We start from the raw sequence: 66041 nt of genomic DNA, 5'->3' as shown, positions 1-66041 counted from the left end.
GTCTTCAATCATCGAAGATTTATTTTTATATACATCACTGGTCCCATTTTCCAGATGAACCCAAAGCCATCGAATTTGTTGAAATGGGTCTTCGTTTTTCTGAACTGCAACCTCTATGCTATTCAGCACTTCCAAGAATCTAGATTCAGTACGAACTTTATTAACTAAGTGCAAAAAATAATTTTTCTGACACTGAGAAATCCTATTATAAACATCTGGCTGCAAGGTAAATGCAGCAGTTAAGCATGCTTTCCGAAAGCTAGGATCCAAATTGCCAATGATCCCGATAGCAACATGTAACAGATTAACAGACACAAGATGAAGTTTGTGAGACAGAGAGTTCAAGCCATCAAAACAAGGTCTTTTCTGGTTTTCACCCCAGCAATGAAGGGCAAAATGTGTTATTCCTTCCCACCTATAAATGAAATCCGAATACAATAAGTGAAACTCATATAACAAATCATCAGAGATATAACAAATTAATTTAAACATCGACATATTGCGAACGTTAAGTAGTAAGAAGAATCCTGCATTTATCAAAATCAAAGCATGGTAAAGTAAAATTAACCCCCCCCCCCCCAACCCAAAAAAAAGAACAAAAAAACAGATACCCAACTTCCTAAAATTATTGGGTATGGAAATTATAATAAAGTAGTAGAGGAAAATTCATAAATTTAGGAAATCCTAATGATTTATCTTCCCAAATACCAAATAACATAAAGTAGTTGTACATATCTCAAACCAAACTGAGTAAATTCCGAACTTCACGCTCTGATGTGGCCTTTCTGAGAACACACCAACAGCAGAATAAAAGATTGAAAATAGGAAATAATTGACATAGAATCATTATTAGATTAAGTGACCAAAAATGCTGATCTATGAACGAACTTTCCAAAGACATGGGTCTGAACTCTGAAATCTTGACCCTATGTCCTGCAGACACAGTTATCTAATTTTAATAATTGACTTCAGTGTGGGTCATTCCACATGCATTGTTTCAGTTTTCTGCTCAAAGGAAAGGAAAGAAAAGGAAAAGCATCTATCATAAAATAAATGAATTTTATAATAAGTCAATATTATACATGCTCAACTTTGTGGGAAGAAAAGGATAAATCAACGAGAAAAGAATGAATCATAACTCTTGGCATCGACGAAAAGTCTGAGTACTTAAACAATCTTGCTACAGGTAGGACTTCTGATGTTACAACAAATCAGACCATGAGGAATTATTGATTTGATTAACAGGATGTCCCTTACTCCCATCTTTATTTGATAACCAACTAATCAAACTTATGGTCATTTTGAAGGACAGAAGGGCATAGTAGAGATAACTAATCAAAGATGGACCAACTTTGACTATGGGACAAGAACATCAAGACCTAACTATTATATAACGGGTAATTGATTGTGATTTCTGAGATTGAGTGTGTTGCCAAATATAACGATCAAGACCAGTAAGAATATGTGTAGATAATACTTCCCTTTTTCAGAATATAATTTCTAGTTTTCCATTGAGAGTAAACAAAATGAAATTATGGTATTGTCAATAAATATTGCATCCTTTTTATGGGGAGAGAAGAAGAAGAAAGAAAGCATATATTTTTCTACTATCATTTCATTGAGCATTAAAAGGATTAATTAATTGCATTTCAATAGGCACATTATATTTGACAATACATAGACAAACTTCATGCATGGGCATGAAATGTTGAGTATGAGCTGTTTCATAGTATCCTCTATACTGGCAAAATATTACTGAGTTCAGCTCCATTGTAGCAGTAACTCTCTTTAGAAAAATGTAAGGTAAAAAGGAACTGCAACCTGTGAACGGTTTTCTCTGTATTTTAATCATCATATTCTTGTTTTGCTTTCAAGATTTTCAATTTTGAAAAGCAGCACTTTCATTTTCATAACAGATCCAAGCCTAGAATAAAAAAAATTCTTCCCATGCGTGAAGATATATCCCCCATTTTTAACCCCATACCAGGATCACCCTAAACATGAAAAGTCTATGTACAAAAATAACATAAATATTATGCTAAGCATAACATTATCAGAGATGCGTTAACCATCAGTACCAAATTTAAAGGGGCGGAAAAAAAAACAAGCGGGGGGAAAGTAAGTTAAATTTTACTTACTCAAAAGGAGGTTCAACCTCAATACTAAGTGTAAGATGCAAAGAAAACTCAGGAGAACCATCTCCAGAGGTTGTGTAAGCTTCATGAGGAAAACCTCTGGGAATATACAACACATCACCCTCCTTGAGAAAGAACTCCCTTTTTCCAGCTTTAGTATAGTCAATATCAGAACCATTTAGATCATCATATAACCGTGGTAACAGCTGACTGGATTGAGAGAATACAGTCCACTGCTTAGAACCGAAAATCTGGCATACAAATACACAGTGATCATCATAGTGACAAGCCAACCCTTGAGAATTAGGTGGCGTTAAGTACAAATTGGCACCTACTGAAGGTTGACCAAACATAAGCGCTAATGTTTCTGCAACAGCAGCAATGCTCTGAAAACGAAACTCCAAACCACGCAGGGCAATAGTATACCCCTCTTTATATGCTTGGACACACTTCAAGACATCATCAATCATAAAATACTGAGGTTCCTTAATGCAGCCTGGATGAAAATCCTGAAAATAATGCATCTCTTTTCTTGATTGCCATTCTGCTTTTACAACTCTTATATCCTGCTTATAGATTATGGGACAACCCAATCTGTCTTTCACCTCATTGAGAAAATTGAAGATGTTCAATTCATCTGAGGCAATAGGAAAACATGACACTAGACTATGGAGAATTGAGGAAATAAGGGAAGGAGCACACCCTGTCCAACTCAAAGATTTTTTAAATGGGCTGAACATATCATAGACATCTGGATCATTCACTGTCCCCTGTAACAGAAATGGCGAAACTTCCCAGTAGTTTGATAAAAAATCTTCAAAACTAGACTCACTTGTTCCAAAAAGTCCTGCTTTGATCACTTCAAACGGCATAGAGACAGTAAGTTGACCAGCATAAGCAGAAAGCCTAAAAATGGCTTCAGCAAGGTTACTAACTCCAATGTTGCTTTTACAAAGGTAACCTCCTTCATTATATTTCACAGCTGCTTTCATTACCACTTGATCACTTACTTTTGTCCATAACTCTTTTAAAAGCCTCAGAAATGCGTCAGAAAGGCTTCTTGGGATACTTTGCAGTTGCTCAACTTCACAGGTATTGATAAGAGTAACAGTTGCACTGACAAACCCAGCTGAAACTTCATCTTCCTTAATCCCAATCTTAAGAGAGCCGAAACTTCGATTTCCTTCAGACCACAGAGAGACTGATTCTACACACTTAAAAATCTGGAGAAACACAAACCTAAGGAATGCCAACCGTTTAGCTACTCTACTTAGTTCACCATCACACAAACAAGCATATAAATTTTCATCTTCACAATCATACAATCAGAACTAAATCATAACCGATTCAATTTAAATGCTTACATCAGTTTCTCCAAAGCATAAAACTTGAGCAGCTGGCGTTGGCCGAAGGTGGTAGCGGATAAATCCAACACCGCATTGCATGCAGATAACAGAACCTTTCTCTTGGGACTCTCCAACAGCGATATCAAACCCTTAAGAGCCTGGGAATCGGATGCAACCTGCTCGTTCGCCTCCAAGGAGACGAGCGAGGCAGCGCCTACGATATCGGCGGCGCGGCACGCGATTTCGGAGCAGTTGGAGCTGAGAAGAGCAGGGAGGAGAGCTAGAATGGGCGTGAAGGAGGATTGGGAGAGAAGGGAAGGGCGAATTGTGAGTAAGCATTTGTTGATGAGGGGACGGTGGTGCTTCGAAAGAGATGCAAGTAACAAACCGAAGATGGAATTGGAATCGGAACCTTCAAGACTAAGAAGAGCAGAACCAGAGGGTTTCAGTTTCCTTTTCCGTTTCCGTTTGGCGTATGCAGCCTCTGCATGCTGCTGCTTCTTCTTCTTCATTGTTTCTCGCAACTAATCTACCCAGAGATGGAGTTGGCATATGAATAACTGGGCTGGGATTCATGGAGCAGGCCCAACACTAAAAAACTGAGTACACTGCTGTCATGGCCCAACAAAAAAAACTGAGTACACTGATCGTTCTCACGTCTTAACACTGATTATTGGAAGGAACACATGAATACAAATTGGAGGACACTGCTAACTCTTGTCATGCCAATCTCAAAAAAAGAGATGTATACAAAAATTGTATACAAAAGTAATTTATAATTTTTTTTTTTTTTTGGTTTACCCAAACGGTATCCCCCAACCCAACAGGTTAAGGACTAATCCGTCGCGGATCTGAGCTCCATTTAAGGGTCTGCCGCTGGCCAATGAGTTGCTGCATGCACAAGGCGGGATTCGAACTCCCAACACTTGCTTAAGCGGACGAGTGAGCTGACCACTCGACCAACCCAAGTTGGTTAAAGTAATTTATAATTTAATATTGGTGCAAATATATGATACAACAATCAAGTGTTACATCCAAAAGAACCCACGATGGGTTGGGCTTATTACTAATATGAAAACTAGTACGACACAACAATCACCACGTTTGTGACCCAAATAATCTATAACTTTAGGTAAACATTAAAATCAATTCTAAACCAAAAAAAAAACATTAAAATCAATTATTTTTTTAATGTAAAATATACATCAAAATATAAAATATACATCAAAAATAAATTTAATTTTATATATATTTATATAAAAATATATAATAACTAATTTTAATGTATAAATAATATTTTTAAATAATCTTAATATATAATAGATTTTGTGCTTTCGTTTATTTAGCGGCCTAATTTCAGTTCCAAAAATACTTTTTTCTCTAATTTTCAAGCATATACAAATTCTTTATTAGTAAAAAAACTTTTGCATAAAGAAAAGCATATGGACCAACTCCTTATCAGCAAAAAATTGAACAACTTAATTAATTATAATTATTTTAATTAGTTTATTTATTTATAATTTAGAATATTTGTTATTAATTATTTTTTATGCCAAAATCAGGTTTGGTATGATACGTTCAGAACCTTGCAATGGGAATCACGGAAGTGCACTTAACGCTTCCGAGTCTTCACCCTCTCTCCCTTTCCACGGCTACCGTGCATCGGTTCTCTCTTCCAAACAGCAAAGGCGCCAACCTCCTCCATCCAAGGCATCATCTCAGCGCTCCCTTCTCGGTAACCCTCAGTCCGTGCCGCCATTAGCGGTGCTACGATTGATCATGGTACAAGATGTTTCCGGTTGCGGTGCAACCTTTCACTCTTCTGCTCATCAATTGTCTCCACCCTCTCCATCAAATCATTCAAACTGTGGCTCCCTCGTCGCTTCTCCCCAGTGCATGCCGCCATTGGCCATGACATTTGTGAGCGTGGTTCAAGTTGTGTTACCGACTCGATAACATTTCCGTTCTCCCGCAAAGACCATTACACCGAGCGTTTCCTGCATAAAGAAGCTGCCGTCGCGGTGCAAAGCTTCCGAAAAAGAGCATCGTCCATGGAGTTTTCAACCCCCGAAGGCGAATCGAATAGCACATTGATCAATTCAGATGAAGGCAATGAAGAATTAAGTGTAGGTGAAGTTGTTATTCAAGAGGAGTCTAAGGTATGTTGGATAGGCTGGTCTTGCATTGTATGAAATTTTATGATAATGTGTTATGTGAATGTTTCTTATTCATGCTAATTATATGTTTTTTAAGTTGATTTATTTGGAAAAATCTGGTACAGTGATATGGTTAGTTGAGATATTAATAAAGTATGCTTGACTCCCATGTGTGTTTGCACTTTTTTTTTATATTTTTTATTGGAGCAGTTCATTATATAGTAATGATCTTAAGTTGATAAAAGTTTTTTCTGGTGTCTTTAATTGAAGGTCGACGAAATTACCGACGTCATTGTGATGAGAAAGGATGAGTTGGAATTGAGACACGAGGTTTGAATTATTCCTTATTATTTGTTACCACCATGGTAATGAACTCGTAGTTTTTATCTCGACTCGTTAACCTAATTCAGAATTGTAATTCGTTGAATCGTAAGACGGAACGTAAATGTGACTCGTAAAATATAAAAATTATGAAAAATTTGATAGCAAAAATTTATTTTACCAATAATAAAATAAATCTCAAATAAACCAAATTACCTAAAAGACTATAACTAATATTATACCATAACAAGTTAAAAGTCACAACTCATAAGTCATAACACAAATTCACAACTCAACTCAGAAATCAAAATACAAATTCACAACTCACGAATTTATACGATACCAAAATAACTTCAAATAGCCAATAAACTAACCAAACTAGTAACAATGAACAACTAATTAACTAAAGTCTAAATAAGTCATTTAATAATCTTTCTATTCTTCATTAATCATAAAATCTTCCGCATTATCATCTTCATTTTTAGGAGCAGGAGGAAGAGGTCCTTGGAGAAGTTCTTCAAACTCATCATCATCAAGATAAGAAATAGTTAAGGGATCCTTAGAAGCACCAATAACTTTATTACCATTTGCTTCATCATTCAAATCAGGATCTAAAATTAGAGCATCCAAATCTTCTTCTTCTCCATCCTCATCAACAACAAAATTTATTAAATTATGTTTAATTCCAATTACAACCATCTAAGTTCAACAACAAAGTTCAACAATTCAATTTGAACAAAAACTATTAGCATAACAAAAATTCAAGAATTGTCTTCAATGCCACAACAACAATTCAATCATTCAATTAAAAGAAATTCATCAAAAAAATTCAATAAAGAATTTTAAGTAATTCAGAACAAAATAGAGCAAAGCAAATTTTTTTCTAAAGTTCAACAACAAAGTTCAACAATCCAATTTGAACAAAAAATATTAGCATAACAAAAATTCAAGAATTGTCTTCAATGCCACAACAATAATTTAATCATTCAGTTAAAAGAAATTCAACAAATAAAATTCAATAAAGCATTTTAAGTAATCCAACAAAATAGAACAATATCTTATCACCTCTCACTTTTTATCTGTTGGTGCAACTGTGCAACGGAAGGTTTCAGATTGAGTACTCAAAGTTTTTTATGCAGTACTTTTCTTATCTATTCTTATTCTCATTGTTTTTTATTTTTCTTTCAATAAAACACAATCAATATGAATTCTGAACCTCTATCTGGGCAAAATTGCTTCTCTTTTAGTTTACAGGTTATACTATTTCTTTTTAATTCACATAGTATCCTTTACATTTCACACCTCATGTCTTTTATGTGTTGATACTTGATAGAAAACTCTATCCTAACAGCAGAATTTTTCTTAATGGAATTGCACCTTTAACAAAAAAAAAATACTAAATTGGACTTCATTCTTTAATGCAAAATAAAGATGATTGAACTATCCTTAACTAAAACATAACATAGGCATATTAAGGAAAAATGAGCCTCAACTTTCACAATAGAAGTTTCATGTTCCATATCTAAAATAAACCAACTAAACAAAAAGAAATTCAAAGATTATTTAATAGATAAAGCAAAAACAGCATACAATAATAATATCTTTAGATTACTAAATCATTAAAATTGCATATCTCAAAGAAGAAAAATCAATAAACAATACAAAAGCTATATCATATACATACAGCATACTGATATGAAATACATGCTTGCAATAAACATGAACACATAAGTTAACCTCAATTTGAAAACCTACTATAATTCACATAAAACCATATTCCAGATTGAACAATATAATCAATCTGCAATATAATTGATAAGCCAACAAAGGTAATATCAATTCAACCTGCAACATAATCAATAATAAACAAGCACAACAACAGATTGAGCATTGAAGATGATAAAAATTAAAAAAGAGCTTTTAACTTACCTGAACTACCAGTGAAGGAGAGGAGAAGAGGAGCAACAATCCAAATTCCAGAGCTAGAGAGGTAGGGCCAGAGAACCAGAGACAAAGAGGCAGAGCCAGAGAATCTCGTAAATCACAATCGCAAAGTGACGCTCACACAGCCTAGCCACCACCAGTCTGATTCGACAACAACGGTAGCAAACCTTATGGCAAGTCGGTGACACTCCAAATTGGGAATTTTGGTCACGGAAAATTCAAACTTCAGAGGGATAGAGAGATAGAGTCAGAGATTGAGAGACTTGAGAAAGGTGAAATTTTGCAATTTTTGCCATGGAGATAAACTGTAAAGTGATGAGGAAGGTTAAGAGATTAGGGAATTTACTGCTAGTCTGCTAGGGCTCCCCATCTTCCATAGTCTTCTATTCAAATTAGGCTATTGGGTTGGATTGGGCTGCAATCAGGGCCAAGAAAAGAGCTTCCTCCATCTTGAACGCAACATCGCGGCAAAATCGGCGATTTTGGCGGCTCTGCGCTTTTGCACGGCGATTCCACAAGATACAGGTGAGTTCTGGACGAGAAGCAAAATCGACATGGAGAGAAGATTCAAAAACGTGAAATCGTGCGTTTTCACGTGTTGAAACGCGATTTTAACTACCTTGGTTACCACGTTATAGTTAGTGCGTTAATGATACTTTTAATTGGTATTTGGTTTTGTGAATTGATATTACAGTTGCCGGATCAGAGCGGGAATAGTGAAGAGGAAATTTCAGTCATAGAAATGTGTTTTGATTCGTTGTCTCTGGCACATAAATTTTATGCAAATTATGCAAAGAAAGTTGGGTTCGTAACTAAAGTCAGGAACACGAATTTTAACAAGACGCGGAAGGAATCAAAGATACCCATTAATCAATCTATTCACTGCACGCGAGAAGGTTATCGGGAGTCTCGATTGAAGGCAGTAACTCGGGCAAACAGAATTACAACCATGAGATGCAGAGCAAGGATATATGTCATGATGGATAGGGAGAAGGAAAGTTGGATTGTGTCTAGATTAGAATTGAGGCATTCTCACCCTTGTTCGGCTAAGAAAGCGGTCTACTATCATGAGTAGTTGACGATGCATGCTAAGTGCGTCATTACAGATAACGACAAGGCTGGCATAAGACCCAACAACGTATCTAGCATTGGCAAACGAGGTTGGTGGGTCTTCAAACTTGGGTTTTTCCGAAAAGGATGTCAGAAATTACATCACAAGCAATCTCCAATGTGCTGATGACAATGCAGACTTTAAGGAGATGATGAATTATTTCGTTCGAATGAAAGAGATCAATCCCAACTTCTTTTATGCCATAGATGTTGACGATGCTAATAATTTCAGGTACGCACTCTTGGTAGATGCAAGGTGTAGGGTTTCGTATGAATATTATGGAGATGTGGGTCGTTTGACACCACTTACAGAAGAAACAGGTCTGTATACTTATGGGTCAATCAGAAAAGCAGTTATTTTTTTAATTTGTTTTTGGGTCTGTCATTTGTTTTTGGTATTTTTGCAGGCATGGTCTACCGTTTACATCCTTTGTCGGTGTAAACCACCATGCGAAATATACTCTTCTTGGTTGTGCTTTACTTGGGAGCAAGGAGATCCCTAGTTTTGAGTGGGTGTTCATGAAATGGGTGAGATGCGTCGGGACTGCGCCAAGGGGGATCATCACTGACCAGTGCAAGGCCATGGCCGGTGCTATTAGGAAGGTCCTACCAGATACTTTCCACCGATGGTGCATCTGGCACATACTGAAGAAGTCACAATTCAAGCTTGGAGGTTACGCTAGGTACGGAGAATTGAATGTTAAGATGAATAACATTGTGTGGAATTCTCCTTCTGCTGACTCTTCTGAAGTTGATTGGGGTGGATTCATCAAAGAATTCGACCTATGTCAGAACAGATGGCTAATAGGTCCGTTATCGTTAACTTAACTCCTGTCTATTGGTTGCATATTGCCTATTTATTCACTGTTGGTAATTCTGCCGGTTTGATTTGGTTGTTGTGTTTTTTTAGGAGTGTAGTCGATGTTTTTTTTTTACCTAGTCAGTGGATGTTCTTTTCAATACACAAACAGATGGTTTCTCTCTTAGAAAACTGGATGTTTTTTATTTGTTTTATCAGTTCTTTGGAAGCTGTCATCATATTGTGTCTAAGCGACACTCTTATGCTTTGTTTTTTTATTCGTTCAAAGGCATCAAACACCTAGAATAAGAGGCAAGAATCATACAGTTTTTAGTCATCTAGCGCAGTGACTTACCCATTTTCTCTTGGAAGCTGCTACCTTGTCAAAATATCTGGAATTGGCATTGAAGTGAGGACCCAGCCCCACATAACTCAAGGTAGGGACCTCCCTGAAAGAATCCAGGTTCCTTTTTGCAACACTGTTTCCTATTAAAACAATCATATTTAGTTTCAGTACACAAATCTTAAACACTGAAAATCCACAAAATCATTTAGACCAAAATTCCTGGGAAAATACAGTAGAAGTCATCCTTAAACCGTGATGATTTCGAGTCATTAAAGGTGAAACATATCTACTAAATGATCTGCACGGTCAATTTTAATTGGTTAGGGTCAATTTTATGAGAGATTATATTTATTAAGAACTCCATTCATTCTAGCAAAGTGTTAGTATGTTCTACTTACGTTGCTGTTGACCCAACGACGGGGTTGCAATGTGCACAGGTCTTCTCGGAGCAATACTAGATGTAGCCTTCCTTCATACAATGCCACAGCTTGCTCTTCCCCTAACGACACATTGACAGCCCATTGTCGCACTCGATCTTCATCACCCTCGTCGAGCTTTCGCCCTTTTAGTAACGGATGCACCTTTATAAGAGTACACTGGGTATGGTTCTTTTCCATCTGAGTCATTCCAGGTGAAATCCGGTGGCTCAGTGGACTAAGTGTCCTGCAAGATGGAGTGGTTGGCATCACGGTCTACAGGGGCTCTGTGTATTGAAGTTGCTCAAGGTATTCTCATATTCTTTTGCTCTCCAGGTTTCGCATTGACAAGAAATCAGGATTACTGCATCAAAATCAACCAATGTTAGAGAAAAGTAAATTTTGTATGCGTACATTTCCTAATTCCCTAACGTGCAAAATAGACCCAAAAAAAGAGTTTTGCATAGAAAATTTGCCCGTCAAATTCCCATTCTTGATGTTGTACTAGTGTTATGGAGAGTGTGCCTGCATCGGGAACCCTGGAGTCAGTTGTTTCATGAGGTGTGTTTTCCTGATTGAGGTTGCCGTCGGGGGTCTCCAAACTTCTTTTTTGTTAGTCAACTCCCTGGTGAAACAATCGGCTCCTCTTCTTAGCAAGAGGCTCATTGTCCTCATCATCATCTGGGCTCATTGGGAGATCTTTTTCTTCAGATGATTTTGAGTCGGACCTATGTGGTCGGTCCTTTTTAACCCCCTATTTTCTTGGTAGCTGATCTGCTTATTTGTTTTATGCACATCGAATATATTACTTAAAGAAACATCCAATCATATTGAAATCAACCTTCTGAAAATACTTAAGCTAGTCCAGAGTTTAATCCATACACAACCATAAACGTATACTCATTTTCAGGCTAGTTTTCGATCTCTCTGCCCGCCGTGAGCATTTTCTAGTTGGAGGTGGATTTGTTGTGCTTCCAGTTGGTCATCTTTCCATTGCTTCCTGCTCGCTCTTTCTATCGACGGAGCTTCCCTATTTGTAGAAATAGCGTGAATCAAATTAACAATAATGAAGTCAATTTATTAACATGCTAAGTCGTAAATATGTGCTTACCCCTGGCGCAACCGAAGCTTTTCATCCATGCTTTTGTTGTGTTTTTTTTTTTGCTTTTCTCTTTTTAGCTTGAGGTGATCGGCCTTCTACGTCTTTACTTTTTCCCTTTCTAGTCAAGAGGCATCCCTGATTTAAGAAATGAAAAGAATCATGGATCAAAATCAAACGCCCAAGTATCACCAACAAAAAAATCCGAAACACAAAAAAAAAAAAAACCATTCAAATCTTAAAAAAAACGAAGTCATCCCCAACTACCTAACACATCTAAAATCGAAAAACATATGTAAAAACAACCATTTAGCAAAGAAAAGAAACATCATGATGCCTCTCAGAAGCAGCATCCACTGACATACTGGCATAAAGTATCCGATTTCTAGAAAGAAATGAGTACCTCGGAAATAACATATTGCGCCTTATTTTCTAGACTTTCCGAGATCCACGCAGCAAGCCATGACTCATGCTCATGACAGTTGTCAAGCTGACCATATTACAACTGCTGAAAATAGAGAACCTGGACAGAAGAAGGGGACAAGTTATGCTCTATAACAAAAATGACATGCTCAATTTACTAATAGTCATTGAATGCATCCTACCAGCATGACGAATATGTTGCCCTCACAAGTTTTGTTCCTTTTGAGCTTATACTTCTCGGCTGTCGTGTCGAACCACTTTAGAGTTTGCAACGGCCAGTTGAATCTTCTGGGATCAGAATATCCAAGACGGGGTAAATGTGCCATGGCGAAATTATCTGTTGTGTTGTAGGGCACAGGAACATTTTCATTACCACCAGTAGGAAATATCTCCTAAACTCCATCCCATCTGATTTCTTGCCATAGGACAGCTATAAACCAAATCCCGGAGTTCATTTGTTATCCATCTATGGAACCTCTTTTTGATGGCCACGTGGGCCGGATTTTTGTCATCCAGGGTTGGAAATGGATCGCCTACAACATGTCGATGCATTAGTGCAAGGTAAAATATATACACCCAATGATATTTACACGAATATGCCTGTGGCACATTAAGTAATTCAGAGAGCGGAACTTACCACGAAATTCCGCCCGATTAACGGCATTGAGGCGGATGTTCCCAACGTCGAGTATAAAAGTTCTTGTCTTAACTTCATACGATTCGGCCAGGTGAACTATGATGGCCTGCTTCACAGACCAATTCGGAACAAGCCCCAAGAATCCGAATCCGATTTCATCAATCTCCGCAAGCTTCTCAATGGCGTTGTTTTTAGTTAGCTTGCTCATCATGTCATGAATGTAGCTGGGCGAGTATCGCGACTCTAATACTTTTTGTCAATGGCAACAGTAGCTGTAAGTCACAAATAGGATCATGTGGAATGACATGTCGATAACGGTAAATATCATTTTATCTTTTTTCCCATCTTGATTGGCTTTTCGGCAACACAACCCTGGTGCTTGTTCACAAGAAATAGTTACATAACACCATGCCCAAATCCTTTAATAAAACCTGTAGATGAAATCAGAAGCAACATCCAACAAGTCCTTAATTATACACTGTTATTGCTGCTATATAAAACCCCAATCAAATAATAGCATATACACCCAAATCAGAAGCAACATCTAACAATTCCTTAATCATACCCAAATCAGATGCAACATTCAATAAGTCTAATCTATGGTGCCCAAACCCCTATATCAATTAATACCAATTATTCAACACTAACCAAGTATCGTTCGTTATTGTCTATAATACCCATCAAAAACAAAAAGAAGAAAGATTAAAGATAATGGTCTAATGGATTATATTTATTATGCGTAAATTCTACAAGATTTGTCATGCCCATCTTTCTTATTTGTTATTTTATGTTTTTCCCATAATATTTGTTATTTTCGTTTTTCTATGCACAATGTTAAAACTCAACTTTATTTTATTCTTTTTTTTTTAATTTTATGTCCATATGTTATCAAAACTTTATAGTACCAGGTCTTAACTTACTATATAGGATATTAAAGCTATCACTCTGTCATTTCAAATAGTCCCATATTTATTCCTAAAAAAATAAAATAAATTCGAGTGAATGAAATTTGTCTTCAACTTGTTCACAAGCAATTCTAAGTGAAATGAGATTAATTGGGGTCTAAAGTTGGCTAACAAGTCCGATACTATAAACTAAACTAGCCATACAAACATGAATTCATGTAGTGGGAAAAACATGTTAACAATTTAGTTCAAGTTTAAATAGTGAACATATAGCTTATTTCTTAAATCAGTATGAAATTGCTGTGCACATCAAAGACACAATCCTATTAAACTATATTTTGAAGCAAATAATAATAAAGGAAAAAAAATATGCAAACCAAGTTCAATCCTTAAGCAGGTGAGAGAACACTACATCATAAAGCATAATAGAAAATCAACTTTTGTCTCCCGAGAATCAAATTCAGTTAATGTATACATTCAATAGTTCCCACCTAAAGAATGCAAATATAATAGAAAAGATCATCTAGCAAAATGAAAACATGATTTGTGCATGACATTTGTTATAAAAATCCACATGTTCTTAGCCTCAAAGCTATGTGTTAGAAGGTAGAAACTGGATGTCAAAGCTGCTTGAGTAGGCTTCCAATACAACTTCCTGGTTCATATAAAAACACAAAAATTCACAAAAAACAGTTATAAAACACCATGCCCAAATCCTTTTGATAAAACCTACAGATAAAATCAGAAGCAACATCTAACAATTCTCTAATTATACCCAAATCAAAGGCAACATCCAATAAGTATCATCCACTAAAATCCTACATCAATCAACACCAATTATTAAACATTAACCAATTAGTTCTATCAAGCGAGGTTTCGAGGCTTGAGCAAGGGACGTCCTACTGCGTTTGTCAGAGCAGAACATGGAGGCTTTAATGGCGCTGCCAATAGCGACACACTCTTGGTGAGAAGGAGAACCCCCTTGTTCCTTGCACCTGGGTGGCACGACGTCGCTACGGTAGAGATGGACGAAACTCCGATTAGCGCACCAGTTAGCACGTTGACGGGATGGAAGCGTTGCGACGTTCTGGAGCGAGCTTTGGAGGTCGGCTGTTGTCCGCACGTGGTGGACGGAGGCGTTGCGTCTGTTGACGGCGGAGAAAACGTCACGCGATGAACCTGGTAGTGTGACACTACGCGCCGTGGATGGTTTTGGAGTTCTGCTATGGTGAAACGGTGAAAAGAGATGAAAGGGTTTAGTTAGGGTTAATTTTATTTACTTGGGTGAATTTTGGATGTTGTTGAGGTGAAGTTGGTTTCGGAGTCCCAATCCAATAGGAGTTGACAAAATTTTGGTTGGATCCCTCTTAATTTCCTAGCATTATTGTTACATAATAACCTTCATGGAGTTGCTATTTGTCCAAAAATATTCAGAAGAAAATAAAAAAATCATATTAATATAATCTAAAATTATTTTATTTTGTATTCTTTAATTATTATTTACTTGCTTTATTTTATATTTTTTTTAATTATTATTGAAATAATTAGATAATATGTTAAACATAATAAATATATAATTAAAAATATTACATGTATAAAATAATAAATATTAAATTAAATAAAATACTTTTGATTATTATCTCTCTAATATTATGCTAGTTGTCAATTTCATCACCTACTCCATGGTCACCTAGAAAGTATGTTGTTCACCTTCTAGATTGAAGTAATCTTTCTATATTTTGATCAATTCTCGTAAGCGTATGCAATATTAAGGGTTGTGTAGAATTCAAAGAATTGCTCATGATAATTTGAAGTTTCTAAATGGGGCCATATGAGAAATCATTTGACCTAACTGTGATTGCGAACTTGAGACTAGGAAGTGTGACCATGCATGAGCGCCATGTGAATTGTGTTTCACATTAGCTTCATTGTCCTGATTCATGCACTATATTTGACTTCTCCAGCTAATACTGGTCAAATACAAAATCCAACAAAATTAGGCAAAGTGACGACTGATGAGGATTATTCCATTATTCATTATTATTGTCTAATTCATGTGAGTACCTTTGAAACTAAGAGGGAATAATAATTATTTAAGTATGGTGGGATATTGAAATTTACGAAAGCATATAATACAGGAGGAGTATGTAAGATTAAAGCCAGAGGACTCTTTTTTTATATTAAGAAATGAATTCCTTCCACTAATCCACTTGGTGGAGACACTTTAATTTAATCTAAGGCATATTGATATTAGTCACAATGGTGAGAAGATTTGAATTAGCTGGCGTGAGACCCGTATTTTTACTTGTCCCACTTCATACATAAAAGTTATTCCAATTCTCCATTTGTTCAACCCGACCATTGACTTTTTTTTTTTTTTGCCACCCACACTGTTTGTTTTCAATCCTACCTACTAGGGGTGTAAGTTACGGAACCGAATCGAAATTTATCGTAAAATCGAACCAAACTTACAACAACTAAATAAAAAATCGAAAAAATCGATTTTTTTAGTTTTTTTTGAATTAAATCAATTGGTTCGGTTCGGTTTTTGGTTGGTTCGACAGAAATCGAATCGAACCGAACCAAATTGAAAAAGTGGCTTAGTAATGCATTGAAATAAAAATTTTAGACTTAACAAATATGTTTGTTTTATGTTTAGTTATTGGAATGAATTGAAATTGTGTTGAATTTGAATGTAATATAATATTATTTCAGTTTATTAATTGTTTTGAATATCATTTTACTAAGATTAATTTTCTATTAGTTAAGATTTAAAAATAAAAAAAACCGATCAAACCAAACCATTTTTGATTCGATTAGATTCAGTTCGATTATTGCAGAAACAATAAACCGATTAATTGATACTCTATAAAAACCGAACCGATAACACCCTACTACCTACATCCTATGGATATGAGGAATTACATTAGATATCCCAATAATATAAAATCACAAGAATAATCTCATCAAAGAAGGAATGTCAAAAAAAGAGAAAACTTGTATTTCATACTATTTGGTGTCAAATTTACATCAAGTTGTAGACGAGCGTTTGTTTGGCGTCCACAAAAGTGACAAGAAAGGCAAAAGTTGACTTTGCCTCGGATATTTTGAAAGGTGAATTTCAGGTGGCAGGCGTGAGTGCCGTTGATGAAAGATGCTGAGGGGAAAATCCAACGGGTTGTGGTTGTGTTTGGGTGTGGCGGTGGTCACCCTCGTAAGTAACGATGAGCGTGTTGGGGTCGTCTTGTGCTCTCTCCACGTGCTTCCTGGCTGGACACCCTCTCACGCTACTGCACCTGTAGTAACTACTGCCACCATCCAACATTAAAACTAAATTAACATCCACACCTTTTAAAATAATCATAATTCATTTTCCTAATTAACAGAATAAAATAATACCGAGGGTAGGGTGATCCCTTGATAGGTTTTTGACCGTATTTCCTCCACGAGTATTCGTCGGTTGGGATATCTGCAATCCTTGAGCTTATTGCCGCCATTCGAACCACTCGTTTCACACGGGTTTTCCTGTAAAATGATATAATTTTATTATCCAATTTAATTTTATTATTTAAATTTAGGTAATTTTAAGAGTAGTTAGATAAAAATTTAGTTACGAAGTTGATACTTCAAAGTCGATAGATAAAAATTTAGTCAAATTAGTTAAATCATTTTATAGCTTTCAAATATCAACTTCACGTGAAGTCGACTAAACCTACGTTTTTACTTTAAATTTAAGAAAATGTCTAGGAGACCAGCAACTTTATTGAATTCTGGTCAATATATAACCAACAAAAAAAGGTGAACATTTAGATAAAATCTCACATCATTAAAATCATCATTGATAATTATTTGATGGATATAAATCACAACAATTGCTGACCCTAACAGAACACTTCTTAGTCGAAGAAAACAAGTCATTAATTAATTACCTTCTCTTGGAGCAATGACACTGGGAGGAGGAGGATGTGGCTTTTCCCGAGGAAAGGGTGGCGTCGTGACACCTTTTACGGTGAGATGAGGAGAGAGGAGGCTTCCCAGCGGCGATGATGAAAGGACCTATCTTACCGTCGGAGACGCTGCCATCTCCGGTGATGGTGGACATGAAGGAGGAGGTGGTGGTGGACATGGGAGGAGAAAGCGATGTGCTACATGATGTATTTGGATTATTATTATTATTCTTAGACTTTGAGTGGTTATTTGGATTATTAATTGATGGCTGGTTGACCTGAACGGGCTTAGCAAAATCTAGAGTCAAACCCTGAGGAGGAGGAGGTGGCACTACGACTTTTGATTGGTCAAGCTGAGGTTGAGATTGAGAAGGTGCGCGACGGAAGCGAGCATGACCGGTGCGATTCAACAAGTTAATAACCTGTTTGAACTTTGAAACTGTGAAGTCGGTGATTTCTGTGCAGTCACGGTTATTGAGATCGATGCGGTAGTGATTATCGTGAGAAGAAGAAGAAGAAGAAGAAGGGGATTGTGAAGAGAGAAGTCGGATGAGATGCTCCATGCTCTTCAAACCAGCGGAAGCAGCTTCTTGTATGGCAATCTGTGACTCCATCTTGGGTTGTGGTGAAGAGAGGGAAAGAGGAAGGAGAGCTTGTTATAAAAGAGATTGGGGGTTGGGAAAGTCAAACAAGTCTCTTCAATCCAACGGTCCAGATTCATTAATACTTCGTGGTGGGTCCTCCCCACTTGTTCCTACGAAACTGCTAAACAATCATAATTCATATCTTCCTTTAACTAACTAATTAATACCTCATTTCTTAAGTTTTTTTCTAACCCCAAAATGGTCAACGCACTTTCACGTACTCCTTTTTCAACACGCTAATCAATTAATACCTTGCTGTATTTTCTTAATTTTTTGCAAAGTTAATTTACGGTAATAGGTAAAATAAATTTAAGACTCCTATTCAACATAGCATATATATAGTAGTTTAAATATATATAAAAAATAGAGACGTTTGTGATACGGTTTTGACTTTGGTGCGCTTTAATAATAATTAGAAAAGGAAAGGAAAACTAATGCGAATTTGTTGGTGAACAGGAGACTCTGCATAAATCACATCAACGATGTATAATATTTGCTACTGAAATAACTTTTCAAGTCTTTAAAAAGCAAGTTGTTACTTTTAAATTAAGTGAGGGGTTATTTTCTTATCGGCCATGATGGAAAAGCTTTGTTATTCCACACTGTATAGTACTATAGTCCACTAACAAAATATATAAAATTAGTGGAGTGGCCTCCTCGGATGTTTCTCCCTTTATCTTTTTTCCTTTTGTCATTTTGCCTATCGTTGACTATATCTCTACTTATTAAAGCAGCAACTAGCAAATAATGGAGCTTTAATTTTGAATTAATTTTTTTTCATAGCTAGCTTGGATTCCCAATACAATGAGAAAAGTAAAATATAGATTTAATTATTTTATTTATCTTTATAATTTTATTAAATTTATAATTATATTTTTATAATTTTTTAATTAAATTTTTATATTGTTTCTAATTTTTAATGTAAAAAATATTAAAATTAATTAAATGTTTTTTTATAAATTAAATATATTTATAATTAAAATTTTAATTAGATCTTTGAACATATATTTTTTTTAAAAAGTTCATTTTAATATTTTTAATAAAAAATATTTAATTATTAAATTAAAAATAATATAAAAATCTAATATATATATATATATATATATATATATATATATATATATATATAATTTAATTATAAGTTTATAAAATGATAGAAGTTATAGACTAATTAAATTTAAATTATATAATATTAATAAAGATGAAACAACATAATCAAGAGTACACAACTTGAATCTTTTTGTTAGGTCAATGTCTAATTTGTGCAGCCATCACATAGAGGAAGAGAAACGTTATGATGGCATGTCAACCAAAATACAATGTTCTGATTTTTTTGTCACTTCAATTCAACCATATGGGAATAAAATAGGAGGAGGAGTAGCACTTCTTGCTATTTTGAATAAATTGTAAATTGAAATGAAATCGTATAAAGTAACACCCATTTGATTTGATTTGGATCAAGAGCCGATGATAAGAATTTATTCTATGATAATAATAATGATAATAATATGCTTTTCATGATGCGCCAGATGTTTAATATTCCAATTTGATTTAATTGAAACCTTAAAGCCCATAGTGAGTTGATGAATAAGGACGATCAAGCACCGTTGGATTAGTCCAATGGGCGAGATGCATGTGGTGGTGGTTGACCTAAGATTTGTACGACATTTATTTAAATAAAGAGAAGCACATGAGTGCGCGTCAACCAAATTGGAGTATGTGTATATGTTTTTATTTCGAAGCACGTGGAGCTTGGGAAGGGGTCACTATTCAAACAATAAATACGGTTGCCAAACACATTATTATTATTAGAAATTCTTCTTTAATTTGCACTATCTCTAAGTAAACTCAAACCAATTGATATTTAGGTACGAAAGTGGTCCAGGGAAACAAATTGTTGGTGAGCAACGTAACCTTGTAGACGAAGAACCTGCAGGTGCCGTGAAGTTTGAATCTTCCGTGAAAAACTATATAAGTGGGATTCTCTTCAATAGTCAATAATGTTGTAACTCGTAAATGCATGCAATTTCCTTTTCCAATTCTTTCATGCCTTTAGCTAAAGATTCAGAGAAAATTAATTTTATATAAAGTTAACAGTTGAGAGTCGATAAATAATTTAATAAATTTGACTAAATTAACCTATGATTATTACGACCAACGGCCATTTCAGCTACACCTATTGAAGAAGAAATTTCAATGTATAATGACTTGAACGAGTCCCACTACTTTAATTCCTATTTTCCATTTTAATATTGAACCTATGTCCGACAAGACTCAAAGCGTTTATTTTGAAATACTAAGACATAGATTTAGTATCATGTTTATTGATTCAAAGACTGGTATTAAAATTTATGTCTCTTTCAGTATTTCAGTACTTTCAAAAAGTAGAGACATAGAAGACTAAAATTTTTAGAGATGGAGACTAAAACTTTAATAATATTTTATACATAAAATACCTTCATTTCAATTAATTAATTTCAATGTTATCCTTTGTACAAATTAAATTAGAATTTCATTATTGTTTGCACCAAATAGAATATTGAAATTTATTATAATTTCAGTCTCTTAGTCTCTGTCTCTCAGTCGCAATCTTTTCGTCTCTGTCTCTTCACCAAACGCTACCAAATTTATTTATGTGGACTACAACGAAAATACATGTCACTTTGAAACAGGGAGATGGGAACTAGCTAGATAAGCTATTTTCTCTCCTGTTTCTTATATCAATCCAACCATCATGATATGACCCAACAAATTTATATAAAAGCTCGAGTAAAGTTTTAAGAAGTGTTTATGAGTTGGGATTCGCTAATGAAAAAAAGAAAATGCATAATGAATACAGAAGAAAAGAATCGTGATGTGCAAGTGTTTTCAGTATGTTAATATGAGAAAATTGTAAGAAACATTCTGTTTTTGGTCAATTGAAAATATAGATTTAGTTAACCTTAAATATCATGGACCAAGATGTACTTCGTTGCAAAAAGCTTTTATTGTATTGGGCTGTTATCTGTTGAGCCTTCCCACCCAGAAAACGAAATCCAAAGATAAGGCCTAAAGTATAAAGCTAACATTGAGTACCCAGGAAAAGAAAACGAGAGGGACAATCATTGTTTTTTGTCATAAGAGAGAGGTAGCTTAATAACTTGGAAAACTCTTTTGGGCTTTTGCCCCGTTTATATACCCAAATAAAAAGGAATCCGTTCTAGCATGACTATGTTATAGTGACTACGGTGCTATGAAGTATGGGCACTTTACTGAATTGTTGTGTCTACGTGTCGGACACATTTCAAATGCGATATCATTTGACACGCATGTCTGTTGTATCCAACCGTATTTTAATAAAAAATAAAAAATAAAAAATATTTTTTCGGACGGATCTAAACACACCTAAATACCATCACGTGTCAATGTGGCCAGTCTTATTCTTAACATATATTCTTAAAATAAATTTAAATATAGTATATATTATTATTTATTAAAATAAAAATTATTTTAAATACTTGATATAATTAAAATAAGACATTAAAAATAATTAAAAACATTAATTTATATTTTAATATCAATAAAATATCAACATATCATTATAATTTATCTAAAAAATACTTTATATTTTATATGTATGCGTGTCCCAGTGTCATGTAAGATTTTAAAATTCACGTGTCATATCCTGTTCTGTATCTGTGTCAGTATCTGTGCATCATAACTACGATGACTATGGTATTTCAAACAATATTGCTAAAGTTAAAGTAACATTTTTTTATTATTAAACAATATTTTTTTAAAAATATTACTTAAAAAAATATTATCGAAATATAAAAAAATATGACTTTAATTTTAATAATACTTGCATAATGACCATATAGCATAGTCATATACTAGAATCCACTAATAAAAAAATTCAAAAAATAATTAATTTGGATTGGTATAGTGGTTAACTCACTAATTTGCTTAAATAATGATCGGAGGTTCGAATCCTGCGTTGTTCATATAGTATTGTCTAATAACAAATACTTAAACGACAAATTAGAGATATTGTAAAAATGATGGATGTATTAGAAAGTCAATAATACTAGCTAAATAGATAATTAAAGCTTATACATTCTATATGATACGGAAATAATAGATAAACATAAAGACAAGAATTCAAACTGAATAAAAAAATACATTAAAATTGAAATAGGAACAAAAATGATAGATTGAAATTGAGTACAAAGAGAATCACTTTACTTTCTACCCAATTTCTTGACGCAACAAGAAAGGGACTCCTCAACCTAACTTGTCAACGCCATAGTTTGGAAATTGAATCGAAGGGACTCCTCAACCTTCTATTCAATTCCCCGAAGTAACAAGAGAGGGACTCCTCAACCTCAATTGTCCACACCATGGTTTCATCACGAAACCAAAAAGGGTTTTTGAAACCTCTAAAAATTCTATGCTACGACTACAATAGCTAAGGAGGTATTTATAATCTCTTATTAGGTTAAAACAAAGAAAACCCTAAAACCCATAAACATAAGGCCCAATCTAGTAATTAAATAAACAAAATCAAAATACATTAAATAAAATATTCTAAAAATGTAAACTAAAATATCTTCTAAATAACTCTTGAACTCTTCATATCACGAACATTTGAAGCACGTATCACTATAGATAAGAGAATTGTTTAAAAAATGGATAATAGCAAGATTAAGTGTCATGATATATTGGATTATAATAAATTAATAATCAATATATTGTCCGATAGAATAGTAATAAACAATAATGCTAAAGAATCAGTATATTTTATAATTTATATTTATTACTTAATTATTATTAATATTTTTAATAATGTGAGATTATATTTAATAATGTAAGATTATACGCTATTTTTTTGATAGTTAAATATTAGTTAAATTTTAATAAAAATATTAGTCTCTAAGACTTTCTCTAGTAATAAATATTTATTCTTCTTCAGTCTTAGCAAGTGTGTTGAGCCTTATTTTTTTAATTAAAAATGCTAAGGTAATTTACTAATTTACATATATGAAACATTTGCAACTCAATATCATGTAAGTATGTTTTTATTTTATTAGACCAATTCTAAAATTTATTATTTACATTGTTTACGAAAGTCATTGTCTATCTAGTAAAATCGGACCGAAATATCTTAAAAGAAATTTAACTGCAAATTTATCATCAATTTTATTATGTAAATCATGGAATTTGGTCATAATTTATGTTTGTTCATAAAACCTAAAGGAAACCAACAATGCAAGTTAGTATGGAGGACAACAACACTAAATCAAAATAAGAGTGAAACATATATTATTACTAAATTGTGAACTAATGGTTAAAAAAAAAATGATTACCCAAAGAAATGAACAACAGATGGACGATCTGCGTATGGTGTTGTTTTGTTTTTGAGAAGTAAAAGAAAGTTAGATGAGCAATTATTGGAAGAGAGCACGTCATAAACTAGTTTTCATACATAAGCTAAGGCTAAGAGAGAGTAAAACTATTGTTTACATTAAAATAATATGATTCCCTTGGGAAGAAGATCTTTGCTGCAAGCGCAGATCACTGAATACTGCCCAATTCACATGTGCATGAACCACTACAATGCCGCCGAGTTAGTAGCATTTAGCTTCTTTATACTATACTGCTACCACTTCATGGAAATTCCAACCCTTTTATTATTATTATTATTTAAATCCTCCACTTGTTTGGTTTATGTTTATATCATGTCATAATAAATAAATAAATAATTTTAAAAAGTAAAATTTGAAAGTATGTATCTATCTATAAGAGAGGCCTAAGAATAAAGATTTCAACCTCTTTATTCATGAAACTTGTTTTCGCACCTTAATTAATAATTTTCAGCATGATCACGGGTAAGGATATCTACGATGTGTTTGCAGCCATTGTGCCACTGTATGTGGCTATGATCTTAGCATATGGTTCAGTTCGGTGGTGGAAGATCTTCACGCCGGACCAATGCTCCGGGATTAACCGCTTCGTTGCGGTGTTTGCAGTTCCACTCCTCTCTTTCCACTTCATCTCCTCCAATGACCCTTACGCCATGAACTACCACTTCATAGCAGCTGATTCTCTTCAGAAGCTTGTGATCTTGGCTGCGCTTTTTCTATGGAACACCTTCACAAAACACGGTAGCTTGGATTGGACCATCACCCTCTTCTCACTCTCCACTCTCCCAAACACACTCGTCATGGGAATCCCTCTCCTCAAAGCCATGTACGGCGACTTCTCCGGCAGCCTCATGGTCCAAATCGTTGTGTTGCAGAGCGTTATATGGTACACTCTCATGCTCTTCATGTTCGAATACAGAGGTGCTAAGCTTCTTATCTCCGAGCAGTTCCCGGAGACTGCAGGCTCCATCACCTCCTTCAGGGTTGACTCCGATGTGGTGTCGCTCAACGGCAGGGATCCACTGCAAGCGGATGCAGAGATTGGTGAAGATGGAAAGCTTCATGTCGTGGTGAAGAGATCAGGTGCTTCCTCCATGATATCTTCCTTCAACAAGTCTCATTTAACTTCCATGACTCCTCGAGCTTCCAATCTCACCGGTGTTGAGATCTATTCCGTTCAATCATCCAGGGAACCAACACCCAGAGCTTCCAGTTTCAATCAAACGGACTTCTTCGCCATGTTTAATGCAAGCAAAGCACCCAGTCCCAAACACGGTTACACCAATGGCGACTCCAAAGGAGCGACGCCGAGGACATCGAATTTCGAAGAAGAGATGATGATGAAGATGCATAATAAGAAAAGAGGAGCGAGAAGCATGAGTGGCGAACTGTTCAACTCTTCTTATCCGCCTCCGAACCCTATGTTTTCAGGATCTACAAGCGGCTTAAAGAAGAAAGATAGCGGCAGCGGAACTACTCCTCCTAACAACAAGGAGTTGCACATGTTTGTATGGAGTTCAAGCGCTTCCCCAGTCTCTGAGGGGAATCTCAGACAAGCTGTTCATAGTGCTGCATCTACGGATTTTGATAAGGCGGTTACACCAGAGACTCTTGCCTCCAAAGGTAATAATTAAGAATCGTTGAATAATTTGATAAGTTTGACTAAATTATTATCTAACAGTTCTCAGCTATCAACTTCACATTAAGTTAACTGCACCTTATTTTCTATCAATAACTAACTGGTGAAAACTTAGGTGCAGTCGTCGATTTAACGTGAAGTTAATAGTTGAGAATCGTTAGATGAAAATTAAATCAAATCATCTCACGGTTCTCAGTTATCAACTTTACGTAAAGTTTAGATTTTTGAGAGAGTAGAGAGTGTAATACATGTGTGCATGGATGCATGCAGCTGTGCAGGAGTTGATTGAGAACATGAGTCCAGCACGTAGAGAGGCGGAGATTGAGGAAGGAGGAGGGAAGAAGGTGGTGGAGATGGAAGAAGGAGATGCAAAGAAGAAGCAACACATGCCGCCGGCTAGTGTGATGACAAGGCTCATCCTCATCATGGTTTGGAGGAAACTCATTAGAAATCCAAATACTTATTCAAGCCTTTTGGGACTCACATGGTCTCTCATATCATTTAGATTTCACATAGAAATGCCGAGTATTGTAAAAGGATCCATATCTATACTTTCTGATGCAGGTCTTGGAATGGCCATGTTCAGTCTAGGTACTTGTCTTTAATTTGTCTCTTGCTCAAACCATTTAATTAATTTCTTTGTGTATTGTATGTTTTTGTTTAAGGTAGCTACTCCAATGAAGATTTAATGATTATCATCATGTGAAGATACATCATTTTGATCATTGGATGATAGATTGTAGGGCTTGATTTTATTTGAAGTAAAAGTGTTATCTTTATTTAAAGTGTTGCTAAATAAATAAGTTATACTTTTTAAACAAGGATCATCATGAAAAGATGTTTTTGGCATCTTCATGAGAGTAGTTGCCTTTGTTTAATGGTTTAATTTTCAGGTCTGTTCATGGCATTGCAGCCGAAGATAATTGCATGTGGAAAATCTGTTGCCGCGTTTTCTATGGCAGTTAGGTTCTTGACAGGTCCAGCTGTGATTGCTGCTACCTCCATTGGCATTGGTATTCGAGGAGTTCTACTGCATGTTGCAATTGTTCAGGTCAATGCATGCAATTACCTAATAATAATAATAATAATATGGTGGAAACTTAGGTGCAATTAACTTCACGTGAAGTTGATAACTGAGAGCCACATGAGATGATTTGACTGATTTGACTAAAGTTTCATCTAATGATTCTCAGCTATCAACTTCATTCAACTTCACATGAAGTCGACTGCACCTGAGTTTTCACCTAATAATATATATACTTGTTAATGAAATTATTATTAACTAAACCATTGATTCATCAGGCTGCACTTCCCCAGGGTATTGTTCCCTTTGTGTTCGCCAAAGAATACAATCTCCACGCGGATATCCTCAGCACTGCGTAAGTCGTATTTATTTTTTGGTAGAAACTCAGGTGCAGTCAATTTAGTCAAATCAGTTAAATTATTTAACAGTTTTTAGTTATTAATATCACGTGAAGTTGATTATATTTGAGTTTTTTTTAGTTAATTAATAATGTGATTATATTAATTAAGACTTAAGAATATATGTGCAGGGTTATATTTGGAATGCTGGTAGCATTGCCCATAACAATTCTTTACTACGTGCTCCTTGGACTCTAATCAGAATCTATCTACTTATTATCTTGGAAGAAACTAAACAAGTGTGTGATGCTGTACAAGATATAATATATAGTAGTATAGTACTATTGATTCATATCAAAGTTTTGATTTTATTTGTTGCAAAAATTTCTAGCTATTATAGATCAGTCTTAATTAGAGATGTTCACATTTTTATTTTGAATTTTGATAACACCAATATCAATGTAGCAAATGGTATCATGCAATTTAATATAAGAATTTTACTTGGCTAGCTGATTAACGGTAGCACTGGTCAAGACTCAAGAGAATGGCCTCATTCTAAGTATTGAAATTAATTAAAAGCCTGAACTCATGGCACGAAAACTCGTCATTAGCAGTAAGCTCTACATTTTATACTAATATTAATCTTCACAATATTAAAATATACTCATTGACTTATGCATCGCCAATTCTATCATGGTAACATTCGCATTTCCAATAAATTTAAATATTTAATAACATTCAACTCTAGTTTAGTCTTTACAAGCCATGTGACTTACATAGATGATAGTAAACGGCTCTAATTGGAGCAAAATTATTAAGGGTAAAGTATATTTTTTGTCCTGAAGTTTCACAAAAATTTTAAAAATACCCCTAAGTTTTATTTTGTTTTGATTTTGTCTCAGAAGTTTTCGACTTGCATCAATTATACCTCTAACGGCTAATTTTTAAAAAAATTTAAGGTCAATTCAACAACAATTTTATAAGAACAACCCTCAACACAAGTAAATCAAGCATAATTTTCATCTATTATTGTTAGATTGGTCTTAAATTTTTTGAAAATTTGGCCGTTAGGGGTATATTTGATGCAAATCGAAAACTTTTGGGACAAAATTGAAACAAAATAAAACTTAGGGGTATTTTTAAAATTTTTGTCAAATTTCTGAGATAAAAAAATATACTTTACCCAATTATTAATTCATGTTAACTTCTTGCATGTTATTAATATCTGTAACAATAATTTAAGCTAATTGAAAAAGGTAATATCAATGGTTATATCCGTAATAATTATACGTTGTTTCAAGTATTTTATTATGAAAATTTAAAAAAAAAATATAGGTAGACAATGAAAATATTAAACAATGTAAACAATGGATATATTAGATGTTCAATTCACTAGGTGTATAAATAATTATTCTAATATTAAGATCTAAATGAGTAATTTGGAGGATTTAATGTATTTTACTTGAATTAGATCAATTTTAGAATTCATCGTTCATGTTGTTCAAAAAAATTATTGATTACCTACTATAACCAACTTTTAAGCATATGTATTGATTGACCAACGCAAGGTTCTTGGAAATGATAGATAACTCTAAAATCATTTGTATTTGGTACATAAGACAAAAATAATGCATTAATCAAAGTAATGAGATTAGATCAGAGACATGACATGTGTCCAAGTTCCTTATAATCTCACCAATATCATCCATGCTTATGAACAGGAATCAGCGGTGTCTGTGCTTAAGATAGAATTTAAGAAACACACAAGTGATCACCGTAATGAGATATATATAAAATTAATTGAAACAAGAAGAATCAATTTGAGTTGTGAGTACAACATGTTGTGTATTAGTCACTGATCACGTGCAACTCCAAAAGGGTGTCTTGTCCTTTTTATATTATGAGTTCCAATTTGGAAGGTAGTAAGAGAAAAATGGATTGGCAGCATTATATTGCACATGAATGTTGTCCCTGTTCCAGGTACCTCTCAGACAATTATTCAATAAACTAAGTTTGTGTAAACAATGGTTTCGACAAGGAACTCTGGGACCCATGTGGGGAACGCCCTCCTTGGCCGACTTATTAGTTAAGACATGACGCAAATATAAATATAATTTTGTTTTCTTTGTTAAATACAGATCCTGAATGATTAAGATTACAGACAGAAAAATTATGTAGTCAAGAGATTCCTTTTGTAAGTAACTAAAATTGAATGTCGTATGTTTAGATATTCAGTACTTTTGTATCCGGTAATGTGTATGTCCAATTACACAATAATACAGAATTTGATCCTATAATAAAATTGAAGCCAGAGAAAAATGAAAATTGTGAACCAAATCATCCATATACAGATTGGTTTCTAGGGTATTCATGGATCGGATCGTATCCGCAGATCCGCGGTAAATATCCGCATCCGATCCGAAAATTGCGGATACGATCCGATCCGCAAATTGATCGGATCGGATCGAATTACGGATATCTGCTCTACATCCGCTTATCCGATCCGTGGATCAGATCCGCACAATAATAATTAAAAATAAATAAATATATATGTTTGATATTATATTTACTTGTTTGTATGTTTTAGTTAGTAATTATTATTCATATATTGTATTATTTTATTTTTGTTATTTAGAAAGAGTTTGATTAAAAATATTTTAGGAATAAATAAGTTTAAAAGTATAAAAGAAATATTTTTATTGAATTTTTTTACATAAAAATATTATTAAAAAGAGAATGTTTAATTATGCGGATATATCCGATCACTCCTATTGGTTTCATCATATATATAAACACAAATAAAAATTAATTATTAGTATATAATATACATTAAAAATGAATTAGATTATATATATATGATTGATTAATTTTAGTAACTAATTTTAGTGTATAAATAATATTTTTGAGGCAAAATTTATTCACTCATTTGAATTAAGACCGAATATCATTTATAACTACATTTAAATTTCTGGCATCAAACTACACATACTGTATGACTTTGACAACATCTTCAATTGGATGAAACTAATTAAAGGATAAGTTTGAGATAGAGTAAATGATGATCGATGATATCTTAATTAAAATCATAGACACCTTGGTTTATCTGTGAATAATCGTCGTTAAATTATTCTAAGAGAATAAAAAATGGCAATTGTTGATGGAGCAAAAGAAAGAGCCGAGTAGTAAAAAGAAAAAAAATGGAAGAAGAAGTGAAATGAATTGTTCATGAGTTGGTGAAGTAATTACGAGGCGAGAAGAGGCGGCGAGGCGAGAAGATTCCCATGTAACGCGGTGAAGCAAGACTATCAATGGGCTTATAATCCGGCATTACGAAACCTTCGCATTCTTCATGGCTGCTCCTCCTCTTTGTTTCTCCTCCATTGAACGTTTTGTACTTCACCAACTTCCCAACCCATGACTTCTTCTTCGTTGACGGGCTCTCCGACGACGACGACGACGACGAAGAGTTCATCTTCTGATAGAGGTACCCCTTCACGGCATATAGGCCTTGTTCCACCACTTCTAGTGGCGGCGACATGAGCGGATTTCCATCAACACAGAGCTTCTGGAGCTTGTTGAGACAGGCAATGGAAGGAGGCAAGGAGGTGATTCTGTTGTAGCTGATGTCGAGTTCGACGAGGGAGAAGAGAAGACCGACGGAGCAAGGGAGAGAACGGAGGAAGTGAAAGTTCTGGCTGATGTTGAGGGTTTCAAGGCTGACGAGTTTTTCGAGGTCTTCGGGGAGAGAGCGGAGGCAGTTGAGGCGGGCGTCGAGGAGCCTGAGAGAGGTGAGGTTTGAGGTTGAGTGTGGAAGGAAGAGGAGTTTATTGGAATTTACTGATAACTTTTTCAGCTTTTTGAGTTCCAAACCAATATTTTCTGGAAGCTGTATTAGTTTGTTGAAGTTGGCGTTCAGTTCCTCCAATGATTTGCAATTGTCAATTGTTTTTGGAAGGTATTGGATCATGTTTCCAGCTACATTCAAGACCTTTAGTTTACACAGGCAGCCAATGGAGTTCGGTAGCCTTCTAAGCTGGTTGGAGTGCACATCCAACACCACCAAATTCACCAGTCTTGCTGTCAACGACTCCGGAATATTCTGTCACAACATGTCAATATGTCAAAGGAACAAACAATCCATCATATCATCGTTAATGGCAAAAGAGAAATGTTAAGCGCCATCAAAATTTATTGTCTTTCATTGTTACTAGCAATTAATTTAATTTTACTTTTTTTAGTTTAGTTTATATAGTTTAATAATTCAATAACATATTTTATTTTATATTTTTAAATATTAATAATTAGGTGAATGTTATCCTACTTTTTTTTAAGTAACATGTAAGTTATCCTCTTTGATGTATCATATTTTAATTGGGTGTTTATTTTAACTTTGAGTTACCTTCTTCACTCTTTCGTCTTCGTTACGCCTCCCAAGCATTACTGTTTCATTAGTGTTTCATTTTCTCTTCGCAGATCATTCTTCTAGAAAAGATATTTCAACTCTCTCTAATTGCGTTTACTTCTCCTCACTCCTTCGTTGTCGTCATTTCGCCTCCCAAGCTTCACCGTTTCATTGAGTGTCTTATTTTTTCTTCCCAAATCATTCTTTTAGAAAAGGTACTCCAACTCTCTCTAACTACGTTTACTCTTTTCCATTGTACTCCTTCGTGGTCGTCGTTACGCCTCCCAAACACTAATAACTTACATGTTACTTTAGAGAGGGTAAGATAATATTCACTTAATAATTAATTATTGACTAAAAATAATAAATTCTGCTAGTTTTAATATTTAAAAATGTAACTTAAAAATACATTGTTAAATTACTAAATTAAAAGATTAATTTGATTACTAAAAATAATAACTAAAGATAATAAATTTAGATGGTTTGCATTTTTGAAGCAGTTATCCTCTTATCTAAATGTTTGTATCACCATTAAATGATTATCTAATTTGTTGTATTTGTACCTCGAGATTGTTGTTAGAGAGGTCCAACTTGCAAATGGTGGCCAAGTTAAGAGAAGGGTTGGGAAGAGAGTCCAAAGACATGCCACTGAGGTCCACAATCTTAAGTCTCTCTTCCTCTATGCCTCTGCTCCAGCTGCTGCTGTTGCCGCCGCCGCCGTTCCTCTCTGCCTTCTTAATCATCGGCTGCTGTTGCACGTACAACATCGTTAGATAATAATAATAACCACCATCTTTTGTTATTTCGTCATTTCTTCCTCCAATCCCATTTAGCTTTTACATAAACCAAACAGAGACAATAATATTGGAACTAAATTATTGTACATCACTTGAGAAGATAATGGAATAATGAAAAAAGACAGAAATTAAAACTAGGAATTAAAGAGTGATGGAGTGTGATTGGATTTAAATGGAAGAGGGAAGAACGAGGGGACGTACGGATTAGAAGGAATTGAAGTAGAAGACGGTTAAAGTATAGTGATTATTAGTGAATACACAAGCCACTTGTTTTGTTGCTGACGTAGGATCATATCACACTATATACAACGTGACACAAGACAACCAAGTACAACAACCGTATACTTAGGTTTTTACCTGCCCATGTTGATAAAGTCAACCACACACATTTTTATTAACATGTTAACTTTTCTACATGTTATTTGCATTATTCTTTTAATGTATTTTTATATAAAATTTTTATTTTTTATATAAAATTAAACACAATAAAAAATCAAATTCAACGAATATATGAAAAAAGAAAGAGAAATTTATAAAAGGTGATAAGTTTAGTTGTTGCTTATATCGTTATCTAAAATGAAAATATGATTATGTACCAAAAAATAATATAATTAATTTTTTTATGACTAAATAAAAAAGAAAGAAAAAAAAAAAACAGAGACAAAACTAAATTAATTGATTAGGTTCATATCTAAATCTATTAGATGTTGAAACTCATCTCATGGTTGACTCTAATTCGAGTGAATGTGCGCGTAGAAACAGCTGCTTTAGTTATCCAACCCGTAACATTATTTGCATTCCTCTAAATTAAAAGAATAGATACTCTTCAATTTTAATTCATAATTTTCTATATATGCTTTGCCAAATTCCATTTCGGGATATCCTTACCAAGCATTTTTTGGTTTACAAAAAACAAAACTTTTAAACAGTTTGTTTCACAAATAATCTCACAAAATCTACTATCTCAAATTAAAAAATAAACCTCTCAAAATCGCATACCATTTATACAATTCAACCAAAAAAAAAAAGACAAAATAATACAATTAATACAACTTGATAAATGAGAGTAGAAATTTTTAGAACTAGTTTGAATTGGCTTTTAAAAAAAAATTTACAGATAAAATTTATTTTATATTTAAATAAATTTTAAAAAATATTTAAATATTAAAAATATCTTTTGCGTTTATTGTTTTAAATAAAAAAACAAATAATTTATTTTTAAAATATTAAAAAAAAAACATATTTAAATAAATTTTAAATTAAATAAAAATATTTTATTTTTTAAATAATTATTTTTTTTAATTAAAAAAATCAATTAAAACTAACACTTATTTATCGGGTGAATCCATACAAACTATCCTACAAATAGAATTTAGATTTTTTAAATTTTAAATCTTATTTCAAAAAATAAAATATAATTTTTTATTATTTATTTTATAGATAAAATTAAAAAAAATATTTAATAATAAAATATTATACTTTATTTTCTCAAATAAAAATTTAAAATTGAGAGGATGAATCAATAGTTAATAGAATTTGAAGGAATTGAAAGTGAGGAACATCATTCATTGGAAGACACGCCGAACGCTATCTAATTAGCTATGCATATGCAAATGGCGCTGACCATGCAACTCACCCCCTTTATCCCTAAACTCGGACGACAACGACATTCTCACAACCTTAATTTTCACCACAAAACAGCTTCAACATCGATCATCGCTTGTTGCTCTGTTCGCAATTCTTCAGAAGCAGAGGTGTTAGTGTCAGAGTTCAATCCTAAGATTCCCATAGAAGAAGCTGTGACACCCCCAACATCATGGTACACTGACCCTTCTTTCTTCCAACTTGAGCTCCATCGCATCTTCTACCGAGGCTGGCAAGCTGTCGGTCAGTTTCTGCTTCTCTAAAGTTTCTAACTTTTTGTTAACCATGTGAAAATGAAGAATTTTTCACTTCAATTTACTACCTTTATTTGTATTTGAATATATCATCAAATGTGTACTGGGTTACTGTCTCCTAGATTTTCCTATTCGTTCCCAGAATTTCTAAATATTAAATTGGTTTTACTAACCAGGATCAACAGAGCAGATAAGGGATCCCAATAGCTTTTTCACTGGAAGGTTAGCTTTTTTTTTTGTGATCTAATTTTACTTTTAATTCAGCTGGATTTGTCCTTTAGATATGTTGGTGTAGAAAAGTAGGCTAATTGTTGCTCCATTTGGTTCTTGGAAGGGGGAAAAGGGTGTTTAGAGGTCAATTATTAAGTTGTGCACTCTGCTCACTTTCTTTTCTTCCAAGTTTCTAAGAACCAATTGGAGGATTATTTATTGTAGACTAGGAGATGTGGAATTTGTGGTCTGTCGAGATGAGAGTGGGAAGCTTCAAGCCTTTCACAATGTGTGTCGACATCATGCCTCTCTTCTTGCTTCTGGAAGTGGACACAAGTCCTGCTTTGTCTGCCCATACCATGTGAGTTCACTTGTAGAACTCACTATGCATATTTTTTAGTTCAAAAATGATATTTGTACACCAAAATCAGCCACTATGTATTTGTGTATAAATACATGTGATGTTTAACTTATTCGCAATGTGTATTTTGTATTCCAGCATGTATTTTATACTTGTGGATGTGGCTGATATTGTTGGCTGATTTTAGTGTACACCTAGCATAATTGTTTTTAATTAGATATGATGAAAGGCAATCATTTCTTCAGGGATGGACGTACGGGTTAAGTGGGGCACTTCTTAAGGCAACTAGGATATCAGGAATGCGGAACTTCAATGTAAAGGTATGAAGTTCTGAGTTCTGAAATATTATTCTAAGTTATCTGTTGTTCAATGTGTTTGGGGTGGCTGATTTCTCTAACCTTGAAAGGTAGGATTTTGGGCTTATACCAATTAAAGTATCTACCTGGGGACCTTTCATTCTTCTCAATCTCGAAAAAGAGAGTCTTCCTCTGATGGAAATTGATAGTACTTATGTAGCAAAAGAATGGCTTGGTAGCTGTTCAGAAATATTGAGTACCAACGGAATTGATTCTTCGCTAAATTATGTTTGTAGACGTGAATACACCATTGATTGCAATTGGAAGGTAATCTCTTGGCGTAACTGATCATAATTGGCCTAACTCGAAGGTATGTTTGAAAATTGAAACTTTCTTCTTCTTTACAGGTATTCTGCGATAACTACTTGGATGGTGGCTATCATGTTCCTTATGCACATAAAGGCTTAGCATCCGGTCTTAAGTTTGATTCTTATTCTACCACAGTATGCTTCTTTGCTACCCTTTATCAAAATATCATTTACAATACAATGTACTTTATCATGATATATCTCCCACCCCCCAGAATATCATTTTGTTAGATCTAATTAATGTGCTATATTAAGCAAAAAAAAGATATTATGATACTCCTAGAATTGGATTTCTGGACCTCTGGTTATCACGGATTGCTTACTGAAGGGTTCTTATGAATGAAACAGATATTTGAAAGAGTTAGCATCCAAAGTTGTGAAGGCAGCTCCGGGGAAAGCAAAGACAATTACGACCGACTTGGAAGAAAAGCTATATATGCTTTCATTTACCCAAACTTCATGATTAATAGGTTCCTGCTTTGTTATTTGGGCAATTGGTTGATCTTCTTTTTAGTCCCGATGATATTACTTTTATGGATGATAAAACAATAAACAGCCATCTTCCTTCCTTGTATTCGTTTTGCAAATCAGTGTGCTTTCTTTTTATAACAAGTTGTGTTTACTGGTGGCATGACAGGTATGGACCTTGGATGGACACCAATCTTGTACTTCCACTAGGACCCAACAAATGTCAAGTGGTATTTGATTACTATCTTGAACACTCTCTAAAGGTAATTTCAAGTCATGCATCTGCCTGATATTATACCCTTGTTCGGCATTGGTATTCCTCTCTCAATCTGTTATAATAAACCTTGTGTTGATAGTTTCTCACCCTCTGCATATGGTGGGAAGATACTTTGGCACTAAGATAAATAGCATTTGAGCAGGGTTAGTGACTGTAATCATGTTAAGAAATATAAAGTCTGGAACTTTGCTTTTCATACTTTGAATGGTTCCAAGGAAATGCAAAAAATAATTATTTTCTTGTTTGGATGGATTCTACTTGATCTTATTGTCTCCATAGTTCTTTGAAGGGTTGAAACTTTTCTTCTCTCTAACATTCTTCTTTGGCTGAGTAGCATGACAAGGATTTCATAGAGTTAAGTTTACAGGACAGTGAGAAAGTGCAGGTACAAATGTTAGTTTTCTAGGTCTGATAGAAATTTTCAAAGTGTCATAACATAGTACTGAAGTAGTATATTTGGCTGTTCTTGTTGATGATCAGATAGAAGATATTGTGCTGTGTGAAGGTGTTCAGAAGGGCCTCCAATCCCCGGCATATTGTGTGGGTAGGTATGCCCCTAAAGTTGAGCAGGCCATGCACCATTTTCATTGTCTGCTTTATGAAAACCTAAAAAAATAAATTCCATGACTAGGTATGTGTGTGTGAATTTGAATTTGATGCATGCCATGCATGCAATTACTCCACTTGCAATAGTAGTGGCTTTACCGAACGTGGTTGTTGTTGGGAAAATTTACTGAGCATTACCGTTGATACGAATAAAACCAAACCAGCAGTAGTGAATGAATCACTAGATGTAAATATGCAATGAGGATCTCTAGACCTAATAGATTCACTTAATACCTCTTTGTTTTGTTACTGGTGTTAAATTCTGCATGCAAATTGCTGTCACCATTGTTTATTTATTTTATTTTTTTCCTTTGAATGATTCAAGATGCTTTAAGGCGTAGAGAGGTTAGATTTTTCACATGTGCATTCTAAACTTAATCAGGGTTGAACCCAAATAAGGAGAAATAAGGGCACTGGTGGGTGGTGGCTGGTCTGCAAAACTCATCAAATCTTGGGCAAGCAGCTAAAATTGAAATAATAATCAAATATCTGTAACTTTCCACATATAAGAAAGTATGAATTGGTGTTTATCAGGCTCACAAAATACAGTAATAAAAAAATAGGGAAAAAAAAAAGAAAAAAGACCATATACATGTTAAAACCATTTGTACAACAGTATACCATTTACCATTACCAGGAGAATGTAAGCTATCAAGTCAAAATAAAAGAAATTGCACACACGATAGAAAACCAGCTAGACACCTATACATGATTCTCTTCAGAAGCATCACAACAAAAACACCTTCGAACACGGTCAGCACACTCCCTAAAAGAGTTACTGAGCTGCTTTTCTGGCTTTTCTGGTACTGGTATCAGTTTTCCAACCACAGCAAGAGGCCAGCTGAAAGTGATGGGAAAAGAAATGATTTTAACATATATATGTACATGAAGAAGCAACTCTTCTTCTCAGCTACCATAAATGCATTAATCTCTCTCTAGTGTAAACAAACTCGTTGAAAACTGACCTGATAAATCCAATGATGACACAAATGAGCCACTGTTGCCAAGTTAGCTTGACTGTTTTAACGAACTTTTCTAGAAATTCAATGATGATAATCTGATAACAAATAAAGAAAGAAAGTTTATGTTCGTCCTAAAATATAAGAATATTTCATGAATAAAGACCAAATGCTCAGCCAAGAGTTCAAACAAGACCAACCTGAAGTACTACAGTCAATGCCACTATCCCCATAAAGAGGTAATTTCTTGTCACTCCCTTGAATATATTGAACTCATCCGGCTTGCGGGCATTAAATTCATTAAAAACCTGCAATTTTGGAAGTATATATGTTTTCTTTCTCATCATTTAAATGAAAATCCGAAGATGAAATCTATGGCCGTGCTACAATAGCTTAACAACAAAACCTTTTGACAAGGTTGATTTACAATGTATTAGAACATTTATAACCCAAGTGATACTTATAGAGTTCAATCCTTATTTTCTCAATCTTCTAAATAAAGAGAGTAAATTTTAGCACCAGATTAAGGTAGGCCTCAGAATTAGTTCAATACGGTAAGTACTTACTTGACAGAGAACAAAGGCATTGAATATCAAAGTGTCCTTCACTTTGAGTGCGTGGTCACTGGACTTGTGTGCCAAATTCAGTATGGAAATGCCTCGGAAATTGAGTATAAGTAGGACAGACACTTGGTAAATTGCCTGAAAGGTTCCAACCATTACACGGATATATGTAGACAACAGAAATAAAATGACATCCACCGAAGCAATGCATTATACTTTTACTTTAACACTCATTAGTTGGTTGTTTGTAGCTTAGCGAACTTAAAAAAATTCCCCTGTATTTAAAATGAGAGGGGCGCTACTAGTTGTGAAAGAGCATTCACCTGTATCAGCAGATTCCTCCACATAATATTTGATATAAGAGGTTCTCTGAAAAGCAAACAAGATATTATTAACTTCTGTAGATGGAATCTACCCCAGCACATAGCACAGCATCAGATGTTATGATAATGGAGCTGCCTACTAAGTATAGGTCGATTCTCCGAAATGTATTTGAAAATACAGGCAAGAACACATAAACTTGGTGCTCACAAGTATCTCCATGGCTTCTTGCTACTGGTTATTTTCAGAGGGAATCACATAGTATTATTAAATTGATATGTTATGTTCATGTACCCTGATATTATTGTATTTTGCCTATATATATATATATATATCAGTTTTTATGTTGTACAATATACTTCTCTCTTTAAAGTTCGTTCTTATAAAGATCTTGATTTGAATCTTGCTGATGGTCCTTAGTAAGTCATTTGAGAGTACTAGTAAGCTCTTTCTAAGGCTCGTGACATGCTCCAACCTTGGAGTATGGTAACCTCCCTTCCCTTAAAAGCTCATTACAAAAGAAAGAGTAATCAGAAAAAGGATTGGCTTTCCGTATTGTCTACAGTTCTTTAAATATTCAAGTACCATGCAACACTATAATATCATATCGAACAAAAAGTCATGATTCAAGGCACCAAGTTCTTTATAAAGGGGCATTTTAGACCTTCGACTCATTGGATTACGATCCATTAGATGATCAGTTGGTGGTTCAGTTGCCAAGGCTAGAGCTCCAAGTGTATCCATGATAAGATTTACCCATAGAAGCTGTTGAGGAAAGCATACATATAACTTGTAAGGATGGCCTCTTGAATAGTGAACACAAAATCGATGACAGACTAATAGAAAGTAATACCTGTACTGTATTTAGTGGTACGTCACCGGAAGAAAATGCAGCAATAACATTTATAACAAGAGCTGCTATATTCACTGTAAGCTGAAACTGGATAAATTTCTGAATATTTGCATACACAGACCTCCCCCACCTGACAACCTGCATTGTTGGAGAAAATTGAAAGCAACAAAAGTTATGCTTCAGGTATCAATTTATTATTATCATCTTATGTTAAACAATGTCAAGATTGCATATCAATTCTATGCAAAACCTATAATTTGGCAACAGTTTACACGCTGAATAAATAGTGGACTAACCTTTACAACTGAAGCAAAATTGTCATCCAATATAATGATATCAGAGCTCTCTTTCGCAACTTCTGTACCTTGAATCCCCATTGCAAGACCTATATCAGCCTGAATACCAAAAAGTAAAGAATCACAATCATAACCAAAGTAATCAAAAGTAGTTTGTATAATTTCAACATAAAAACAAGCCTTAGATCCAAACTTAGAAACTAGGAAACGGAATCATGTCATATATGAGGACTTGTCATATGATTCCATAATATGGATCCAATAGAATATTTTTTATTTATTTTTTTTGGGTCTTTGACTGTTATTCAGACTCTTGCCAAGAATCCAAACAGAATATGAAATAGACGTAGGAAAAACAATCTTGGCAGTGTACACCACTGTTAGTTATTGTCATCTTCATAGAGAGTACTTATCACTAAATGAACAAGGCCCCAAAAAGTGGGAAAAGAACAAACCTCATGTAAGGCAGGAGCATCATTAGTTCCGTCTCCAGTTACAGCAACAACATGCTCCTTCCTCCTCAGTGCTTGTACGAGCAAAAGCTTGTCATTCGGAGACGATCGTCCCATAACCTATCACACAGCATTGGCAATCAATTTGTTGAGAAGCTACATCACTATATGAGCACAAGCAAAAAGCTATTGTAGTAGTTGAGTAATACTGATATCTTTTCAACAATCTTTAATCTCTCTTCATCTTGCATCGCACGGAAGTCTTTTCCTTCAATGATGACATATGGCTCTGTAGCTTCGGAATATGAATTAAGTATTCCACATTCCACGGCAATTGCTGTTGCAGTTTTGACATTGTCACCGGTGACCATTTTTACCTAGGATTAGAAACCAAACCAAATAAATCAACAACGTTTTACATAGAAAACTATATATGCAAAGCACATTCCAATTTTTAGGCAAAATAATTTCTCAGTCACCAGAACATTGAAGATTTAAAGTGGCTAATAATAGATAAATTGATCTTTGCAAACTAACTTAAAGACATCAAAAGCAATTCCTTAGTTATTTCTAATAATTCATGTGGCAAAATCCTCCATTTTTTTCAACATCAAAGGCTTTTATTAATAATACCTTAACTCCAGCTTTCTGGCAAAGCTTCACCGCATCTTTCACACCAGGTCGACAAGGATCCTGCATTTCAAAGGAATATTTGATATAAGAAATAACAAGAACAAACTGAAATGATAGAAATCAACAAGTAAAGATACTCAACCTCCTAGCACAATATAGGTAGAAGATTTTGAATGTGAACAAAAATGTACGAGTTAAAACACAATATTAAAAATAATCTGCTGGGAGACAATTCCTAATTACATTCAACAAAGTTGAGTCCATGATGAACGGGAAAATATGAACAATGTGCTAACGAGGTTCTACTTCAGAAGAGGAAAATCATGATCATACAGCATACCAAAAGAGGACAGTCAGGACAGTATTTTATGATACTGATAATATAACAGATGAAGAGGGAAGTACTATTTTAGAGGAAAGAAATACCTTCAGACCAACAATAGCCAATAAGATGAGATTATCCTCAGGTAATGACCAGTGAGCAAGGTCTTCACTAGTTGGAACTTTCTCCATTTCATATAATCTATATGCAATGGCAACACACCGTAGACTACGAGAAGCCATATCTTCAATAGCTCTTCTAAAATAGTTCATCTGCAAACCAGAAAAACTTTCCTCAGAAGAACTTTGCCAAAACAGGACAAGACATTTTACTGTTAAATGTCGTCCAAATATATCATACAGTACTACTATTTGCACTTTTAAATACACAATAAAATGAAAAAAAGACGAGGCAAATTGTGAATACCAAATTAGTGAAAATTATATAAAGACAAATGATAGAGAGAAAAAGAGGATGCAAAACGGGAAAAGCAAATTAATTAGTTATTGATATCAATATGTAAACTATTTTCTCATACCTTTCCTTCATCCATCTCTATTAAGTGATCATTTACATCCATATACTGTGTACAGCATCCTAGGACTATCTCAGCAGCCCCTTTCCAATGTATATGGATTTCAGATTCAGTCTGCAAAGAAGTGTAAAATTCATAGTAATAGTGAATTGGATGACAAACAAGATATGGAAAAGTATTGACATTTTATAGTAAAAATTTCATTATGGTACCGTCTGTACTGCAACCCCGCCTCGTTTTTTATCTGAATTGAATGGGAAGACATGAATAATTGATGATTCTGCTCTAGCGGCTTTAAAATTCATCCCAAGCTGATAGGTCATATAACAGTCATAACCAATTGTTAAGACCCAACGATCCTAGAAGAAGAGAGAAAGGAAGTAGTTTCAAAACATACCTGAACAGCCCAATGTAAAATTGCCTTCTCCGTTGGTGATCCAGAAACCTCAACATTGTTACTACCCTGTGAAAAACAGAATCACGCAGAATGTAGTTGAACCACTCAAGTAGGCCATTATTGTAGGAATGGAAAAAAAAAAAGAACAAAAAGAATTCTAGCATACCTCAGGTACAAAAACACTGCCATTGGTGTTCTGTGCAACTCCTTCAATCAGCAACGAGCAGAGTATAGGTTTGAGCTTTGACTTCTCGTGAGGAGGATCAATGTTCTCCCCACCAATGATAGCCTCAACCACAGTCATCTGTCTCAAAATTTGGGTGAAATGAAACTCAGCTAGACACACAATTATCTCCAACAATGGCAACAGAAATGAACTTCTTCCTCAATATTCAACCAAAGTAAGCTGTTAGTTGTCAACACACAGAAAACACTCTGCTCCCTATTTAAGTTGGCATAAGATATCATAGCGATCGGCTAGTTTAAGTGTTGAACTCCAAATATTAAATGCTAAAGGAGTTCCTTCTTGTCATAAGCTACGAAGCAAACATGCCAGAGCAAAATGGCAATATTTGCAACAATGTTTTATGTAGCATACCATAAATCTGAATCAGGTTTATATACTGCATCCCAACTAACCTGATTCATAGTCAATGTTCCAGTCTTATCACTGCAAATAGTTGTGGCTGAGCCCATAGTCTCACAGGCAGAAAGCCTACGTACCTGCAATTCATTGAACTTATATAAAATAGTCCGTCTGAAATAGTTATGTCAAAATCCAATAGCACAAACAAAATTCAGCATACCAAAGCTTTATCTGCCATCATTTTTCTCATAGAGTAGGCAAGTCTGTAAGACAGTTGATGGACAAAGTTTTAATAGAGAGAAATGAGATTCTAAAAGAATGACAAAGAGAATAACTGTAATATACTATAGTATGTCAAAAGATTTGCCAAGACAAACACAAGTGAAAAATAGAAGAGTGAAGGGGGAGGCTAGAAATTCAGTTAAAAAATTAGGAACTTACGTTAAGGTAACTGCTAAAGGGAGTCCTTCAGGTACTGCAACCACTACAATAGTGACCTATATATTCAATGTGTTACAGACTTAGAATCACCTCAAATGTATTAATTTCAAAGCCAATAACAGTTTATGAATATGAATACAAGTGGCTAACAGATCATGCATGTTTCGGTAGTCCAGTACTTATCAGTGCACATACCGCAACAGTGACTATCTTTATTGCTCCATCAATTGCAGTACTGAGTTTAGTCTTGCCAGCTGTAAATTGAACACTTCCATCTGGGTTTCTAGAATGCCCAGAGAAATACCTGTGCTTATGAACTGCCATTTCAGAGACATGCATGACAAAATCTTCACTAAATTGAAAAATTGCAACTTAAAATTGTGTTTTTGGCAGATGGAAAAGGATCCTCTAAAGTGACGAGATTGGTAAAGTGATAAAATGAGGAGTTAATCACCATTGAATTACCTTAATTCAAGAGTGATTAGATCTTCATTTTCTGACTTTACCAACCTCCTCACTTTGGAGGAGTTTGATCATTTCCTGTCATTTCACTTTTGAGACAGTAATCCACTCAAGTCTCAATACAAGAAAGTATTCTTGTGGTCTGTAGAGTCCCATTTTGGCAACCAACTAGACTAACATTTAGCAAATGATAACTTACTAAATGATTTTAAAATTTGCCAAACACCAATGCAGTATTTGTAAAAGGTTAAACTTGAATATACAAAGAAACAGATAGCAACCTGGCCAGTAGCACAACCAGAACGATGACGGCCACAGAGAGCCCAATTATACCAATGAAGGTGGCAAGACCATTCAAGCGTACCTATATTGAGAACTCATATAGGTGAACAGCCCAAAAGGTGCAGGAACTCAAAGAAAGCACAAGTAGAAAGGGTACCTGCAAAGGTGTTTCTTCACCATTGTCTTCTGAAATGTTAGCCATTAGAAGCCCCCATTCGGTATTAATACCAACAGCCGTTACCTTAATAAAGGATTTAATCAAAAATGAAAAATCAGCAAAAAGGGCTGTATAATCAATAAAACATAGGAACTAAATCCAAGGAAAAATATGGTCAATTTTAATATATTGAATTATTGATGGTTCATTTTATCTAACATTTTTATCCCTCCAAATTTTTGGACTCAGTTGTTTCAAGAATCAAAATGTGAATGAAATCCCATCTTGAATACAATATGTGCATGCATTTTGATGCCCTAAGAATAATTGCACCTCTCTCTCTCTCTCTCTCTATATATATATATATAGACACACACACACATGGCAAAAGAAAGTAAAACATTACGAGCATAACACCACTGCCATCTGCAACTTTACAACCAGATATCAGAATAGGGTTCTTAGAATTCTTTTCAACCTGCAAAAAGGAAAATGATTATCAAGCTTAAGAAATGAGACAAGTAATTTTTCTTATTTAGCACATAATGGAAAAAAACACTTACAATATTGCTCTCCCCAGTCATACTAGATTCATCAACTGCAAGAGAGTGACCGATGATCAAAATTCCATCAGCAGGGACCTAGAAAAATCAGGTATAAACTAAATAACAAGAAGGATAAGCATTAAGTAACCATCAGGCATGATGTGCAAAAATCACAGAAGATGAACTCATGTACCTGGTCACCAATATTAAGGGGTATGACATCACCAACAACAATGTCATAGATTGAGATCTCAACTCTTCTACCTCCTCTAATTACCTTCTCATGCAGAGAGAAAATTTAAGGATTGAAAAAAAAATATATAAATATGATAAGGAGGATGCTATAATAATAATAGTAATAATAAAGAAGTACAGAGAAGCAAAAAATCAAACCTCCAAACGAATGTTTCTCTTCTCCTCATTTAGGTCCCGAAACTGAAGAGACTGCTTATAATCACTTATAGCTACAAAAGGAAGCGGAGAAAGAAAGAGAGTGATGCGCACTTCAAACGATAATATTACTACAGATGTAACTATTGTGATAAGTGATAACCTCCATAATATATAACAAAGTTATATAAAAAAATCAAGTTGAGAAACAGAACCATAGAACATGTTTGAATGCTTTATTAGAAACTTTACAAAGACAAAATATTGGCATAGTACCTGTAACAACAATAACAAGAATAACTGCAAAAGCAATGCTTCCACCATCATACCATCCTTCCTTAATACCCTGAAATATAAAATTAATTCTTCTATGGATGAAAACCTATTTCTCAACATTTAAAAACATCTTCCTAATCATAGATGGTATAGGTACAAAATGAAAGTACAGCTACAAAGTATAAGGGATGATGAAAGACAATAATCAAAACAATGCAAATTTTAGTTAGACTGCAATGATCAAGTCTTGACACTGCCAATAGATTGCAATTTACTTTATTATTAGAACCAATGTATGCTAAAGAACCATAAGTTTGTTTGTCAATATGGAATATGGTTGAGACAAGTCCAGTCTCCATTAAATGGATTGGTACAAAGATGAATACCTAACAGGATACATTGTTTCTGATATAAAGGAACATTATGACTCTGCCACGTTTTCTCACCTCAGATTTTATCCCCAGTACTAATGAAGCTGCAGCAGCTACCATTAAAATAATCAAGGTCAGATCCTTGCAAGCATCCCAAACAAACATCTGTTATAGACAACATAAACAAAGACATCAGCCCAATAACCATAAGCGGACCATCCAATATCAGAGTGCACCAGACTTTACCAAGAAACTTCTTCCTTTCTTTCGAGGATAGTTGTTCGAGCCAAAAGCCTTTGTCCGTCTTGACAAGTCAGCGTCATCACCTTGAATCCCCTTTTCTAAATTGGTCTCCAACAAACTTGCTATCCCTTCAACCTTAAAATGTGATTCAGAAGAATTGCATGAATATTTATAACGTTAATAAATTGGATTACCAATTTAAGAAAGAACTATTATTGGCACACTTACCCCTCCTTTTTCTTGCAGAGTAGCAGTATTATGATCCCTTGCAATTGAAGAAAGTAACTCTAGCCCAATTTGAAATTCTCCAGTGGTGCTTGTAGGATGTGGGGCAATTCCTAATTCTAAAAGACATTATCATCAATAGTGGGAGAAAAAAGAAGACCCATAAATAGGCTCTACACTTATATTAGATCAAGCCATTGTAGGACACATAATTGTAATAAAGGTCGAACAAGATCATCACTGATAATTGGTTATACTGATATCCTAGCAACAACTTAAGAATAAGATAATACTTAAGATACCATTTATTATGTATCACCGTAATAAAGACACTTCTTACAAATCATGAGGCAGCCATAAACCACAAAAAATGACAACCATATCAGCTACTAGTATACTGCAATTTATACACAAATAATCACGAGAAGATTGACTCACCACTTTTCAATTTTTTTGCAGACTCCTTGAAAAGATACGCTGCCTAATAGGAAGAATAATTAATTAAATCCATTTAATGTCTGATAGATGAGCAATTATAAAGAGAACCAGCCAAGGAACCAAACTCTGATGACTTGAACATGCCCTCTAATCTTTCTCAGCACTTGCTCCTTTTCTTCTTCTTTCTTCAAGTCCAAGGTGTAGCGAAATCGGCGAGAAGCGTTAAGCACAAGCGCTGCTTGCTAAAAAAAAGAAGAGAATTTTTGTCTAGTCATTAGAAAAGCACTAACTTCCAGAAAACGAAAAGTAATACGTAGCCCAAAAGCAGCAAAAAACAGAATAATCAAATAGAACTAGCCATTGATAAAACAGGCTAATATAATCATAACAAGAAACACTGATGTTGCTAAATAATAAGTTTATGGCAACTTAAAGTCCAATGGAGGATCTGCTAGTTTTGCAAAGTGAAGTTTATATTTGTTCTGGTGACTTCTAACTACTTTTCTTAAGGGCATATTTGCAACTTCAAAAGAAGTAATATCTGCAAACGTTTTTTTTTTTTTCCTTTTCTTTTGTCCACTGCTAGTTTTCACATTGCTGTTCATGTTTATATCCTAGTCTCAACTACAGTTTGCCTCTCTTAGTGTTATGGTGTTATAACTTATAACCGTTAATGGTTGAATAATCCTCCTGGTTTTTTCCATTAGAAATTAGCATTATCCATCTTCTTCTCTCTTTTTTTTTTTATTTTTTATTTTTATCAATAACATATATCAGACCTGGAAATCCGTCCATCTTATAGAATTCAAATCCACCAGTCATAATTGAATCCCATATCTGGAAACTCAAATCATCCCTTATCCCACAGGGTCCAGTGAAGTAATTTTCTTAGTTATGGAAAAGAATGGAATTTTCTAAAGACATGAACTGCTCTTCAGATCAAAAGTAGATAAAACAAAAATTTATGAAAAACTGGACCTATCTTGCTCCCACTTTATATAGATGAATCTAAGAAGACAAGCACATTATCTTGTATGCACTGTGCAATAAACATACGGTTTGATCTCACTGGAGCTTCCCAATTTGATTGAACAATGGTTGCTGCGTCCAATTCACCTTTAACTACAACTCAGTTGACATGTTCTATGTGGTGCAACATGGATTGAATGCAACAAAATTCTTAACTTGACATGTTCTGCCGGTTCTGTTTGTACAGAAAGAATCCTGGAGTGCTGTTGTTATTCTTGACAGAACAACATGTTTGTTCCTTGTAAATATAGAAAAGTATTCCATGTAACACTTCCTACGATGCTGATCCAATTTTGATAAATCAAAGGCACTAGAGCAAAGTTAGCCCCCAAGAATTTCACCTGTTCCTATCCTCTGGTGTACAATGTTTTGAAGAGATTCACAAATCGCAAGCTGATATAAATAGAACCAGAGATCCCAAATATTGTGCTAACTGGAGCTTATATCATGTAATTACTTCACTTTTTTCAATGCCTCAAAGTTCAAAATAGTCAAATGCAACGTTCATGTGTAGATAGGTCCTTGTTCTCTCAATTTGCCAAATTTTATAGTTAGAAAAAGGGGAAAAAAAGGATAAAGAAGATAAATGAAAGAACCTAGTCTAATCTCATATCTTAAAAATTACAACTGTGGACCTCAGAATCAATGGCAAATTTATGAGAGAGGGGTTTCTATAAACTTGCTCTGCAAATCCCAGAACACTAAGAATTAAATAATCCTAAAATATTTCAGCTTCTTGTTTTTTAACCGGTACCTCTATTTTCAAATGAATATAATATATCAAACACTGAATTTTAAAAAGAAAAAAGAAAATGAATGAATATAAAAATTATTAAGAGGAGAAAGGGATATAGAGATATACCCTCCAACGCTTGAGTCGTTGAACGGAAGCATCTTTTGTTCTGGCAATATCAAAGGGACTGGAGGAGGAGCCTCCGTCGTCGATGTCACCGGAGCTCCGAGGAGCTTCTATGTCGTCCTTTCCATAACTCATGCTTCTTCCAATAACTGTCGCAGGAGAGATCACACTGTATGTTACACTCTATCGTATTCGTTCATAGTGGCATTATCATTATCATTATTCTCCATCAACCATCATTTCAATTGCAATTAGCAAATTAAATCAATTTAACGGTGAGTAATAGTGAGCATTGACAATTAAATTAACTAGTCTTTGTTGACTTACCAGTAAAATTAGAGAAGAGTAGGTTTTAACAGTGACAGTGATAGCAGCGTTGTCTTCTTCTTCTTCCTTATCTTCGTCGATTGCTCTTCAACCATTCATACAAACAAGAAACGACGAGCTTAATTAACGAAGCGTTTAAATTTTCGCATTTAATTTTAAAAGAGAGATACTTTTCTAATGCTATTGGTTTTCTCAGGAATCACGGGTGGAAGTTGTAGATTCAAGGAAAGTATCCACCACGCTAAGAATATATTCCACTCTTTCTTTATTATTGTTAGCTTATTTCTAACGATTTGTTCAAATTCTGAGAAGATCGGAGCTTGTGACACCATTTTTTCTATGCACTCCTCTAAACTCTAAAACTCTAGAGTCTCATGCTTCAAGGCATTCCATTTTCCATTATTCTCACCACTGGTGTATGACATGATATGAGTTTCAGAAGAAATAATAACGAATCGGATTTGGATCCTCTAAAGTTTGAATTTTATTTTTAGAGAGTAAAGTGTGATTTATTATTATTTATTTTTTATTTTATAGGTGAGACAAAAAATAAATATGAGAGAAAAACTAAGAGTAGAAGATCATAGTTTATCTTCTAAAGTACAAATTTAAAATTTAGAGAATCTAAATTCTAACGAACCATAGGATATTCTAGTCATTTTAGCTCTTTAACTAATTAATTGCTAGCAAACTATGTTATGACAAATTCTTTGGTGCCTATAAATTTAGTATCAAAATTATAGAACTTATCTTTTATGGTAAATTTTAAATATTTAAAAATTATTTATTTTTATATTTTTAAATTAAATATTAATTTTTATTTTTTTTAGTAAATTAGATAAATATATATAAGTACCATAGCGTACACTTTTTTTTTTTTTTTACCAAAGATAGGAGACTCGAACCCGCAACCTCTTAATTGAGTATAGGGAGACTATGCCATTTGAGCTATTACTCGGCAAAAAAAAATTTGAAAGATAGGAGACTCGAACTCGCAACCTCTTAATTGAGTATGAGGAATTTATGCCATTTAAATTATAATTCATTGGCACCATAGCGTACACTTATGTTATACATAATTGTTCATTTGAAGTTATCTTTATAACTATGTAATTATTCTTGAAAATTTTTTTTTGGATAAATAATTTTTAATATTTTTTATCATCATGTGATTAGTACAAATATTAAATTATCTTATAACAAATAAATTTTATTAATTCAGATTAAATAGCAAATGTAAAGAGTGTTATAAATCAGTCATACATAAAAAAAAACAAGAAAAAAAGAAGAATTTATAAAATGAAAAATTCATTAACTTAACACCTTAATGTTTTTTTCACTTGTTTTGTTTCCGATAAAACTCCTTTATAAATAGTACTTTACGTAAGTAGTCACTATTTTATATACTTAAATATAAGTCTATGAATATTTTTAATTTAATATATAAAGAGAAGATCATATCAGTGAACATGTGAAATAGAAAATTATTTTGATGTTTAATAATATGTCATGAAGGGGTAACATCAAAGCTGAGGATAAGTGAGACAAGCCATTTGGTAACTAATGGCCGTAGGAATAGGACACGACATATTCCATTAATGTTGATGGAAATTTGGAAAAAGAAGTCAAGGTTCACATGATGGAGCTAAAATAAATAAACTCAAAAGTTGAAATTATGGACATTTTTTGTTTTCAAACAACTATATATATATATACCAGATGAATAATAATTACCTGTATAGAATAACGAACGGTGTGGTGGTTAGAATCACACAATCAAGATATGAAGATATGATGAATAATGTAAATGTAATAGATGATGCATGTGTGTCACGGATTACATATATATAGATAGAACTTACGCACATATATGTATATATAGCATGTGTTATTCGTGCATGACCCCAGCCAAAGTGCTGAATGCAGATTCAGTCGGCAGAAAAATTTAAGAAATTTTTATAGTATTCGTTATTAGTTGTAATAATATTATATATACTTGTCTCTTTCATTTTATTAAAAGTAATTTGGTATAAATTAAATAATTCTCATAGTTATGAACATAGTATTATATATATGGTACATAACATCTCATCACATATGTGAAGAGACAATTACATACAAAATAATGTATATTTTGTAGCCAATTAAGAAGTATGAAGAACAAGAAGAATCACCTTAATTAACATGCCATCATGACCAAAAAACTCAACATGAGTAAGAAATATAGAATTAAGAGAAGGTATAGCTAGTTATATATACCTTAAGATATACAGCTAGATGCTTAATTAAGGAAAAAATAACTGATGAGAATTTATATAATTAATGTGAATATGGATCAGCAACTACATTAATAGTCGAAAAGCAAGCATCCAAAGTTGTATTATGTGTGTCAAATACTGATTTGTCAATTTAATTTGTTTGTCAAAAGATAAGTTTGAACAAGAAGAAAAAGGTTTATGTTTTCAATGTTATTTATTTTTATACAAGAAGTCTTAATTAACAAGGTAGAGAATGACAAGGGAAATTTAAAAAGAACAAAATTGTATATCTTCACCTTATAGTATGAAGGGTAGGAGCAAAATTGCATGAAGGAGCAGACTAATTGGATAATCACTTTTAATTGCATATTTCTTTTGTTCTGCGACTATCTTTATTTAATTCTTGCATATGAAGCCTTTTTTTCCTTGAACCTTCCTTTGTTTTTATGAGGTGGGACATAGGACTAATATAATTAAGTAAGGCAAGGTATATATATATATATATATATATATATATGTTTATGTCAATAAGTAGCTAATGTTTAATTTAATTAAAATTATTGTTTAAATTGTAAATTTTTATTTAGAGTAAAGTATTGTTTTTGTCCCTAACGTTTGAGGTAAGTCCTATTTATATCCCTAACGTTTTTTTTTTTTTTTGTGACTTAAAAGAAAATAAACAAAAACTAAGAAAGAAAGAAAAAAACAAGAAACTGCTTAAGAAAGGCAGTCCCGCTGAATATTACTCTCAAACTCCTTCCAAGGCAATGGAAGCTCCACTTGGGGAGAAATATTCCTCATTGCAGTCTTTGCCATGATGTCTGCTACTGTATTTGCATCTCTCAAGATCAACCGAAGATCAGCACGCCATTTCCAAGACATGATATCTCGGATTTTTAACACCAAAGGATCAATAAACCCAGAGCAATCTTGTAAATTATTGACAATAGTAAAAGCCTCCACACAGTCTGTCTCACATATAATGTCTCTTTGTCCCGAGTCCCATGCTAAAAGAAAGCCTCTCCAAATAGCAAACAACTCTCCTTGCAAAATGCTACGACTCTCAATTGTTCCCAGACAGCCTCGTTGCCACCTTCCCTTCCAATCTCTAACGTTTAAATCGTCCTATTTGTATTCTTAACGTTTATAAAAGTGATTCAATGTTATCCTACTATCAATTATACTAACAAATCAGATTATATTTTTTATTTTCACTTGGATGTATTCATTCTCAATTAGGTCTCACTTGGATGTGTTCAATTTTAATATTATACCCATTATTTGTGTTTAGATTCAATTATGTCTCTAAAAAAGTGAATTATGTAAATATTGTAGGAATTAGTTTCAACATTTGATGAGCTATTTTTCGGAGTAGATCATCGATTCTATCTCAGACATTTGTATTCTAACTTCAAGAAGAGATTTTCAAAACTCAAACTAAAACACTCATCATGTGTAATTAACGGCAGGATAACATTGAATCACTTTTACAAACGTTAGGGATACAAATAGGACGATTTAAACGTTAAGGACACAAATAGAATTTACCCCAAACGTTAGGGACAAAAACGATACTTTACTCTTTTATTTATTTCATTTTTCTTTAATTTCCACTGCACACTACTATGAGAAAGTAACAGAATACTCTTTGCTCTGTGTACAAGCAAGCAAGTTCTGATCTCTTTGGTGTGTGATGATCAACAAGACACACGGTTTGATCGGTTTCTAATATATATATATATATATATAGTTTCCTTGTGGTTCATTTGGCTTCTGAATCACTATTAGCTAGAATTATCTAACTTTTGAATATTCATGCATAATTTAAAATAAAAATATTATTTGTACATACAAAATTAACTATCAAATAAATTATTATATATATTTTTTTATATTTTAATATAAATTTTATAAGCATGACTGATTTAATAGCCGATGAAAATTTTTAATAACATAAAGAATAAAAGGTTAAATCTAGTTAGGACATCTTTTTTATAATGAGTCACCAAAAACATATTTAAAACTTAGTTATTTTAGAGTCTGTTAACATGATTAGGCAAGAGATAATTTATTTTGGGATTCTGTTAGAAAACCAATTAAGACCGTAGTCAATTTAAATTAACAAATTGAAAAACAGGTCTATTACAAAAGAAAAAAAAATATAATTTTTCACTATCTTAATTTTTTAAATTTTAAAATTAAAAATAAAAAAATTAATTAAATTGGCTTATATTATAGTTAGTCTCCTAAAAACAGAAAAAAAAAATTAACACCACCATATATTTAAATTCAGCCACTTAGTATAATGTGACATATATTCAGTTTCTACCACAATAATAGTAAAATTTTTACTATAATAATTTTAGAAAAATTACATTCACTGATCCTCTAAAATTCTTCTTGGTTCTATCAAAAAACATACAAATTTCTAACTAAGCTTACAACCATTAAGCTAACATAGTTTAGATTTCTTATACTAAGTATTTTTTTAATTTAGTAAGAAGAACCTCTAAAATTCATGGCACAAAATAAAAAATACATCAAAAAAATTTGACATAATCTAAGGTTTTTTTTTTTTAAGTGTATCTCTCTTTTTTTTTATTGGTTTTACAAATTTATCGTATAAATGTCTTAAAAAAAAAAGGATAAACTATAAAAAAAAAAGTTACATATTCAATGTAAATAATGAAAAAGAAGATTCATATAAAAATGAAGTGATAGTAGTAGTTAATTAAAGTACTTTTGACGTAGAAACAAGATTGTTGATGTTATGAAATAAAACACAGTAGATGAAAAAAGAAAAACTAACTACCATAGTTACCGCCCCACAGAATCTGAATCCAGAATATAATATATATAAAAACATAAAAGATCAGAGATAACAACAACGAACCAAACGCGCTTTAAAAGAACCCAATGCAAAGTGCATACGTATCATCAACTTCTTGTTTAATTTGTTCTTTTCGTCCAGGTTAAGTTTATTCAGAATAAGAATGCATGCTTTTAATTTGTTGTTGATTTATTCTAGAGTGAAAATTCACGTGTATTTATTTTTACGTAAAATTGTTAGTCGAAATTTGTAAAATAATAATTTAATTAAATATATTAAATTATTTAACGATTCTCAATTAACAACTAGTGTTCTGATTAATCTGATTAAGCAATAATATTCATATTGTTATAATTAATAAGACACCAGTAGAGTCTTTTATCTTGGGTCAACGTCATACAACACGAAGTTGAAACGACACAGCACGAAACTTCTGGGAAATTTTCAATGGCCCTTCTTTCCTATACTCTATTATTGATACCTTGCTTCTAAGTAACATGCATGTGTATAATTATTAATTTGTTCATCAGATAAATCCTATACTTGATAATGTGCCAATGCAAATGAAAATTTTGTTTGGTTATATATATAAGTACGTAGTCCCCCTCAATAATGTTATACCAATTTTTTTTTAAGGGAAAGTATAAGGCTCATCATTAGTATATAAATATCTTCTCTTATAATCTGTGACACAAACAAAAAATATAACTCAAATTCTTGTGTTTTATATAATTTTTAAGTGCTAATTTTAAAATTAGTTACTAATATGACAATACATTATTAGATATGAGTAAAGTATTGTTTTTGTCTCTAACGTTTGGGATAAATCATATTTGTGTTCCTAACGTTTAAATCGTCCTATTTGTATCTTTAACGTTTATAAAAGTGATTCAATGTTATCTTACTATCAATTATATTAACAAATTAGATTATATTTTTCAATTATTTTCACTTTGATATATTCATTCTCAATTAGATCTCACTTGAATGTATTCGATTTTAATATTATACCCACTATTTGTGTTTAGATTCAATTATGTCCCTAGAAAAGTGAATTATGTAAATGTTATAGGAATTAGTTTCAACATTTGATGAGCTATTTTTTGGAGTAGATCATCGATTCTATCCCAGACATTTGTATTCTAACTTTAAGAAGAGATTTTTAAAACTCAAACTAAAGCGCTCATGATGTGTAATTGACGGCAGGATAACATTGAATCACTTTTACAAACGTTAGGGATACAAATAGGACGATTTAAACGTTAGAGGATACAAATAGGATTTACCCAAACGTTAGGGACAAAAACAATACTTTACTCGTTAGATATTCTGTGTATATTGTGATTGTCAGATAAATTAAATTTTATTATTACTAATATGAGAACACATTGTCATATCTCATTATATTATTAGTTGATATTTTTTATTACTATGAAAAAATAAATTATTAATGTAGCATCTCCTTTAAACTTTTTGGTTATGCTTTGGATTGTTCAAGAGCACGAGGATTTATCGGAGGAGACAACACCATCTTTAATAAATTTGATTTCAAAATGATATATAGACAAAAAGAGTCAATATAGCTAGAAGGCATAAGGGGAACAGCAATGACATATTTTTACTTTTTTTTTATCTATTTATTCATCCTTGTGTCATTCGCATATTAAGAAATGCCAAACTAATAATAAAAAGTAAAAAAAGAAATAAAATAGTAAATCAAGTAAAAAATTAAAATAGTATATAAATGATTGTTTACTTTGAGTTCTTGATATATATATTTTTTATACCTATTCAAAGATGCTAAAAATATCTTTTTATAAAGATTTTTGTGTTAAAAGTATATTCTATTTATTTAGTCATATTTTTTTAAAAAAAATAATATTTTTATAATATATCAAAATTAAATCTTATAATTTATTATTTAATAGTAAAAAAAAAATATATTCATATAAAGATAATTGTAAAATTTTAATGGTAGTATTTATCTATATTTTTTATTGTTCAAGAATGATAGCAAAGTGACTATGATGATAAAAAAAAAAACATTGTACATTGAGAAAGAGAAAATAAAAAAAAAAAAAAACAAAAGTAAACACTTTATTTTTAAAGAAGTTAGAGAAATTTTAGTAAAAGTTATTGATAGATTCATATATAAATAGAATAATATTAATCCGCATTGCAGAATAATTACTTAATTAGTGTACTCCTCCAAGTCTTTTTTTTTTCTGTTTGTACTTTATTATTGGTCTTTATTTATTAATTTATATAGGATTGGGAAGTATCTAATAAAGATTAAAAGTATAGTACGTAGAATTTGTTTACCTTCCCTCCACTTTCCTCCACTAACAACCAATAACAATTATAACGCAAAAGACTTTAAATAAGGTGATTGCTATGATATCTAAAAGTGTTTGTCTAACTTACTAAAAAGGATTAAAAATTAATATTTAATTTTAAAAGTATAAAAATAAATAATTATTAAATATTCAAAAGTTGTCATAAAAAGTAAGATAAACAAAAATTAGACACCAAATTATAGGCATCATAAAATTCACTTTAAATAAAATGCTGTCTCTCTCGTTAACTTAGTAGTAGGCATCAACTTTATAAGTTTCTTTTTTTGATTCAATTGTCCTTGCATGAATTTAAGATAGGTGAGTTTTTAAGTTTGAACGTGATTAATGCTCGAACTATATATACGACTATATTAAATGAATGCCGTAGAAAACAAGAAAAAGGTTTATGAAACTTGAGACATAATAAGACAGGAATCTACTGAGTCAATGAGTTGGGAAAGTAGTTAGTTGCATGGAGGGTGGTCGGCAATACTATGTACTATGATCTTGTTCCGTTAATGACGGTTCGACTTCGTCGGCAAACCACCGTCATCGTCTGAAAACCCAAATACATGGAATCCGTGTGTCGGTGGATGTAACCGCTTTTAAATGTAAGATGTCATTTTCAGATCATAGTATATGTAGGGGACAGGGATCATGAACACTACTGTGGTACTTTCGAACATTTTATTGAGAGTAAAGTGGCAAATTAGATTTCTGAGAATTTTGTTTTTGGACTAATTAGTCTTCGAAAAAAATATCAATTAGATCCTTTACGATAACAAACGGTGAATATGTATTTTTTTTGTTAATGGATAGTATGAAACGAAATAAAATTGTCTATGTATTTCGTTATTTACAGTGGTGCTCGGTCACATAAGCATAAAAACGATGTAATGTTGAACAGTGAAATATGGTGAAAACTCAGGTGCAGTTGAATTCACGTGAAGTTGATAGCTGAGAGCCGTTAGATGATTTGACTGATTTGACTAAATTTTCATCTAACAGCTCTCAACTATCAACTTCACGTGAAGTCGACTGCACCTGAATTTCCACCGTGAAATATTTATTAGGTGAAAACTCAGGTGCAGTCAACTTCATCTGAAGTTGATAACTAAGAATCGTTAGATGAAAATTTAGTCAAATCAATCAAATCATTTAACGTCTCTCAACTATTAACTTCACGTGAAGTTTATTGCACCTAGAGTTTTCACTTATTTATTATCTTTTGAATTTTCATACAACCTTTATCAATTGTTATCTATCTATCTATCATAAATCCTACCAAAACAAGTGAAATTTTACTTCAAAAATTATTATTTGTGTGACAATATTTTATAAATAAACACGTCATAGCAGGTAAATGGTACATATAAGCACCACCATTAAGCTTTACATGATGAATTGATAGAAAAAAGACATCGCGTGTTTATCATTTGCTATCATAAAAAATCAAATTAATACTTTTTTTTCAGAAACTAATTAGGCTAAGATCAAAATTTTCAAAAATCTAATTATCACTTTACTCTTTTATTAATATTGAGAAAATTAGTATCAAGAACATTAGCCATTTAGCCGGATGTTTATAAGGGAATTTCGGTTACTTGATAGCCTTTTTTTTTTTTTTTTTTTTTGGTCGATGGATTGGACAACCTCCAATCCTAGGTTACACACTCACACACACCACACCCACACACACATGATATCCTCCTTTTTGCTCAAGTTTGCACTACATGAGGTTTGAACCCAAGACCTCTTAATAAGAAGGAGGAACTAATGCCACTTGAGCTAAGTGTGTTGCATGGTTCATCATTTGGACCTTATAGAATTTGTAGACAAAGTCTATAATTCAACTGGAACCCTTTTTTTTTTTTACACAACTGGAGCCTTTTTGTTTTTGGACGGGTCAACTGGAACCTTTGAAAGCTTTATAATTGTAATCGAACAGAGAATAGGGGTTTCTTTGTGTAATTTTCCATTGCGCTCCATTGGGCCAGACCTCAGTTCATAGCCCATATTTTTCATCGACATAATCTCGCGAAAGAAGAAAAAGGCATTTTTGGGTGAAGACGAGATCCCTGTTTCACAATCTGCAAGCCTAAACCAACTTCCATGACACTTCCACAATCCCTCAGCTCGGAGTAAAAACAATCATCCAGCCCAGAACAAATTAATTATGAATGAACTTTTGTTTTACTAAATGCAACATTTAAATATGTTAAACTTCAAAAGTCAATGCTTAATGGTTGTCTGGTTGACACAACAATTTGTCCACCTGAGAAAACATCGTTTCAGCACATATAAATATAATTAAACAAAATTATCATGGCAACGCCAGTTTTAACATAATGCTGCACTAGCAACATCAAAGGGATTTTTCCTTCTCCAAAGACCCCAAAAAAATGGATGCTTCAACGTTATTCTTCATCGGAATAATTGAACTTTACGGAGTGGGATTGTAAATCAATCTGTCCTCCCCTGTAAGATCCACGTTTCTTCTTGGTCTTCTCATGACGGAAATCCCTGTAAGGATAAAAAGAATTAGATCTCGTAAAATGCTAGCAAAAAGTGATGCCTACAAATGCATGGAAGCTACAAATCCAAACTTGAAAGAATACCCATAAAACAGCAAGGATTTGAATCCTCTAAAGTTTGAATTTCATTTTAGAGAGTAAAGTGTGATCTTTCACCATTGATTTCATAGGTGGGACCAATAATAAATATGAAAGAGAAACTATTCAAGGGTAGAAGATCACACTTTACTCTCTAAAGTGAAATTCAAACTTAGAGGATCCAAATCCAAACAGCAGATTTTCCATTGAAAGTAAAAATGCAACCAAATGCACGAATAAATTTGTAGTTTTAAAACAAATGAAAAAGAAATTAGAAAAACTGTTAATTACAGATGCATGAAACATAATTTCAGACAAATGCAAAAGATGGAAAGAAAAATTGTTTCTACTACCACATAAAGTAACAGACCTTCCTCTAACTTGGCCAAGGATTTCCTCTGCTTTGGCCCCATAACCCACCTCGGCACCGGACTGCAATAACAAATTTGTTAGACCGTGCGACCCAGAAAAGAATCACAACAATGCATGGGAAATTGAACACACCTTTGCCCAATAGGAGTTATCCTGAAGCCTCTCATCAGCAAACTGCACCTTATCTACCTGTACTCGTTGAAATGCTTTCTTTGCAGATGTCTGCATACAGTTGCGTAGACAAGAATTTCAAGGAAAATCAAATCTTAGCAACCACAATGAAATTGGAATCTTAAATCAAAAGGTTAATTTCATAAAAAGCTTATTTGTGAGAAGAAATAATTGTGAGTGACTCAATAGTGACTAGTGAGATTTCAAAGTGCCACCTATTAACCAAATAAATATATTCAGGCACAACTATTAGTTATAACATACCTCAGCTGATTCCATCTGTTGTTTCTTCTGAGATTTCTGTGCCGAAGATTTCCCTCCAGCACTCTCAAGCTGCCCATTAGTGTGCCCGTTTGCAACATTTTCTTGACTGGAATTTGAGTCATTTCCAAGGTCTACACTTGTTTCTGCTAGCTTCTCTCCTCCCTTAGATTCATCCAAGTTTTCTACTTTTCTACGTTTGGGTTCCTCAGCTGCCTTTTTGTCTGCAACCTGTTGACCATTTTCTTCAGAAGTTGGTCTTTTTCTTTTCTTTGTATCTTTCTTCTCCTCATCCATCACTTCTCTATTTGATGCTTTAGAATTATCCTTTTTTGAAACAGTTCCATTGCAACCTCCAGTCTCCTCTACTGCATCCGCTTGACTATTTTCCTTCTTTTTCTTTTTCTTTTTATCCTTGGATTTCTTCTCTGCCTCAGCACCATCAACAATTTTGTCATCTGCAGATATTTCATCCTTTCCCTTCTGTTCTGTAACCTTAGTTTGCAACTCCACTTGGTTATCTTCTAAACTAGCAAGAGACTCAGAATCTAACTTGTTTTTCTTTTTCTTCTTGTCCTTGGATTTACCCTCTTTGTTTCCAGATTGTGTGCCATTAACTGCTGTGGTAGAAAATCAAACATAGAGATTTTAGTTGGCAGGCCCCGGAAAAAACAGAGATACACGGTGCAAGTATCGAGGAAGAAAGAGAAAATAGCCATGACAAAAGAGAAGAATTTGATGATTTTGAAGAATACCTTGATCTTTTTGATCTTGGATATTTGACTTGGCATCTTTATCACTGGAAAGAGATGAAAAAAGTAAAACAGAAAATCTTAATCACCGCATAGAAGAAAGACATTTACAGACCCAAAACATAACTCGTGCAGAGAATAACTGGTGGACAATTAAATAATGTTATTGGCTTTTCCCATTATTAGAACCATGTTGATTAGTAATTACCATTGTTATTGTCCCGCTGATGCATAGTTCTGAAATGCACCATTTGACGGGTAATGCAGTGTCCTTCAAACTTGGAAAATAAGAAGGGTTTTTTGCTAGCTTCTGCTAGCGAGGGCGTTACATTACTCATTATATATGTTGAAAACTACAATAATAATAAAAATTATGCGAAATACAAGCCATTGATTTCCATGACGAAATGCAAAAATGCTTTATTGATGACAACACTATACGTTATAAGATTGCAGTAGATATACTGACACAACTCTTGAAGTTTAAACATAAGCTATTTGGCAATTATATTCTTAAAATCTTAAAGCCACAACAAACACCCAGATCTTTTAAGAATGTAGCAAAACCACAGTTAAAATATGCTTCAACAAGAGTACCTATAATTAGAGAATATCAAATTGGAGTCTCCTCTTTTTGAAATATACTTCTGATCCAAGAAAAAGAATTACATAAATAAAATATCTATCCACAGTCTACACAGCTTGGAGCAAATGGGCATTGTAACAACACAAAGCCTATGGTTCAAGCCTTACCGTATCTCCAAATACTTGAGGCACATTTCTTCTAAATCAATCGACATATCCTCCACATTATCTTTCTGCATTACAAGCAGGAGCAACAGTATCAAACAACAGAAAGAAAAAAAAAAAGCCAGTGTCTCGTCAATCTGTTATTCAACAGTTATAAGCATAAGAACATATACAGCAGGATATTGAAGAATTTCATTCTATAATGTGATATCACAGCACACGGCACACATTCTGCTATCGACAAACAAATATAACTGATAAAAGCAAACTTGCCATCCAAGCAAGAAGCTTTTCTTCTCAATTTAAAAAAAAAAAAAAAACATTGGATTTCAATGAGCATTACAAGGTACAACACCATTATAAAGTAAGAAAAAGTCTAGGGGCCAGCAACTTTTGTGTTTTACGGCCAGCACTTAGCCATCAAAACAAAAATGAGTGATCTCCCACCATTAGATGTAATCTCACACCATTAAAAACACTATTGATGGCCAATTGATAGTTACAAAACACCAAAATTGATGGTCCCCTAGCATTCCTCATAAAGTAATCCTGCTAAGTTGTTGCATCAAAATCACAACTTAGGACTATAGATAAGCATGATAATAGGATTATTGTACAACTACGAATCACAAGTAGCTAAATAAATAAGTGAAACCTGTGAAGCAGGTTAAGATTCCGGTTCGAACTTGTAACATGGGAAATTCTGAAGGTAAAAAGAAAAAGGCACAATAGGGAATTAATTACCCACCTCGATTTGGGCCTCTTTGCGAAACTTTTTTAGGGTTTTGGAGAAGGAACTGCGCTCCAAGTAACGAGCAATGGAGTGGTGAAGAAGAAGCTTGAAGTTGGAAGAGGATTGCTTCATGGTTTGATTGGTTAAGAGAAGTACTTGGCGGGGAGTGAAAGCGAGGAGGGTAAAAGCGTCTTTTTTGTTGGCAGATGGAGTTGCAGGCATGCGGCGAAGAGTTTCTTCCTCTTCAGCTCTGACTTCAGTTGCTACCTTCGCAACGAAACGAAGCTGAACGAAACCTTGCAGGTCCTGAATGAAACAAGGGTTTTAGTTGACTCACAATTAGGGTTTCTTAACGCCATGGCTATATTTACAAGTTTACATTCTTGACCTTTTATGTTAATTAAGTTTTTTGCCCAGTAAAATATGTTATTTTTTATTTGACCCCTATTTAAAAAATTATCTTTGTGACTTAGCATCCATTTAAATAGGTTTATAAGAGATCTTTTAAACTTTTTAAGTAGGCTGAACGCGGATAGGATCGGATCGCCAAAATTTCGATCCGATCCGCACTAAAATCATCGAATCGGATCGGATCTAATATCCGCAGTTTTTAAGTTTGGATTCGATCCACACATTTGTGGATCGGATCGGATATCGGATATATCCGCAAAACTCAAAAATATTTTTAAAAGCTTATTTTTATTAAAAAAATATCAATAAAATTCATTTTTACTATTTTTTAAATATGTTTACTCCTAAAATAATATTAAACATATTTTTTTTTAAATAATAAATTAAAATAATACAACATATATGATAATTATTCGTTGAAATAAAACATAAAAAGAATATTTACTTATTTATTTCTTTATTTTTGCGGATACGCGAATATGCGGATATCAACACAAAATCCGCAATCCGATCTGATTAGTGTACGGGTCTGATCTGATCCGATAGTTTTGTGGATCGGATCCATATATGCAATTTTCGTATCGGATTCGGATAAACACCGCAGATATACGAATCGGATCCGATCCATGAACACCCCTATTTAAGTTTTAACCCATAAAAAATTATGGCATTAATATTTGGGCAAAAAACCATATTAAGCCACATGCAGAAAAGTTTAACCAAAATACGCCAAACAGAAATTTGTTTCAGCAATAAGCCAAGAGGCATTTTTATATAAATCGAACCACCAAGGTTCGAACTCTATTAGCTAGTAATTCGAACCATCTTGGTTCGAACTACTACTGGAAAAATTTGAATAATTCGAACCGGCTAGGTTCGAACCAGGAGAGCATGTAATTCGAACCGGGTTGGTTCGAATTATGGGGAGATAGGTTGGTTGTAGTAATTCGAACCAGGCTGGTTCGAATTACATGTATCATGGTTCGAACCAGGTTAGTTCGAACCAAAGAGAGGTTGATTGTAGTAATTCGAACAAGCCTGGTTCGAATTACATGTATCATGGTTCGAACCAGGTTAGTTCGAATTAGTAGGAGTCAGAGCTCTATATAAACGCTGTAAACGTGATTTGCTCTCATTAGAGGACGTAAGATGGCTAGTGAGGAGGAGAGTTTTGCTGTTTTGGTACACCACAGAGGATCCATCAAGAGGAAAACTCGGTCCGGGGTGAAGTTTACAGATAAGAATCCTCTCTATATTGTGGTGAATCGAACGACAAGCTATGATGACCTGGTTAGAGCTGTGCTGATGAAACTTGGCCTGGAAGGTGCGAAGCGGATTAAGAAGTTTTTCTATCGCATTCCAGTCACGATCCTGCACGATACGGTGAAGTATGATTGTCTCACGATTGGTAGTGATGAGGACCTCCAAGTCATGTTTCTTTGTCGGAGGCAGTTTCCGGAGGTCCGCACACCAGAGTTGCTGGCAAAGCTGGTTGATGTGGTATCCAGCTCAGGGGGTTCGAACCGGAATACCGCCAATGTAGCCACGGCAGCTGGCTCCAGTTCGATGGCTGCTGTGGCTTCTTCCTCCGTCCCAGTTTACGAGCCAGCGGCTCAACTTGTCGCCTCTCCGTCATTTGCTGTTGATTTGAATGACGGCGTCCGCGACGAGGTAGGATCCTTTGATGTTCTGCCAAACGCTTTACACGGCGTTCCACCGGTTGGCGTCGGAGACGGAGAATTGGGTGATCCTGATGAGGACGACGTTGAGCCCGAAACGATTGAGGATGATAGCGGGGACGAGGTTCTAGCGGCTGGGCCTGCATTGGCTAGCGGTGGTTCTAGCTCTGGCACACAGCAGTATCCACCATATTTTTCTTCGCTGGACCTGGACGCCATGACGCATGAGGGTGCGCTAGGGCACCCTGTTGGATTCGGAGCTAGAGATGCGGAAGGGAATGCTGGTCTCACAGAGTTCCAGGTTGGTCAGCAATTCCAGGATAAAGATGAGGCCCTGTTAAGTGTGAAGACTTACAGCATCCGGCGAGGGGTACAGTACAAGGTGGTGGAGTCCGATCACCACCGGTATGTGGGCAAGTGTTCCGAGTTTGGGAATGGGTGCACATGGTTGATTCGACTCAGTCTCCGGAAGCGCAAGGGCATTTGGGAGGTCAAACGGTACAATGGCCCTCACACTTGCCTGGCCACATCCATATCAAGTGATCACAGAAGTTTGGATCATTCTGTGATTTCGGCGTTCATTATGCCAATGGTTAGGGCTGACGCATCGGTTAGCATCAAGGTGCTCCTGAACGCCACGGCAGCGCATTTTGGTTTTAGGCCGACTTACAGGAGGGTTTGGATGGCGAAGCAGAAGGCCGTTGGCCTCATCTACGGTGACTGGGATGAGTCATACAGCGAGATACCTAGGTGGGTGTTGGGTGTCCAGCTGACGATGCCTGGTACTGTTGCGGTCCTCAGGACGAGCCCGGTTCTAGTTGGAGGACAGGTGGACGAGTCTCAAGCTTATTTCCACAGACTTTTCTGGACTTTCCCTCCGTGCATCGAGGCATTCCGGCATTGCAAGCCGCTAGTCAGCATTGACGGCACACATCTATATGGTAAGTATGGGGGAACGTTGCTCATTGCGATTGCACAGGACGGGAACTCCAACATTCTACCTGTCGCATTCGCACTAGTAGAGGGTGAGAATGCGGAGTCGTGGACATTCTTTCTCTCGCACCTTCGGCAGCACGTGACCCCGCAGCCCGGTCTGCTGGTTATATCGGATAGGCACAACGGCATCAAGTCTGCGCTTGAGGCCCCGGACGGAGGTTGGTTACCACCATCTGCGTACCGTGCATTCTGCATACGACACGTAGCGGCTAATTTCGCCCTTACCTTCAAGGGCAAAGACGCTAGGAGGGTTCTCGTGAATGCAGCGTACGCGAAGACTGAGGTTGAGTTTGATTACTGGTTTGATATACTGCGGTCTGAAGACCCGGCGATGTGTGAGTGGGCGAACCGTATTGATTACTCCTTGTGGACGCAGCATCGCGATGAGGGGAGGAGATTCGGTCACATGACGACGAATATCTCCGAGTGTGTGAACTCAATCCTCAAGGGTGTAAGTAATCTTCCTGTAGCATCCCTGGTGAAGGCAACATATGGTAGGCTGGCCAAACTCTTTGTTCGCAAGGGGCGAGAGGCTGAGGCCCAGATGGGCACCGGACAGCAGTTCAGTCAGCATTTGGTGAAGTGTATTGAGGCCAACTTGAAGACGGCCAGGTGCTTCACGGTGACGTTGTATGACCGTGATAACTCCGAGTTCACCGTAGCGGAGACCACCCCGACTGGTACTTTCTCATTGGGTACTTACCGAGTATCGCTTGCCTCCCGGACATGTGACTGTGGGTACTTTCAGGCGCTTCATTTCCCGTGTCAGCACGCACTTGCATGCTGTGCCTACGCACGTGTGAGCTGGAGCCCCTATGTTCATAGCGTCTATCAGATTAGCTCGGTGTTCAATGTCTATCGGATGGGATTCACACCTCCAATCCCGGAGGGCTTCTGGCCACCCTACGATGGGCCCACGGTGATTCCGGACCCAAACAGAAGGCGTGCGAGAGAGGGGAGGCCTAGATCCACAAGGATACGGACGAATATGGATGAGGCAGATCCAAACAGGCCAAAACGGTGTGGCCTTTGTCGCCAACCCGGACACACTAGACGTAGATGCCCACAGGTAGTAGGATCGTCTCAGACAGGGCGAAATTAGTTTCCATCATGTTATTGTTAGTGTTATTTACATTTAAGTTGTCTTGTTAGATGCATTGCTTGACCACGAATGTAAGTTGTTGAGATTAATGCATTGAACTTTGGTATTTGTGAGTAGTAATGAATATGTTGTCTTTCAGTAGAAGTTATGCTACAGGACTCGTTGATCCTCATTTTAATAACTAAACGAAATCATTATACCTTATCATGTTTCATTTAATACAAATAGTCAACGTCCCCGAACACAATTTACGAACAACATACATAAACAGAGCACTACATAACAAGAAAACTACACCTAATTATCATACATGACTGAAATAGAGGAAACAAAATACATGAAATGTGACTCATCTAAACAGATGCGAAACAAAATACAAGAACCTCTTCCCATGCTGACTCCACCACTGAAGGAACTGATGAGACGGTCCAGGGTCGGCAACAACGTCGAACCTCAATACACTGTCCTGACGAGCGTCCCAGTATGCATGCCACTTCGGCAT

At 34.4% G+C, this 66041-nt stretch overlaps 8 protein-coding genes and 1 long non-coding RNA gene across 22 annotated transcripts in view; 2 read left to right on the top strand and 7 right to left on the bottom strand.

Annotated features, from left to right (window-relative positions):
* Window positions 1–4026, bottom strand: part of LOC112723617 (uncharacterized) — a 5425-nt gene extending 1399 nt beyond the window's left edge. For 2 of the 3 annotated variants that reach the window (XR_003163124.3, XM_025775048.3), the window contains exons 1-3: window positions 3500–4026; window positions 2139–3374; window positions 1–415 (exon numbers count right to left, since the gene is read on the bottom strand). The exon at window positions 1–415 is cut by the window's left edge and continues 157 nt beyond it. Coding sequence is in view for 2 of the 3 variants with exons in the window: in XM_025775048.3 (XP_025630833.1) it covers window positions 1–415; window positions 2139–3374; window positions 3500–3993 (2145 nt within the window). In the remaining variant the exon portion in view is untranslated. The remainder of the gene's footprint in view (window positions 416–2138; window positions 3375–3499) is intronic. The other variant, XM_029290375.2, reaches the window with a different exon arrangement.
* A 3566-nt stretch (window positions 4027–7592) lies between these two features.
* On the bottom strand, window positions 7593–15153 carry LOC112723616 (uncharacterized). Of its 2 annotated transcripts, XR_011868000.1 has the most exons (6): window positions 12733–15153; window positions 12278–12628; window positions 12076–12195; window positions 11685–11810; window positions 10556–11603; window positions 7593–10297 (listed from the first exon to the last, which is right to left on the bottom strand). It is a non-coding gene; the product is annotated as an uncharacterized lncRNA (long non-coding RNA). The 2 variants fall into 2 exon arrangements; XR_003163123.3 differs by having other exon boundaries at window positions 10280–11603; window positions 12733–15148.
* A 1464-nt stretch (window positions 15154–16617) lies between these two features.
* LOC112723615 (probable WRKY transcription factor 11) lies at window positions 16618–18359 on the bottom strand. 2 transcript variants are annotated; one of them, XM_072207789.1, is made up of 3 exons: window positions 17567–18359; window positions 17037–17162; window positions 16618–16945 (listed from the first exon to the last, which is right to left on the bottom strand). In XM_072207789.1, the coding sequence occupies exons 1-3, from the start codon at window positions 18196–18198 to the stop codon at window positions 16759–16761; spliced, it is 945 nt and encodes a 314-aa protein (XP_072063890.1). In that variant the 5' UTR covers window positions 18199–18359; the 3' UTR covers window positions 16618–16758. The 2 variants fall into 2 exon arrangements, with proteins under 2 accessions (XP_072063890.1, XP_025630832.1); XM_025775047.3 differs by having other exon boundaries at window positions 16618–16942; window positions 17567–18356.
* Window positions 18360–23994: 5635 nt separating this feature from the next.
* On the top strand, window positions 23995–27148 carry LOC112723614 (auxin efflux carrier component 2). Of its 2 annotated transcripts, XM_025775046.3 has the most exons (5): window positions 23995–25253; window positions 25540–25860; window positions 26163–26320; window positions 26572–26648; window positions 26823–27148. In XM_025775046.3, the coding sequence occupies exons 1-5, from the start codon at window positions 24086–24088 to the stop codon at window positions 26887–26889; spliced, it is 1791 nt and encodes a 596-aa protein (XP_025630831.1). In that variant the 5' UTR covers window positions 23995–24085; the 3' UTR covers window positions 26890–27148. The 2 variants fall into 2 exon arrangements, 1 of the variants encoding a protein (XP_025630831.1); XR_011867998.1 differs by lacking the exon at window positions 26823–27148 and having other exon boundaries at window positions 26183–26320.
* Window positions 27149–29633: 2485 nt separating this feature from the next.
* Window positions 29634–31800, bottom strand: LOC112724131 (plant intracellular Ras-group-related LRR protein 6-like). Its single transcript, XM_025775394.2, has 2 exons — window positions 31597–31800; window positions 29634–30730 (listed from the first exon to the last, which is right to left on the bottom strand). Exons 1-2 carry the CDS (start codon window positions 31798–31800, stop codon window positions 29855–29857), a joined length of 1080 nt encoding a protein of 359 aa, XP_025631179.1. The 3' UTR covers window positions 29634–29854.
* Window positions 31801–33352: 1552 nt separating this feature from the next.
* Window positions 33353–36574, top strand: LOC112723613 (choline monooxygenase, chloroplastic). The gene is made up of 10 exons (XM_025775045.3): window positions 33353–33717; window positions 33905–33950; window positions 34164–34299; window positions 34545–34619; window positions 34710–34922; window positions 35003–35098; window positions 35312–35433; window positions 35601–35694; window positions 36043–36093; window positions 36189–36574. The coding sequence occupies exons 1-10, from the start codon at window positions 33432–33434 to the stop codon at window positions 36324–36326; spliced, it is 1257 nt and encodes a 418-aa protein (XP_025630830.1). The 5' UTR covers window positions 33353–33431; the 3' UTR covers window positions 36327–36574.
* A 190-nt stretch (window positions 36575–36764) lies between these two features.
* On the bottom strand, window positions 36765–51018 carry LOC112723612 (calcium-transporting ATPase 10, plasma membrane-type). Of its 8 annotated transcripts, none has more exons than XM_025775042.3 (35): window positions 50831–51018; window positions 48277–48361; window positions 47953–48098; window positions 46187–46303; window positions 46062–46104; window positions 45627–45742; window positions 45402–45533; window positions 45231–45320; window positions 44785–44854; window positions 44512–44582; window positions 44312–44395; window positions 44137–44214; window positions 43980–44051; window positions 43574–43657; window positions 43416–43498; window positions 42868–42976; window positions 42673–42728; window positions 42452–42494; window positions 42285–42368; window positions 41812–41949; window positions 41646–41711; window positions 41461–41559; window positions 41252–41362; window positions 40818–40985; window positions 40392–40451; window positions 39968–40135; window positions 39762–39878; window positions 39307–39405; window positions 39011–39148; window positions 38822–38922; window positions 38160–38205; window positions 37840–37974; window positions 37474–37581; window positions 37280–37371; window positions 36765–37155 (listed from the first exon to the last, which is right to left on the bottom strand). In XM_025775042.3, exons 3-35 carry the CDS (start codon window positions 48082–48084, stop codon window positions 37017–37019), a joined length of 3249 nt encoding a protein of 1082 aa, XP_025630827.1. In that variant the 5' UTR covers window positions 48085–48098; window positions 48277–48361; window positions 50831–51018; the 3' UTR covers window positions 36765–37016. The 8 variants fall into 8 exon arrangements, with proteins under 8 accessions (XP_025630827.1, XP_072063886.1, XP_025630828.1 ...); XM_072207785.1 differs by lacking the exon at window positions 50831–51018 and adding an exon at window positions 50451–50559; XM_025775043.3 differs by lacking the exon at window positions 50831–51018 and adding an exon at window positions 50011–50126.
* Window positions 51019–57870: 6852 nt separating this feature from the next.
* Window positions 57871–61806, bottom strand: LOC112723611 (uncharacterized). Of its 2 annotated transcripts, none has more exons than XM_025775039.2 (7): window positions 61367–61806; window positions 60622–60686; window positions 59872–59915; window positions 59120–59736; window positions 58817–58906; window positions 58683–58744; window positions 57871–58223 (listed from the first exon to the last, which is right to left on the bottom strand). In XM_025775039.2, the coding sequence occupies exons 1-7, from the start codon at window positions 61571–61573 to the stop codon at window positions 58118–58120; spliced, it is 1191 nt and encodes a 396-aa protein (XP_025630824.1). In that variant the 5' UTR covers window positions 61574–61806; the 3' UTR covers window positions 57871–58117. The 2 variants fall into 2 exon arrangements, with proteins under 2 accessions (XP_025630824.1, XP_025630825.1); XM_025775040.2 differs by having other exon boundaries at window positions 59120–59733.
* A 4082-nt stretch (window positions 61807–65888) lies between these two features.
* The window catches only part of LOC140176292 (serine/threonine-protein phosphatase 7 long form homolog), a 3501-nt gene continuing 3348 nt past the window's right edge, over window positions 65889–66041 (bottom strand). The window contains exon 4 of the mRNA XM_072206239.1: window positions 65889–66041. This exon is cut by the window's right edge and continues 249 nt beyond it. Within this exon, the coding sequence (XP_072062340.1) occupies window positions 65889–66041 (153 nt within the window).

The sequence above is a fragment of the Arachis hypogaea genome, chromosome 11, assembly GCF_003086295.3.
Source record: "Arachis hypogaea cultivar Tifrunner chromosome 11, arahy.Tifrunner.gnm2.J5K5, whole genome shotgun sequence".
In the NCBI taxonomy this organism is placed as follows: domain Eukaryota; kingdom Viridiplantae; phylum Streptophyta; class Magnoliopsida; order Fabales; family Fabaceae; genus Arachis; species Arachis hypogaea.
The sequence above is the reverse complement of the archived record's forward strand: the minus strand, read 5'-3'. Positions and strand labels throughout refer to the sequence as shown.

Excerpts from the sequence above, each read along its gene's own strand:
- LOC112723615 (XM_072207789.1), bottom strand. The coding sequence starts at position 18,198 with ATGGAGTCACAGATTGCCATACAAGAAGCTGCTTCCGCTGGTTTGAAG. Across the intron at positions 17,163-17,566 it reads TGTCATTGCTCCAAGAGAAG|GAAAACCCGTGTGAAACGAG; the intron begins GTAATTAATTAA and ends ATCATTTTACAG. Across the intron at positions 16,946-17,036 it reads AAGGGATCACCCTACCCTCG|TAGTTACTACAGGTGCAGTA; the intron begins GTATTATTTTAT and ends GGATGGTGGCAG.
- LOC112723614 (XM_025775046.3), top strand. The coding sequence starts at position 24,086 with ATGATCACGGGTAAGGATATCTACGATGTGTTTGCAGCCATTGTGCCA. Across the intron at positions 25,254-25,539 it reads AGAGACTCTTGCCTCCAAAG|CTGTGCAGGAGTTGATTGAG; the intron begins GTAATAATTAAG and ends GGATGCATGCAG. Across the intron at positions 26,321-26,571 it reads TGCATGTTGCAATTGTTCAG|GCTGCACTTCCCCAGGGTAT; the intron begins GTCAATGCATGC and ends TTGATTCATCAG.
- LOC112724131 (XM_025775394.2), bottom strand. The coding sequence starts at position 31,800 with ATGTTGTACGTGCAACAGCAGCCGATGATTAAGAAGGCAGAGAGGAAC. Across the intron at positions 30,731-31,596 it reads TCTCTAACAACAATCTCGAG|AATATTCCGGAGTCGTTGAC; the intron begins GTACAAATACAA and ends ATGTTGTGACAG.
- LOC112723613 (XM_025775045.3), top strand. The coding sequence starts at position 33,432 with ATGCATATGCAAATGGCGCTGACCATGCAACTCACCCCCTTTATCCCT. Across the intron at positions 33,951-34,163 it reads AATAGCTTTTTCACTGGAAG|ACTAGGAGATGTGGAATTTG; the intron begins GTTAGCTTTTTT and ends TATTTATTGTAG. Across the intron at positions 36,094-36,188 it reads AGGACAGTGAGAAAGTGCAG|ATAGAAGATATTGTGCTGTG; the intron begins GTACAAATGTTA and ends GTTGATGATCAG.
- LOC112723612 (XM_025775042.3), bottom strand. The coding sequence starts at position 48,084 with ATGAGTTATGGAAAGGACGACATAGAAGCTCCTCGGAGCTCCGGTGAC. Across the intron at positions 42,977-43,415 it reads CTGGTTGTGCTACTGGCCAG|GTATTTCTCTGGGCATTCTA; the intron begins GTTGCTATCTGT and ends TCATAAGCACAG. Across the intron at positions 37,156-37,279 it reads GTCATCATTGGATTTATCAG|CTGGCCTCTTGCTGTGGTTG; the intron begins GTCAGTTTTCAA and ends CATCACTTTCAG.
- LOC112723611 (XM_025775039.2), bottom strand. The coding sequence starts at position 61,573 with ATGCCTGCAACTCCATCTGCCAACAAAAAAGACGCTTTTACCCTCCTC. Across the intron at positions 59,737-59,871 it reads CCAAGATCAAAAAGATCAAG|CAGTTAATGGCACACAATCT; the intron begins GTATTCTTCAAA and ends TTTCTACCACAG. Across the intron at positions 58,745-58,816 it reads ATAACTCCTATTGGGCAAAG|TCCGGTGCCGAGGTGGGTTA; the intron begins GTGTGTTCAATT and ends TTGTTATTGCAG.